We start from the raw sequence: 72,089 nt of genomic DNA on the forward strand, positions 1-72,089 counted from the left end.
AGAGTCTGCGACAACAGATAATTGAAGGGGCTCATGAACATAACATAAAGTGTGATTGTAAAGTGCACAATCACACCTTGAAGGACATCATGAAATTGTTGCCACAAAACGATCTCTCCAAGACCGAGTCTGGTTTCCCCATCTAGATGAGAGAGTTGAAAGAGCATTGAAGGCCCGTCATCTATGCAACTGTTTTTCATTAAAAACCATTCAACACACTTTTACCATGTCAGAGTTGCCAAAGAATGCATGGGAAAGAATTGCCATTGACTTCTTCGGTCCTCTCGGCGATGAACATCACCTGACAGTGATTGTTGATGAATACTCCCATTTTCAATTGAAGATCTCTCATCCATCCAAGAAAAAGTAATCAAGACATTAGATGGCATCTTGGCAATCTGGGGTATTCCTGTGATTCTAATACCTGACGATGGCACACCTTTCAACAGTCGAGAAGTCAGAGACTTTTTCAGTCATCTTAATGTAAAGCATCAGAAGAGCACACCTCTTTGGCCACAAGCAAATGGCTTTGTCAAAAGTTTAATAAGTACTCTCAAGAAAGCTGTACAGTGTGCTGTATCGGAAAAGCTCATACTTATAAACTGTTTTAAATTCTACTCTAAAAGCTTACAGTTTGACCCCTCACTCAACCACAGGTGAACACCCTACAAACTTGATGTTCAGGAGAGCCCTAACAAATCAGTTACCTCAATGGACTAACAGAAGATCAAGTACTAAGGAAGAGACCCATGTAAGAGACTTGAATCATTAAAGAAAAATGAAGACCAATGCAGACAAGTGCCGACATGCAAAAGACATCACGTTCACAAGGGGAGATCGCGTGCTTGTCCTTCAACCTAGGAAAAGGAAATCTGATACTCCCTTCCATGCTGAGCCATTTCATGTTGTGACTAGCAAAGGATACATGGTGGCTGGTGATTCCTCGCAATTTTGACATGTGGCTCATCACTTTATAGCCACTGATGTCAAAGTAGAAACTGGGTCTGAAAGGACAGTTGGAGACCCCCTGACTGCTTTGCTCCTACCTCCGAAAAGCAGATCCTGGATACTTCCACTGCCGGTCCCCAGTTCCTGAAGAACTGGTTGGGACTAGTGATCAAAGCACCATGAAGGCTCCTTGAAGTGTTATGATTGTATAAATTTGTAAACAAAAATAGTTTTTTTTTAATTTCACAGAGGGGGGGATGTAGTTTCATGTGAGTTAGCAAACTACAGCGCATTTACCCATTGGAAAGCAGGTGATACGTTGCTGCACGTGACGTTCCACAGCAGGAGGAGCAGGAGCCGCCGAGCTGAACGCCGGAGCCGGAGCTGCGAAAGGGACGGAGCCGTGAAAGCATTGTACGGCGGTTTGCAGCGAGTTGGAGCTGCGAGAGCTGCGAGCTGCGAGAGCTGTCTTGCAGCGGCCAGAAGCCGGCCAGAAGCCGGAGCCGCGAGAAAACCGCCGAGCAGCGGCCGGAGCCGCGAAAGCCACTCAGCAGCGGCCGGAGCCGCGAGGGTCTCCTGAGAGTCTCCTGCAGCGGCCGGAGCCACGGAAAAAATGAACAAATCACCACCTTGCAGCGGCCAGAGCCGTGAAAGCCTTCAGCAGTGGCTGGAGCCACAAACTGCACTTGACAAGCGGCGGAGCCGCAAAAGTCTATAAGCAGGAGTGATAGGAGCCGCGAGAGCTTCCCGTCGCAGTGGGAGCGCCGAGGAGTTTGGTCTGCACTAGTGGCGTCTACAGAGCGCCTAGGAGATCAGAGCAACTGAAACCAGGTGTGCACAGCAGAGAGGAGCTGCAGAGCTCGGAGCTTACTCACTGAGAGCTAGCAGGCACTTGTGAGAGTGAGCAGGCACACGAGAGCAGGTGACCTGGTGACCAGGAGCCACGAGCAGAATAAAGCGGTGATAACATCTTTGCCTGTCTGGACGGTAAGCCCCCAGCATATGCAGCGCTCGCCACATACAGTCTGCCGCATGTAGTGGTACGAAGATGTATCTGACCAACATAAAAGCATAACACAGACCTCAGAATACAGAGTACTGAACTCTGAGTAGGATAGAGCCGACACATCCCCACATTGTTGTGTTTTGCTGGAAGAGGAGGAGCTCGCAGAGACGCGACCGTGGAGCCCGCTGCTGTAGGAGAAAACGGGGAGCCAGCAGAACAAAGGGACAGTGCGCAAGAGCAGCTGAGGATATAGGACTTTTGGGAGCCCGAGAGAGTCCAATTGAGCCTGTGCGCCAGGCCCAGGGAAGCTACGCGTCTAGCCAGGCTGGGCCATTTATTTAACTGAGCACTTGTTCATATACCCCCCAACCTCGTCAAGTCTACATCATAATAATCACTACCAACCACAACTAGAGTCTTGACGGGGGGCTAAGGGGACCGCGAGGTCCCAACGGGGGAAATGAGATCGGGAAAAACGCGACAACCCGTGGAGAACAAAAAATCCCCAAAAAAACTAAGAAAGACAACCACGGAACCCAATGCGTCATCAGGCATAGGGCCTGAATTAAACCCCAGGGAGAGGCTGGTATCTGCACCAACCCCTGGGTTAAAACCAGACCCCACACGGAAATCTGGACTCCTAAATTTTTTTTATCTCAAAGACCCAATGGCGGCGATCTACGCACAGACCGCGGAGGCGGGTAAGTTACGGAGCCCCATCGCGCCATTGAACGCACCCTCCCCCCGGGCCAATAATTTGCAGAATATGCCTCATAGCGATACAGGGTGCGCACCCCTCCCACCGGTTTTGGGCACTAACTGTCAAGGGAAACAAGAGTTAGTCATCGCCCAGGTGCATGGTTCCAACACACCCGCAGCCACAAATGAAACAGAGGGAGGTAACATCGAAAAGAACACCACAGATAAATGCCTCGTGAAGGACATCAGGCTGAGCCAGAATAAAAGTGAGGCAATCGCAGAGCCACCAGAGAACAGAGACCACGGAACGGTGAGCAAGAGCGAGCAGGAGGCTAATACTGACAATAATAACCCATCCATCACATCTGGACCAGAAGGAGACCCATGGCTAAAGCCTCTCTTCCTATCCAATGACTCCCAACTTGAGGAACTCTCAGAGAGAATTATTAAGTATATCGACTCACAAGGAAGAACGCCATGAGAAGAATACGGTTTTGACGGCCGACATCTGAGTCTGGTTATGCGGGTCTCAACCCCGCGCGGCCTAGGGCCAAATAGTGACCAAAAAAAGGGATGCATAAATGACAGCTTCATCATGCAGGCAAACCAACCACACCACGCCCATACTGACCCAATTACAATCTCATCTGGGAGCGCGTCGGTCTTAGAGCCCAAGGATTCAAGTAAAACCCAAAATGCCGAGCCCGCCACGTCATGGACCCAACCCTTGCTAAGCACTTTAGACCAAGTAATAAGGGTGCTGAACTTCCAATCAAACAAAATGGAAGTCCAGAACGACCTCATCACTTTGATGGCGGGGCATATTTCAAGTATAAATACAAAATTGGACTCCCTTTCATTGCTCCTGTCAACTCAGGGGAAATTAGAGCCCAAACCCAGCTGGAGCAACCAACAACGAACCTGCGGATGTGAAAGTATCATTGAAAAGTTGGCAAGCCTCCCGGCCATTTTGATGGACATTTTAGGGGAAGTAAAACAATCCCGTGGCCACAGCCAGATGACAGAAACTAAGCCAACCCCGGAGAATTCACAAACACTCAAGAGAAATCTCACAAACGGCCCAAAGATAAGAGAACTACTAAAGGACCAAGTACCATTACTAAAGGAATGTGGCCCAGAAAAAGGAGACGTAAACATTGAAGAAATTGAGTCATCCCACCAATCCACATTTGAGGAGCATCCATCAAAGACACAAAGGAAAAGGGCAAGGAAGGCAAGGCTCAAATACAAGAACAAACAAAATATACATCAGGGCAAAACTTTTCCCATCTTTAACACCAATACCCTCAAAGAAAAAAATCCAACTTTTTGAATGGGCCGTCAGTGAGTGAGGAAATTCACCCAGACCGACTCGACCATCTAAACACTTCACTCATATTAAGGGGCGATGGCCCCTGGTCAGGAGCCAAATCAACTAAATCCCCATCCACAAGGGAAACCAGTAATACGCCCACAATACCGAACCAGCAATCACAAGCTCCAGAACCGGAAAAAGAACAAACAAAGCCAAAACAGGGGGTCAAACAGGAAGGTACCGAGCAACATGAGCTGACCACAGCCCGGGTAAAAAACAGCTTGGATTCTAAACTTGACTCCAAAGAGGGCCGCAATGCCGGTGCAAAATTACTATTGAGCAACAACCACCCATCATATTGAAAAGTAATGCTTATGAACCACACGGCCCAGCGGCAAAACTCGAATTTCAAACAGCCTCAACCCCCATACGAATCACATTTGTGGCAAAGGAACGCAAATGTTCGTTATTACGAAGGGAGAGAAGTACGGCCCAAACGAAGTTAATCAACTTAGCTCAAACCCAAAAAATAGCGAACTCATTCGAGGCGGTACAGAAAGCACAAGAACAACAACTAATTTTCCCCATTCATGAGAAAATGCAACCTTGCAACCTACTACTTTGTAAAACCGGAACATCACAAATGGAGCCAACCAATTACCCAGAGCTGTCCGACTTAAAGCTAACTTTTATCCCCGAATATGTAACTAGGGGGTCGCAGGACTTCTTAAATCGAGGCAACTTGCTAAAACTGTTTAATGAATTACCGGCTTTAAAAGAAATCAGTTCCCAGGACCTCAACTCTGTTGAAATTCAACAAAACGCTAACAATGGGGCCATCGAGGAAACAGTTACAACTTGGGCCTCAAAGGATTTGGTAGAAAGGATATATCTTGAGAAACCGCAGTTTGAATCATGGGGAATATCTATAATGCGACATAAGCGCCCAAGGTACCCCCATCCCCTACAATCAAAGACAAGTGTCCAAGACAAGGGACATGGGAGCAGAGGTCAACACACCTCTTGTCTACGTGGTTCCAGGGCTTCTACGATAGAGCCAACAAGCGTAAGTTGTAAAGCTCAAAGAAACGGTTTTCACCACACAGATAGAATGGATTGGTCATGGATACCTAATGTCCTTGGCAATAAAGCTACCTAACCCAGATCCAAAATGCCCCTTAAACCAGAGCAACAAAATGCTCCCCCAGAATCTAACAAAGAATTCATCAGTATCAATTTGTTCATGGAACGTGCATGGCTTTCGAGAAATGGCCCATGATAGTGAAACCCGAGTCTTTTTTCAACGACAAGACATAATTTTGATTCAGGAATCTTGGAAACTGCAATCAACCCCAGTCCAAGGTTTCCATGAACAGCAAATATATGCAGAAAGACTCTCCATGCACGGCCATCCCCGCGGCGGACTATCTACTTATGTAACCTATAAATATAACTGGGCATCTGAGGAGATAGACGTTAGCCTGAAGTGGGCCCAAGTGATCAAAATCACCGAAGTATCGCCACCGGGGATTGAACCATGGAAATTGCTAATATTTAATGTCTACATCCATCCCGACAAAAAGGCACAAAAAGAAAAACACGCAACGTTATTGTCACTTATCAAGTCCATGCAAAGAACTTACTCGCAATACCCACTGGTAATTTCCGGGGACTTCAACAACGCCCTTATTGATCAAAATAAGGCGAAGGCGAAGATGACGGGAAATAGTAGTGGAAAAAAATTAGCATCCAGATTAAAAGATCACGGTCTGGTGATCATGAATGGCAACACTAAGGGGGACATGCCGGCAGTGGTCACATACTTGAGCGGCAGGGTCCATTCAATAATCGACTACTCCTTAGTAAGCGATGAATTAATCCCCAACATCAAATCATTCCGCATAGAACATCGGGTAGAAAGCGACCACTTCCCACAAATACTAACCTTGAACATCTCACCAAGTACGGCGCCAACAACGACCTCACTTCTGCATCACGCATTAAAGTTCAACCTGAAAAAATTAAAATGGCACGGAGACGGGTTGGGAAAAATTACGGACTCAGTAAAAGCACATATAGCCAATCTTGGAACTCATCAGGAAGAGGACCTCGTAATAAGCTGGGAGCAAATGATTTGAGTTCTGCAGCAAAAGTTCCCTGCAAGGGAAGGGAAGCACAGTAACCTCAACATCAAGAAGGAGCCCTGGTTCAATATGGACTTAAGAGCCAAAAAAAGAAAGGTTGCTAAGGAGGTCCGAGCCGTCGCAAGGCAAAAAACGTCGGGGCTAGTGGTAAACAAATCTAATCTGAGGGGAGCTAGGAACATCTACAGGAAGGCTTTGTGGGCTGCAAAGTATTCATACAAAGAATCTATTTGGAACAAACTGCTAATTGCGGGTGTGTGAGAGGTGGGTGGGGTGTGTGTTAGACCAGCACTACAACTCCCAACAGGCACCCATGTCCACAGGGAGGGTGGTGTTGGGTGGGGTGTGTTTTAGACCAGCACTACAACTCCCAACAGGCCCCCATGTCCACAGGGAGGGTGGTGGGGTGTGTGTGAGAGGTGGGTAGGGTGGGTGTTAGACCAGCACTACAACTCCCAACAGGCCCCCATGTCCACAGGGAGGGTGGTGTTGGGTGGGGTGTGTGTTAGACCAGCACTACAACTCCCAACAGGCCCCCATGTCCACAGGGAGGGTGGTGGGGTGTGTGTGAGAGGTGGGTGGGGTGTGTGTTAGACCAGCACTACAACTCCCAACAGGCACCCATGTCCACAGGGAGGGTGGTGTTGGGTGGGGTGTGTGTTAGACCAGCACTACAACTCCCAACAGGCCCCCATGTCCTCAGGGAGGGTGGTGGGGTGTGTGTGAGAGGTGGGTGGGGTGTGTGTTAGACCAGCACTACAACTCCCAACAGGCCCCCATGTTCACAGGGAGGGTGGTGGGGTGTGTGTGAGAGGTGGGTGGGGTGTGTGTTAGACCAGCACTACAACTCCCTACAGGCGTCCATGTCCACAGGGAGGGTGGTGTTGGGTGGGTGGTGTGTTAGCCAGCACTACAACTCCCAACAGGCCCCCATGTCCACAGGGAGGGTGGTGGGGTGTGTGTGAGAGGTGGGTGGGGTATGTGTTAGACCAGCACTACAACTCCCAAAGGGCCCCCATGTCCACAGGGAGGGTGATGTTGGGTGGGGTGTGTGTTAGACCTGCACTACAACTCCCAACAGGCCCCCATGTCCACAGGGAGGGTGATGGGGTGTGTGTGAGAGGTGGGTGGGGTTTGTGTGTTAGACCAGCACTACAACTCCCAAAAGGCACCCATGTCCACAGGGAGGGTGGTGGTGGGTGGGGTGTGTGTTAGACCAGCACTACAACTCCCAACAGGCCCCCGTGTCCACAGGGAGGGTGGTGGGGTGTGTGTGAGAGGTGGGTGGGGTGTGTGTTAGACCAGCACTACAACTCCCAACAGGCACCCATGTCCACATGGAGGGTGGTGGTGGGTGGGGTGTGTGTTAGACCAGCACTACAACTCCCAACAGGCCCCCATGTCCACAGGGAGGTTGGTGGGGTGTGTGTGAGAGCTGGGTGGGGTGTGTGTTAGACCAGCACTACAACTCCCAACAGGCACCCATGTCCACAGGCAGGGTGGTGTTGGGTGGGGTGTGTGTTAGACCAGCACTACAACTCCCAACAGGCCCCCATGTCCACAGGGAGGGTGGTGGGGGTTGGGGGGTGTGAGAGGTTAGTGATTTGTAATGTTGGTATCAAAAACATGTCATGTCCACAACATTGATCATGAAAATCTTGTCCCTCAGGTGATCGCAACTTGACCGGCGAAAGCAGCAACCGCCAGCACCAGTCGCCCCCCTCACAGCACAGACTCTCAGGGGACGATCCCATTGCCAGCTCGGGTGCAGAGGACAATGCGGGCCCAAGCAGACTCCCAGGGCCATCAGGCTCCCAGGACATCCCTGCCTCTACCACCTTGGCCTGTGGCACTACAACAACACCTGCCATTGTGAGCTGTGCAGCCACCACCACCACCACCACCACTCCTGCCTGTGCCACCCTGCCTGACCCATCGCCCGATGATGGGCCTTCGACATCTCCGGCAAGCAGGGAGAGTGGACATGAGAGGACACAGGTGAGGGCACAGCTCACAACCAGGAGTGCAGTTGTCCGGCGAGGTGGGTAAGGACACCCACCCCATCCTGGCGCCGAAACCCTGGAAGCCGTCGCCAAAGTCCATGCCTCCTATGAGCGGTCGCTGGCACAATCCGATCGGGCCCACCAAGACTCACAAGAGAGCAGTCATCTGTTGCGGTCCATTCATACACGCATAGGCCAAATTGTGGACCTCATGGGCCAACAAACTGCTCTGTGGAGGGACTGGCTATCCCGCGCCACACCACCACCCCCTCACCCAAGTGCCCAGCGGGACCGGTCACCAACACCACCGCCACCCACACCTGAGCCCACGGACAGGGAGGTGGCCCCTGACCAACCTGCCCCCACAGCTGTCTTCGCTCCGGCTCCAAGACGGAGGGGCCGTCCGAGGCTGGATCCCGGTGACAGCAGTGGAAATGCCCCATCTACCCGCTCTAAGAGGGGCCGCCAATGACTTCACCCTTGCTTGAGCCTGCCATTCACCCTGCAAACTATCCTGTCCCACAATGCCAAGCATTGCCACACGTCTGTTGGACTAGCTGGACACCACACAATGTGGTGTCCCCACGGTGTTTTCATCTGCCATGACCTTCAACTCTCACTTCCCCCCAACACTTCTTTGTAAATATGCACCAACATCAATCCTCAAACTGTTAATAAACATCACGTAAACACTCAATGATGTGTGGGCTCCATGTTTTAATCACATGATTGTCTTAGAATTTTACGTTACCAGGTGCAGGGATCAATGTTGTTGAGAATCATGGCTCTGTGGGAGTGATCTAGAGATAATGAGAGAACAACAAACACAGGTCAGGAAAGTGCACACCCATTACAACACACTGTACTACAACATCCCACAAACCACACTCATCACCAATTAAGTGGATCACAGGACACACATCAGGGAGCATTGCATGTACACCATCTACCACACACATTTGCAAACAGAACATCCCAGAACAGGCAGCATAGACACACCACATCCACACTCCACCACCAAACATACATCACGCATTGTCTAACTGCACAAGAGGTAGTTACTCACATTCAAGGGATATAGCGATCAATGAGCTGACGCCTCTGGTCCACACCTTCTTCCTCACCACTATCCTCATCAGTCGACATGGGTGGGATGGGAGGCCGAGCAACCTGTTGGTCTTCAGGGTCCATGATCAGTTCAATGTTATTGCACCAGGCCAGGTTGTGGAGCATGCAGCAGGCAATCACAATTTTGATACTTTGCCTGGTGAGTATGGTAGGGCCCCTTCGGTTTTATCCAGGCAGCGAAACCTAGACTTCAGAAGTCCAAAAGTACGTTCCACCACTCAACGTGTCCTCCCATGGGCATCATTATAACGCATTTCTCCAGGTGTAGTAGGATTACGTATGGGACTCAGCAGCCACGGTCTGTTTGGGTACGCAGAGTCGCCTATGTGGGGGGATGACAGACACAAATATCATTACCAGGATTGGTGGGTACACCATGCCACACATACAACACAACTGTCCTCACAGCATACTCACCTACAAGCCACGCACGTTCGGGACGCAGATTAGCCATCAGTTGGGGGACAATGCTGCTCCGCAGGATGTGAGAGTCATGGGCGGACCCTGGAAATCTGGCACACACATGGGAGATGATGTTGTTAGCCAGGCACACCACCTGCACGTTGATCGAATGGTAGTGCTTTCGATTGCGATATACAGGCTCACGTGCCTTGGGTGGAATGAGACGGATATGTGTGCCATCAATGGAACCCACTACATGTGGTATCTGTGCCAGGGCATAGAAGTCCCCTTTGACTGCTGCCAACTCTGCCGGCCGTGGAAAATGGATGTACTCATCCTTGTAAAGCATCATTGCATTCAGAACATCCCGCAGTACCATGCTGAACATGGATTGTGACATCCCCCCGGCATGTCCAACTGTGTACTGGAAGGTGCCAGTTGCAAAGAAGTGTAGTGCCGCCATCACCTTTGCTGTGGGTGTAATGGCTCCAGGATATGTTCTCCGTGGCTGCAGATGAGGTGACAATTGGGCTACAAGCTCCAGCAATCTACGTCGATCAAGCCGGAATTTGCGGATCACCTCCTCGTCCACCATGTCCTCCAGCACAGTGTATGGTCGATGCACATTTGGAGCCCTCCTGTGTGGGAGTAGATGGGAGCAGATGTCAATTGACCAACAACGCACAGCTGTTCCACACTATCACATGTTGACCAACACAATACAAATAAGACATGTTGCCGACAATGATTATGTGTGTGACGTGACCAATATTTCATGCAATACAGATAACTACAAAAACAATATTCAGTCACAAACAACATCATGTGTGCAAACATGTCCAATGTAACGTGCACACATGTCTAAAGAACTGCCAACAACACATGACTGAGCACCCAAATGTGGACAAGCGTCACCACAGACACACATGCACGTGCACACACAATACGTACATGGAAGACACCCTCCTTGTCTTCATGCACCAATGACCCCACCTACAATGCTGGACATCCTCACATGACATGCATGGGCACACAACAGGCAACACACATATGCATACACAGAATGCATGTATACCCCCATCATTGTTATTCGCACACACAAACCACACACTCACAACAGCTTCTGAATGTGGTTAGACACCCTTGATGTACTGTGTAGATGTGTATAAATTTAAAGGTGTCTACGCAAAACCAAGACGTCAACACGTCGCAATGCACATGTGTTGCAACTTGGGTGCACATCAATAGCCATAGTTAACCACTGGCAAGGTCAATAGTATGACTACACATGAAAAACAGTGGATATGAAATACACACGTGGTCACGGGCCATTGACTTTACATCATAATTGTTGCAGCATTCTGTACATGTCCTAACACACATGTACAACTATCAACATGACATGTGTGTGGAGACATGCAGTGTGTGTACATATGCCATGTGTGGACGTCTTCCACCTACACAGAAGATGATCGTTGTGCATGACATATGCTATATGGAAAGTACCACCACGGTCATACCCCTCATAACGCATGTGCGGACTACCGCGATGGTGCATCATTTGAAAATGAAGACTCAATGGTGTCGCTATGGCGGTGCACGCATTCCGTGTGGACAGTGCAGGCTAACACATACTTTTGAATATGCAATCCGAAATGGCAGTTGATACCCCCCTCACAGTCACATTGTAGCACGCACCGCAGACCGCCGGTCCTGGCCGGTCACCCACCGCCGGGTGGTGGTCGGTCATCCACCGCCGGGTGTTGTCCGGTCACACACCAACGGGTGCTGGTGGTGGGTGACCGGCCACCACCCGGCAGTGTGTGACTGGCCTGGACTGGCGGTGGCTGACTGGCCTGGACCGGCGGCGGGTGACCGGCCTGGACCGGTGGTGGGTGACTGGCCTGGACCGGTGGTGGGTGACCGGCCACCACCCGGCGGTGGCTGACTGGCCTGGACCGGCGGTGGGTGACCGGCCTGGACCGGCGGTGGCTGACTGGCCTGGACCAGCGGTGGGTGACCGGCCACCACCCGGCGGTGTGTGACTGGCCTGGACCGGCGGTGGGTGACCGGCCTGGACCGGCTGTGGGTGACTGGGCAGGACCGGCGGTGGGTGACCAGCCTGGACCGGCGGTGGGTGACTGGCCAGGACCGGCGGTCTGTGGTGGGTGCTGCAATGTGAATGTAAGGGGGGTATCAACTGACATTTCGAATTGCATATTCAAAAGTATGTGTAAGCCTGCACCGCCCACGCGGAATGCGCACACCGCCATGGGGACGCCAGGCTTTGATTATGTTCAATTGATGCACCATGGCGGAAGCGCACACATGCGGTTGCAGATCTGTGACCGTGGCGGTCCGTGCACATGTAGCCAATGGAAACAGGTAACGCGGGGCGCGTATGCGCTTTCAAATATAGCGGAAGCCGTGCACCGCCACACCAGGGCCACTCAATTGCTCTTTTTGAATGAGGCATCCCGGGAAAACCAATAGCTGCAGACGTGTGCCAATGATATGAGCTCTGGGCCCTACATATGTGTGAATTTCGGCAGCACACATTCACTGCTTTCAGCCACTGCTGCCTGCAACCATCACCTCGACCTGCTGCTGCTGAGCTATCCAACAACTGCTGCCTGCGACCATCACCTCGACCTGCTGCTGCTGAGATATCCAACAACTGCTTCTGTACTGCCACAGTCGTGAATATTGCCATGCAAGGAGTGCGAGAGATCCGGTCTCGTCCCTTCACCGCAGCGGAACTGGAAGTCCTTGTGGACAGGTGTGCTCAGCCACTATGACCGGCTCTACGGTGCCCCCGGACAGGTGGTAGGTGCAGTGGGGAACATGTTAGTGGCCATGAGGTGGTCACTGACTCCTGGCTTCTGCAAGCTTGGCGGTGTGCTAAGGGACCTTCACATGTGTTGTACTGAGCATGGCTGCATGAAGATACGTGTTTCTACGATGTTTGTGAATGTCAAACGGTCCACTGACGTTTCCCTCTTGTCTCCCATCATGGTAGGTCAAGCTGCACCTTCGCAAGGCCGTGTGGAGGACCATAGCACGTGATGTATGGGCAGTGGGGGTGTGCAAGAGACGACACACACACTGCCACAAGCGCTGGGAGGCCATATCCAGGCTGAGCAAGAATGTTGCCGAGATGACACTGGGGATGATTCCAAGATCAACCCGTCTGGCCCGACGCACCATGACCCCTCTAATGCACCGTATCATTGCTGTGACGCATCCTGACCTGTCCGCCCGGCTGGGTGGGGATCAACAGCAAACTAGCGGTAAGCAGACTGTATGTGTGTGAGACTTGTGAGTGCATGCATGTATTGGTGCTCATACACAGTAGTGACATATGTGGTGCGTTTGTTTTGCTGCCATTGCATGTAGGTGCCATTAGCGGAGTGAGCGGTAGCCTCCATGTCCGCCAGTTGGACATACCACTTGATTTGTATTTGAGGGTTCCAGGACATGCACTTGAGGTCTGGGGTCCCATGGCATGACATGCGTGCTGGTCTGCATGCAGTTGCCCTGTTTGTATTATGTACATGTTTCACAGCCAACACCGGTTCCCTGATATGAGGATGTCTGGTAGAGGTGGGTCGTGTGCAGGATGGGTGATACATGTTATTCGACTGTAAGGAAAGTTGTGATTTTGTAACCTTCAATATGTGAGTGTGGCATTGAGGTAAAACTCTTTTCTCTCTCTTTCAGCTTTGGCAGAGGGCACGGACCCACAGACTACGGAGATGAGTGGTGGCAATGCATCCGGATCCGAAATAACACACACGCAAACTGACACTGAAGAGGGCAGCCACGGAGAGGGGGACAGAACCGTACCAGAGGACTCACAAGTGGAAACACCATCGTCCTCATCTTCAGGCAGTGTTGGTGAGTCATCACTGTTTTCACAGACAGGGAGTGGGCAATCGACACCTTCAGTCGGGACACAGCACACAGGGCCCACACTGCCACCCACTGCAACATGTACTGCTCGTGCTCGCCAGAGTAGGGGGAGCAGAGTTGCCTTCGGTGCAGGCACCGCAGAGCCTGCCCCTGTGACACAAACTGCACTTTGTGCTGAGGCAGTAGATCTGCTGCGACAGCTGTGTGTAGGGCAGACCAACATGATCAATGCATTCCAAGACCACGATAGTAAGTTGGGGCAGGTGGTGGCATTCATGGAGGGGATGCATGGCCGATGTTGCTGGTCTCCACAGAACAGTTCAGTCATTGGCAAACACTGTGTCTTCAGGTATTGTACAGTCGCATAGACAGGGTGCTACTTCTGTTCCACCATCCACACCACTTGATGTCCCAGGGGAGAGTGAATTTTCAGACCAGGCCTCATTTTCAGGTTATTTTACTAGAAGCAGCCACAGGCAGCAAGGCAGGGCACGGAGGGCACAGACACCATCCCCTAGGACTGGGAAATCTTTCACCGCAGATGACGTGAGCTACACTGGAGTTGACACACAGGATCCTCAAGGGGTGCTGGGGGAAATGGCTTCACATGCTACACAGGCATCCCCCACAAAAGGTACTCCCAAGGCAAGGGCACCTCCCAAGTCCAGGGACACTCCCAAGTACAAAGACACTACAAAGGAAAGGGCACCTCCCAAGAGCAGGGACACTCACAAGGACAAGGACGCTTCAAAGGAAAGGGCACCTCCCAAGAGCAGGGACACTCACAAGGACAAGGACGCTTCAAAGGAAAGGGCACCTCCCAAGAGCAGGGACACTCCCAAGGACCAGGACACTACACAGGAAAGGGCACCTCCCAAGAGCAGGGACACTCCCAAGGACCAGGACCCTACACAGGAAAGGGCACCTCCCAAGAGCAGGGACACTCACAAGGACAAGGACGCTTCAAAGGAAAGGGCACCTCCCAAGAGCAGGGACACTCACAAGGACAAGGACGCTTCAAAGGAAAAGGCACCTCCCAAGAGCAGGGACACTCCCAAGGACAAGGACACTACACAGGAAAGGGCACATCCCAGGAGCAGGGACACTCCCAAGGACAAGGACACTACACAGGAAAGGGCACATCCCAGGAGCAGGGACACTCCCAAGGACAAGGACACTACACAGGAAAGGGCACATCCCAGGAGCAGGGACACTCCCAAGGACAAGGACACTACACAGGAAAGGGCACCTCCCAAGAGCAGGGACACTCCCAAGGGCAAGGTCGCTTCAAAGGAGAGGGACACTACAATGAACAAGTCTGCACCCAGGGACAGGGCACCGCCCAGGGATCAGGGACATTCCAGAGACCGGACACCTCCTATGGCCAAGGCACATCCCAGGTCCAGTGGTTCTCCCATAGACATGAGCTCCATCAAGGACAGGCATACATCACCCCTGGCTGCACTGAGGCTGATGTTGTTGAAGGAACGTAAAACACATGTGTCAGCGGTGGAGTCCCCCCATACCTCTACTCCCATCCACGCCCCGCAGAAGCAGAGGAAGGAGTACACTGTTGTTGCATCCCCCATTACACATGATGCAGAGGGCAGAAGGCAGGCCCACAGCAAACGACAGGCAGGGTCCAGCACGTCCCCAGAGAGCAGACCACCACAAGCACATGATCCACCTTTGATGTCTGATGATGCCACTACACTTACCAGTCCAGTCATGTCCGGGGTGCCCTACATTTCACAAAGAAACGGAGACACACACCAGTGAGAGCTGACCACCCCAATGTCGCTCCAGTACAGCTGTTCCCAGCTCCCAGAGCCACCCTGCCTCCTGGCCCATACAGCCCGGTGGCTCATCATTTCAGTGGTCCTAGTGGCTCAGCTGCAGTTCACTCTCATGTGTCAGATAGTGGCACTGTGTCTATTGTTCGCTGTCATGCATCATGTAGTAGCACTGTGTCAGTTGTGCCCTCTCCTGTTTCAGGTATTCGCACTGTGTGTGTCCGCCACTCTCATGTGTCAGATGCAGGCATGGTATTTGTTGGTCACTGTACAGGGACATGTCCTGGCAGTGTGTCTGGGTCTATGGCTTATGTGTCAGTCAGTAGATCTGTGGCTGTGTCTCACACTCCTGGTTCTGGTGCTGGCGGTGTGTCTGGGTCTATGGCTCATGTGTCAGTCACTACAGCTGTGGCTGTGTCTCACACTCCTGTTTCTGGTGCTGGCAGTGTGTCTGGGTCTATGGCTCATGTGTCAGTCAGTAGATCTGTGGCTGTGTCTCACACTCCTGTTTCTGGTGCTGGCAGTGTGTCTGGGTCTATGGCTCATGTGTCAGTCAGTAGATCTGTGGCTGTGTCTCACACTCCTGGTTCTGGTGCTGGCAGTGTGTCTGGGTCTATGGCTCATGTGTCAGTCAGTAGATCTGTGGCTGTGTCTCACACTCCTGTTTCTGGTGCTGGAAGTGTGTCCGAGGCGAGTAGTTCAAGCAGTCCACCAGATTCTGTGCTGTGAGGTTTAGTTATCCTCACTCACAAGTCATTTTACTATGTGTGTAGATTGACGATTGTAACCACCCTTGCATTATTAATGTTCTTGGGACGGGTCGCTTGACCCACGTACTTGTGCTGCCAGTGATGTACCTGTTCTGTGCAATGGACTGTTGATGCACTTAGCCCCTCTCATGTGCTGCCAGTGATGTACCTGTTCTGTGCAATGGACTGTTGATGCACTTATCCCCTCTCATGTGCTGCCAGTGATGTACCTGCTCTGTGCAATGGACTGTTGATGCACTTAGCCCCTCTCATTTGCTGCCTCTGATGTACCTGCTCTGTTGGCCACAATGCCCTGTTGCTGTTCTGATACTGCATTCTGCCCTCTCATGTGCTGCCAGTGATGTACCTGTTCTGTGCAATGAACTCTTGATGCACTTGGCCCCTCTCATGTGCTGCCAATGATGTACCTGCTCTGTGCAATGGACTGTTGATGCACTTAGCCCCTCTCATGTGCTGCCAATGATGTACTTGCTCTGTTGGCCACAATGCCCTGTTGCTGTTCTGATACTGCATTCTGCCCTCTCATGTGCTGCCAGTGATGTACCTGCTCTGTGCAATGGACTGTTGATGCACTTAGCCCCTCTCATTTGCTGCCTGTGATGTACCTGTTCTGTGCATGTTCCGCATACTCCAGGCCGGCGGTCGCCCTTCCGTCCGCCATCGTAATTGACCCCTTAGTGTGTTACCTACAGTGGTGGGGAAAACACACAGTTTTGTTAAAATACCCCTAACACACTAAAAGGGCCCTTGGTGTCATGCTTCATCATAGTGGTATTCCGGCCCGCTGCAGGACGGGGCGTGCAACGACCTACGGCTATGAAGGAGCACAATTTTGAAAAAACAAGACTATATGTCGTGTAGGAGTGTGAGTGGAAGGGTCAGGAGTGAATGAGAGTAAATTAAAAGATGCCTGGGTCTTTGGACTAAAAAACTTTAATATTCATTGGAGCTGGCATTATTAAAAGTGGGGAAATGGAGTTGGATGTCTGGTACCTTAATTGAGCAGTCCCTCCTATATCTGTCTATATGTTTCGAAGCCCTTCCCTGGCATCTTCTTCAGGACCAAGACGATCCCTTCTACACTCACCATGTATTGAAAGGAGCAATGTCTACAAAATATCTAGAAATGTGTGTATGTACATGTAGTATTTAGTACGGTGGCCTAGCTTGTATACATCGGAGCACACTAGCGGTCTCCCACTCGGAGTTCTCTACACCATCCTCCTGCGAATATCTTTGTCTCAACATCACTAGTCTCAACCTTCTGGTGTGCAAACTAAACACATGTTATCACCCCCCTGTGGACAGCCTCCCCTTCATCGAACAATTAATGGAAATCATCTCTGGCAATGTTGATTCCTTTTTGCCCCAAATCTTCCTCAGTGATTTCAACCTTCACTGGTCCAACCTCAATGACCAAGCTGTAACATGCCTCCAAGCCTTCTTGAGTGTTCACGAGCTGATTCAACATTGTGATGGGCCAACTCATAATAAAGGCGAAATTATGGACCTCATCATCACCAAAGGTCACACCATCACACTGGACACCATTAACCCTTGCGATTGGTCCGATCATCACAGCATCTTTTTTTATCAACTTGGAGGTCTCTCTGAGGAAGGCTCAACCAACGAAATCGAAGATTTGGAAAAGGGACCTCAGAGATATCAATACAGCCGATTTAGCAACACACTATAAATTTGCCCTCTCTTTACAAGGTGACATGTCTGAGGTACACGGACTCACTGACTTCTACAACTCTACTATCGCTAGCATCATGGATTCCATTGCTCCACTCCAACAAAAAAATGCCTCAACAAAAATTTCCAAACCGTGGTTCTACAACAACTTAAACTCAGAACGCCCCAACCTGAAGGGGAATGAAACGTTCCTGGAGATCCAAACCATCCTTGGACCAGGTAATAATCCTTAGATCGGTAAGGAGCTCCTATAACAAACATATCAAGATTGCTAAGGCTGACTATTTCAGATCCCAACTAAATCAAGCTGCTAATCACCCCAAGAAACTTTTTGAGCTGGTGAAACAACAATCGGTGGAAGCACCAAACCCCTCAGACTCTGGAGTCAGCCCGCATTCATGTGATGACCTGGCTGATTTCTTTACTGAGAAATCTAGACTCATCAACATTGATCTTGACTACAGGAAGGCCCTATTGCTATCCTGTGGGTCTGCACCCCCCCCGGTCCTATTAGAGAAGCTCAAACCGACTAGCCTGAGCTCCAAGAACAATGCCACATGGGGCACCCTTCACTCCACTCAGTGAAAGAGACATTAACAAGTTTCTTCAGAGTATCAACTTATCTAACCATTTCAGCGACCCGTAACCACCTTTCATCTCCAAAGAAATCAAGGATGTCCTCACACCCATCTGGACAAAGATCGCCAATACGTCTCTGTCACAAAGTATGATCCCAGAGTGCCTAAAAGCTGCTCAGGTAACACGACTTAAAAAAAGCCTACCACAGATAGTACGGACTTTAACAACTCTGTAAATGCAAAATCCGTCAGCCAAAAAAAAACCGTCCGAGGAAAAAAGAAACCCAATGCCCCCTGGTATACTCCGGCCCTCGCTGTCTGCCACCTCAAGTGTAGGCTCTTGGAGAGAGAATGGAGAAAAACCTACAACTCAACGTCCAGATCCACTTACACTCTCCAGAGAAAGCTATATCTCTCCGAAATAAAAAAAGCAAAAAAGGCATTCTTCACTTTAGCAATAGATGCAGCAAAACAGAAACAACATACGATTTTCAATATCGTCAAATCTTTCACTCATCCCAAAGCACTGGCACTTGAAATTCCCCCCTCACAAGCCCTCTGTGATCAAATCGCTGATTTCTTTGAGGAGAAAATCAATAATATCCATAAGGACTTCCCCCCGGCTCCCATCCTAATCCAAGCGTCTGACACATCTACTCCCTCACTAAACCAATTTACAGCAGTCTCCCTATTGCAAACGCACAAAGCCATACTAGCCTGTAAATCAGGTGCACCCACAGACTCCTGCCCCCCAGTCATCTTGCACCACCTCATTGAGTCTGTCAACCCTCTAATCAATGCGATTGTGAACGAATCCCTTGACTCCGGTATTGTTCCTATTGAGTGGAAGAAGGCCACAGTCAAGCCCCTCATGAAAAAGCAAAATAAATCCCCTACTGATTTGTCCAATATGCGCCCAATCTCACTCCTCCCTGCACTAGGCAAAATTACCGAGCAACTAGTCCACGAGGAATTAAAGAATTTTGTGGAAAATCAATGCATCTTACACCCGCAGCAATCCGGTTTTCGTTCCGGCCACTCCACAGAGACCGCTTTGATTGAGTTGTCTGACACCATCAAGTTCTTGCAGGATGAGGGCAGGCAGGCCGTCCTCATCCTGCTCGACTTAACCGCGGCCTTCGACACCATCTCACACACTATTCTAATTAATAGGATGCGTGAGATCGGTGTCTCGGGCTCCGCACTTGCTTGGATTACATCATTTCTATCCAATCGCTCTCAATCGATCTCCTTAGGCCCCTTTGTTTCCAGTGAACGATCCATCACCTCAGGGGTACCACAGGGATCCATCCTGAGCCCCCTCTTTTTTAACGTGTATATGGCCCCCCTTCTTGCGTTGATTGAATCACATGGGATTCTCGTGACATCCTACGCTGATGACACCCAGCTTGTCGTCACTATTGATAAAAGACTCCCGGATGCTGCCATCAAATTCCAAAACTGTCTGTCAGAAGTCTTTTCTTGGCTCAACCTGCACCATTTAAAATGCAACAGCGCCAAAACAGAAATAATTCCCCTCGGTAAAGGCACATTCTTTTCCCCCAAAGACTGGTGGCCTCATAAATCCGAAGCACCACCGAGCGCGGTAGCCTCAGCACGCAACTTGGGTGTTCAATTTGATGCTTCCCTCAGCTTCGATGAACATGTGCGCATTACCGCAGGGCGCTGTTTCAGTCTGATCAGGCAATTAAAGAAATTCTTTAATTTTCTGCCTATCAGTGCCAGGAAATCAGTCGCGGTGGCGCTTATCCTCTCCCGGCTGGATTATTGTAACGGCCTCCTGGCAGGTATCAAGAAGTCCTCTCTGAAAAAGCTACAAACTGTCCAACATGCAGCAGCCAGGCTTGTTCTGAAACTCCCCCGCAGGTCCTCAGCCTCTGCAGCCCTCAACGCCCTCCACTGGCTGCCCCTCCACAAGAGAATCCTTTTCAAGCTCTTAGTCACTGTATTTAAAGCTAACAGGTGCTTGGGTCCATCCTACCTGATTAAGCGCTTCCAGCGCTACAATCCAACTCGCTGTTTGAGGTCATCGGGCGCCAACTTCATCTCTGAACCCCGTATAAAATTAAAATCCAAGGGTGGAAAGACCTTTTCTTTTCTGGCGGCCAAGGCATGGAACCGCCTTCCCCCCAGCCTTAGGCACGCCCCCTCCGAAAGCCTATTTAGGAAATCCTTGAAAACTTGGATTTATACTCAGCCCGACTCTTCAGTTCTCGCAGCCATTTGATCCATGCTCCCCATAGACGACTTTCTGTGTGCTCAGCGCCAAGATGCTCCCTCCGGAGCGAAAGTCAGCGCTTTACAAATGACAATAAATATCAAATATCAAATATCAAATATCAAACTTCCGCACTATTTCTAACATCCCCACTCGAGCCAAACTCCAAGAAAAATGCGTCCAATCTCAATTCTGTGCACACATCGAAGAATTTCCATCTCCTGGACCATCATCAATCTGCCCTTCGGAGTGGGCATAGCACCGAATCAGCGCTCACTCACATTATGGATGACATTTTAAAAATACTTGACCAAAATGAATCCTGCCTCCTTTTCGTTCTTGACCTTTCCTCAGCGTTTGACACTGTTAATCACGACAACTTCCTATCCATTTTGGAGCATAGGATGGGCTTCTCTGGTTCGGTGCTGCAATGGTTCTCATCCGTCCTCCACTACATATCCCAAAGAGTTAAGGCGAACCACTCTCTCCCAGCCATCACCAGAATCCATGGGGGTCTCCCAAGGGTTCGCCTTATCCCCCATACTCTTCAACTTGTTCTTGGAACCGTTAGCTAATGCACTAAACTCCGCAGACATTCTCTTCCACATGTATGCAGATGATATGCATCTCTATCTGAAATTCTCCTCCCCAGATAACCTCATATCACTCAACACTGCCCTAATAAATACTCAAAACTGGTTAACTGAGAACCACTTCTTGCCTAACACCTCCAAAACAGAATTTCTTCTCATTCCCAACCCCCCCAATCACTTCCCCAAGTTAGACCTTTGGATGAACCACCTCACTGCCTTTAACTGCTCCCCCCTCATTATTAACTTAGCCAAATCGATCGGAATCACTCTGGACAAGCATCTGAACATGAAGAATCATATCAGCAATGTGCACAGGGGAGCTAATCACCTGAACATTGGCTCCCCTCCCAGTTCGCTATGTACTAGTTATTACCCTACTATTTGTTGTTCCCTTTCGATTGTAGCCTTTTTGTTTGGTATGCCTATTTGATTTGTTTGGGTTGGTATTACTTTTGATGCCTGTACTGTAATAGTTACCTTCCTTTGTTATATTTATTTGTTATGTTATATTTATTTTTGTATAGCGCGCGGCTACTCAAAAAGAGTGTCCCGGCGCTTTAAGTAAGGAGGACTACCATACAATAACACAACACAGTTAAAAGAAAACAGGAAAAAAAAATAGAGCAGACAGAATTTATACAACCTACTGGCTAAACAACCAGGTTTTAAGACCTTTTCTAAAAACAAGTAGGCTGGTGGCTCCCCGAAGTGTGAGCGGCAGAGAGTTCCACAACTGTGGTGCCAAAAGTGCAAAGGAACGACCTCCCAGTCGAGCTTTCTTCACTCGCGGGACCACCGCCAAAAACAGGGATTCCGACCTCAAAGAACGGACTGGGTGGTAGAATGCGAGTCTCTTTTGGAGGTACTTTGCTCCAACCGCGTGGAGAGCCTTGTAGGCCAAAGTCAAGGCCTTGAAGGCAATCCGTTTACGGATTGGAAGCCAGTGCAGCGTCTGCAACAGACCTGCTGCACTGGCACGTCTGTTTAAACCAAAAACAGCTCTAGCGGCCGCATTCTGCACCACTTGAAGCCGCTGTAGCAGATACTCTGGCAGGCCCAGGTAAAGAACGTTGGAGTAGTCTAGCCTAGAGCCGATCAGAGCCTGCACAGTCAGCTTCCTATGCTCCTCAGATAGAAGGGGAAGAAACCTCCGCAGCATCTTAAGGAGGCCGAAACACATACCCGAGACCCCAAGGATCTGGGACTTCAACGTTAGCCCCTTATCCATCTTGACCCCCAAGTTCTTCGCCATTTGGGATGAACAAGACGGAGGGAACATACTAATGGGCCACCAAGCCTGCCAATCTGGCTCCGTTGTACATCCAAAGAAGAGTACCTCGGACTTATCGGAATTGCACTTGAGGCTGTTTAGTTGGAACCATTGAAAAACAGCCCCAAGGCAATCCCGGATACTCTCCCCATCAAAGTCCCCTCCTCTCTTACACGAGAAGAGGAGCTGGGTGTCGTCCGCGTAGGATACGATCTGGGCCCCAAACGACTCCACCAGCGCCGCCAAAGGGGCCATAAAGATGTTAAAAAGGGTCGGGCTCAAAATAGAGCCCTGAGGGACCCCGACTCCCAATGGCGGCATCACGCCGGAATCTGGCGAGGCCCAGACCGTTTGCCGGCGGCCCGCTAGAAAGGAAGAAAACCAGCCGAGCACCGTCCCCCGCAGTCCTATCTCATAGAGTCTTGCGAGAAGGCCGTCATGGGGGACGGTGTCGAAAGCCGCCGACAGATCCAACAGCACCAGCATGGCTTTGCCTCCCGTGTCCAGAACCCCTTTAATGGTTTCTGAAACCTCGAGGAGCGCGGTCTCGGTGCTGAGATTTGGACGGAAACCAGACTGGGTGGCATGCAGAATCTCGTTTGTCTCTAGAAAATTGGAAAGCACCGATTGAACGTGCTTTTCCACAACTTTCGTGAGAGCCGGCAACAGAGAGATAGGCCTATAGTTGACTGGGGCCTTTGGGTCCAAACCAGGCTTCTTTAGCAGCGGGATGACCATTGCCTGCTTCCAGGCCTGCGGGACCACTCCCTGGCTCAGCGAGAGATTCAATAACGGGCTCGCCAGTGGGTTGATTACCTCCGCCCTTTTTGCCAGAAATTTAGCGGGGCACGGGTCCAGCGGCGGGCCCGATTTGAGCTTGCCCATAAGTATTAGAGAAGCAGGGGCGGAAATGGGTGGAAACACGCCCAACGTCGAAGCTGACGAGGTCAGAGGAGACAGGTTAGCCTCACGGTTAGTCAACCCTACTGGAACAGCCGCAGGGAAGGAGTCCTGTATAAGTTGGATCTTACTAGTAAAAAAATTAGCCAGATCCAAGGCCCAGGAGTCAACTGGCCTCTCATCCGAGATATTAGACCGTGGGGATGTAAATTCTCGCACAATGGAGAAAATCTCCTTACAGGAGTTGGTAGCAGCCTCTATCCTCCCTGCCAAATAGGCTTTTTTCCCCAGACGGATGTCGCGGTGATAGGCCTTAACCGCCGACTTATAGATCAGCTTAGCCCCTGTGTCATATTGTGCCCTCCAAGCTCTTTCTGCCACCTTACACTGCTGCCGCGTAGCGGACAGTGCTGCGGTGAACCAAGGAGCGGAGACCCGTTTCGGTGTCAAGCGGGGGGACAATTCCGGGGCAAGATCATTTATCCTGTCTGCCAGCCACGCAAGCAAGGAATCCAGATCCCTCTCTAAGTCGCCTGTGAGAGGGCAGGGATGAGCCAAGGCTGCCTGGGCAAGCATCGCAGGGGTCACTAGGTGGTAGGCCCTATGGACTCGACCCTGCTGCTGTGAAAAGGCAACAGCCGCTTTAACTGTGCCTTTGATAGTAAATTTTGCAAGCAGATGGTCTGACCACAGTACCGGGGTAATCTCTATCCCCTCAAGAGGGGAAGACGAGAAGACCTGGTCCAGGGTATGCCCCTTGTCGTGCGTAGGCCCCTGCAGATAAGGGATCAGACCCAGCGGGGTCATAGCCTCAGAAAGCTTGGTGGCGGCAGGGTCCGACGGGTCATCCAACCGGAAGTTGAAATCCCCAGCCACAATGCAGAGTTCCGCTTTCAGGGCCAGTCCCAGCAGCACGGAATCAAGATCTTCAAAGAACGTGCCCGATGGACCAGGCGGTCTATAGACCAATAATCCCTTAGCTGATTGGTGCGGTGCCAGGGTGATAGAAAAGGCGAGGCTCTCTGAGCCACGGATATCATCTGCTGGCAAGATAGCACAGGGCGTGCCCTTCCTCACCACCAGAGCCACTCCCCCACCCCTTCCCTTGGCTCTATCCTTCCTGAAGATGTTATAGTCAGGCGGGATTGCCATGGCAACATCTGGATTGGAGAATTCGCCCCACCACGTCTCGGTAAGCATGAGACTAAGTGGCCTTAGCGTATCCAGAAGCTCGTAAATATCCTGTGCATGTCTACCCGCCGATCGCGTGTTTAATAGCATGCACAGATATCCAGCACTAGTGATGTCAATATGAGGAGGCGATAACAAAGCGCGGGAGGGGCGCCAGCCACAAACCGGGCAGATGGACTTACCACGGTGGCGACCAGGGAAAACAGTGCAACAGCCACTGGCTGGATTACAGAGAGCGCGAAGCTCCCCAGAAGTATAGCACAGCACAGAAGACCCTGTAAAACACATACCTGGTATCAGGTCCCCCCCCGCCGCCCCGAGCGCCCCCGGGACGCTGACGGGTGCAGACGGGCAAGACTCTGGCTTGACTCAGGCGCGAGTCAGGTACCACCACTGCGCGTCTCCTCTGCGCGAAAGAGAGTGAGCTTTAAATGCAGCCTCACCTGGTCTCCCAAACGGAGCACTAGAGCGCTGGATCAGGTGGAGCGCTAAATAAGCAGCAGCCCCAATATGGCGGCCAGGCGCCACGAGTGCGCGACAGAAATAGCAATAACTCCGCTCTAGAAGCGGTGGGGGGCCCAATTATAGTGCGAGTGTGTGGGCGCGACGGCGATCCTAAAAACAGTGCTAAAAAACAATAACACACAAATTATTCCCTCAAACTGTAAAGCGCTCTGAAATATCCTTCGGGATCATATAAATGCTATATAAAACTTTATAAATAAATGTCTCCTTTTCAGTGTGATATATAGTATACATTTGTGATATTAGTTCATTTAGAAATGTAAAAGTACAGCATTTTCCTTATTATCCATTTTGGATAAGGAGGGGGGTCAGGCAAGGATCTGTCTGGGCCAGGGCCGGACTGGGAACCAAAACCGGCCCGGGGGGGAGAAGGGGGGTCTGAGCTCTTTGCCGGGGCTGGTTTTCAGCCGATTTTGTTACAGGGCCGATTTTACAGATGACCCTGTAACAAAAACGGCCCCCAGGGGCCAAAAAACGGTCCCCACTCTTGCGGCGCACCGGGGGATTGCCCGGTGCCCGCAACTGGTAGTCCGGGCCCCTTTTCTATTTAATCTTTGTATTAATGGTTTGAGCGAGGCACTCCTGAAAGGTAACCAAGACTTCCCCCAAGTAGCCGGACGTCCACTATCAGCACTTTTATATGCAGATGATGTGGTATTGATGTCCCGCACACAAGTAGGCCTACAGAGGATTTTAAATACTTTTACCAGTTTCATGGAAAACCTTGGATTAAGAGTGAACACTTCGAAGACTTTCATTATGCGGTGTGGCCATGGTATCAAGAAATCTAAGAATATGTTTGTGGCGGGTCAGAGGATTGGGGTCACTAAGAGATTTTCGTATCTCGGAATTCTCTTCGACCAGAACGATACCTGGGCGCAAGCAGTTTCAGAAAAAAAACTAGTGTTATTAAGATCGATAAATGCCCTGACCAACTTTGCCAAAAAACTAAGTAGGAGACCACCCATAGAACTGATTAAAATTTATAAAGCAAAGTGTGTCTCCACTGCAGTTTATGGGGCAGGGGGCTGGGGATTTGCTGACTCGCTTCCAATTCAAAGGGCAAAAAATGCTTTTTTAAGATATATTTTATCTGTCCTGACCAGCACATCATCGTTTATCTGTCAATCAGAACTGGGTCTTCCTTTTGTTTCCGACCTAATAAAATTAGAGCCAGTCCTCTTATGGCATAGGCTCTGGACTAGGGAAGAAACAAAGGGGCATATTATCAAGCCTGGGCGATAAAATTATTGCCGCTTTATCGGCCGAAAACGGCCGATAAAGCGGCGATAATGGGCTTGATAATGTGCTCTATGGAATTCCAATTGAAGCCCATGTTAGATGTCTTCTCACCTAACATGGGCTTCGATTGGAATTCCATAGAGCATATTATCAAGCCCATTATCACCGCTTTATCGGCCGTTTTCGGCCGATAAAGCGGCGATCATTTTATCGCCCAGGCTTGATAATATGCCCCTAAGTTAAATTGCGAGATCCTGACAGATGACTTGAAACTAGAAGGGGCCCTAAAGATTCCATGGGTGAGATATGCTAGGAATTTCTTCCAAGATTTAGGTCACTTAGAATATTTTACTAATCCAAGAACCATTGCTATAAGGAGGAAGGACTTAAAAAAGGAGGCTCTGATGCTACTGGACACCATTAGAGCATCCCCAGAGATCGCTAAGCCGACCGTTATGCATAACCTGTTGATTTTAACTACTTTTAATATTCAACCCTATTTAACCTTTGTACCAGGTGTCTTTGATAGATTTTTATTGACTAGATTCAGGCTGGGGTTTTTTCACAGACTTGTTACCATACCCTAAATGAACGACTGGGCACAAGATCTTGTTATGTGAACTTGTGATAATCATTCAGCACAGTCCATGATACATGTTGTAATTTTTTGTATATTTTATCTTGATGCGAAGAAAGTATATTTATTACCGATTCTGAAACCACTGGGGCTCCAGCATTGCCGAACAGCTTTCCTCGTATTACAGCTCTTGGACAATGTGCAGAATGTTTTTTAGGATTGTAACTTTTCTAAAATGAGTCTTAAGTCAAAGGAAATGTATGACTATTTAATCTCTTTTTATTTGTAACTTGAAACATGATTAACTTTACAATGCTCAATATGTGCTATTATCTATGTATGTATGACATTTATTATCTGTTCAATATTTTAATCTACGTAATAATTGTTGTTTTATCTCATGTGCTTTTATGATTGTTTTATATGGCAATTGAATAAAGCTTTCCTTGACCTTGACCCTTATTATCTTTAAATGTGGAGTGGAAGAAATAAATGTATATCCCGCTGCCTAAGTCCAATACTTTTCTGAATTTGTATAAGATGGGAGTGGAAATAGTAAATCTGAAACCTACAAAGTCCAACACTTTCCTCAAAATCCAACACTTTCCCCAATGTAGTTTGTTTTGAAGTGGGAATAGTAAATTTGACTCCCCTACAGTCCAGCCCTTTCCTCAATGTGCTTATGTTTGGAGTGGGAATAGTAAATTTGAAGCTATTACAGTCCAAAACGTTCTTCAATATGGTTATGTTTGTAGTGGGAATAGGAAATCTGAATTCCCCAAATTCTAACACTTTCCCAAATGTGGTTAAGTTTGGAGTAGAAATATTAAATCTGAACTCCTCAAAGTCCAACTCTTTCCCCAATGTGGCTAGGTTTGGAGTGGAAATAGTAAATTTAACTCCCCCAAGTCCAAAACATTCCCCAATGTGGTTATGCTAGGAAAGGGAGAAGTAAATTAGACTTTCCTCAATGTAATAGTTCCTCCAGTGTGGCTAAGATTTTATTGGGAATCATGAATGTGATATCAGTAAATTGTTAGCATATGTTTGCATTTTTTATTTTGTATGTGAAACATTATAATCATTTATAGTATAAATCAAGGGTTCTTAACCTCTTGCTTTCTATGGACCCCCTGTTACCAACCTAAGTATCCTCAAAATAATCAAGTAGTGGTGTTAGCTTTGATTCATGTTGTTGGTAATAGGGGGATTCTAGTGGCTTGTCATAATGTTTAGAGACTTCTGTTAAATGGACATGTGCTTACGCTTTTATATTGTGGGCAATTTCTAGTTGTTTTTTTACAGAGTTTTAAATAGCACAAATTTGAACCGAAGGTATTGGGTATCAGAGCGCTTTACACAAGCACCAATTGCGTTACATGACGACACATTCAATTTTTTGTTTGTTAGGCACTGTTAGTATCATATTCTGTACTCAGGGTGAATGTCTGTAGATGCCTCTAAATGTCCTGGTTATAGTGATAGTAGCACCCCTGCATTGCAGGGTCTGGGTAGATTTTATGTATGATGGAAATCTTTGCCTGTTTAAAATCTATGATGATTGTTTTTGGGTTATAGTTCTAAGTTTGTTATTTCATATGTTTTACCATTTCATGGTAAGTTGCCCTTTGTTTGGTGAAAGTGCACACACTAATGGGAGGTTTGTATTCTGATATTGATAATGTATTGCTTATATTTGACTAAATGGTAAAGGGCATGAAATTAAAAGTTCTATCAATTATCCATGTTTTTTATTGAGTTAGGGGAAGGAAACTGTTTATTGGTGGCATACATCATTATGTTCTATTGTTACTTTGGTTTTCATATAGAACAAATATATCATATTTTCAGTCTGATTAGTAAGTGTTGGCGTATGTATGCATCTTCATATATTGCAGTTTCTACTGGTATTTCCTTGGTTGTTCCATGAGATCAGGCAATTAATCTTTTACGGTTGTGAGTTGGCCACTTGTTTGTTTAGGAACATTTGGTACAATATTTTTAAGTATCTTTCTTATTGGTTCTTGTGAGCTCATACTGTCCTCTTTTAGATCCTGTAAAATATTCCTGTGAGTTTTAGAGTATAAGAAATACAACAGGTGATGTTATATTAATTTTAACATTTTTACATTAGAGATGTACATTTTAGGTTACATTCTGAATGCTGTCTTTATTTTGTTTTAGTTGTAGAATTTGGTTTGCAGGTCTGTTTGGTGTTGTCATTGGCACAGTTTTCTTTCGTTGCAGTATGTTGCGTTGAAAAATTATTAGGTTGTGTTGATTTATTTTTACAATCTGACAATTGCGGTATGTTTGTTTTATTTTATTTTTCAAATATATTAAAGCATTATTTTTACTTTCATGTTAGATTTGTGCTTTGGTAACTGTACTTACTTTTGTGTTGGTATTTTGAAATTTTTGAGTACTTTAATGTTTGTCTTTTTTTTTTTCCTTTTAGCTTTTTTTTCCTTCTTGTAGAAGATGTAGCTTTTTGTGGGGAAATTAACATACAGCATTGCTTTAATTATATTTAAACGTACCTTTAGTTGTTTATTAATTTTGTAAACATTTGTAAGAGTGTATGATTAACTCATTTTGGATGGGTAAAATTCTGGCCCAATCTTCTTAAAGAAATCAGTTTAGACTAGGTCATGTTTGAAGGCATGCATTTATGCACACCTCTCTTTAGTTCCCGCAGAGCATGACTTGGCCATTCCAGAATCCTGATTAAGGGAGCCACTCACACTTGAGGTATGGTATGGTGCCCCTTGCCAAAGCACTCCCTCTCCACTTTTTGGGGATGGATCCTGTAGGTAGGACTTGGAGTCTCAGAGGCTCCTCTGAGAGAATCCATTGTGCAAAGGGAGCCTCTTGCAATGGAGTTGGGGGAATGATACCACTTCCCCTGGGATCACAGCTTACTGGACTTTTGACGCAGCTATTACTCGTCTACCGGTTTGTGCCCCCGTCACCCTACCCCTCTTCGTTTATGCTGTCTCTCTCATCCTCCCCCTCCTCTTTCCCTCCTTTCATTCGCTGTCTACTTCCATGCTCCTACCCCCTCTCCAATGAATCTCTCCCCTTGCCTGCATTTTCCCTTACACATTTTGTCTTTATTGCTTGTCTCGACCTAACATGTAACTATGTAGCTATGCTCTAATAAATGTGTAACCTTTGTAACGATGTAACCTGTCACTATGGTCTGATACTCATGTAAAGCGCTCTGATACCTCCGAGTCTAGCCAGCGCTATATAAAACCCTTCAAATAAAAAATCAGTGCAAAAATCTCGACCGAGCCGTACGCTCCTATTACAGCCTCAGTTACCTGGCCGAAGCGGATCCGTAGACGCCAATTCAAGTCGCATGGGCATAAATACACAGCAGTTTCCGGCAGGACAAGTACAATGCGTACTTCCTGCGCGCCGAGCGGGTCGCCATATACAGCACTTCAAAGCATCCAGAAGAGCTACATATCAGGTACGATTTGCGCCACAACACGATCCACGGCTACGAAACGGGCAATGCTAGCACCCAGTACGAGTTGAAGCAACAATCAACATGTTGGAGACGAACCAACCATGAATCCCGCCACGCTGGTCCTCCCAGTACTCTACATCTATCAGCGGATCAGAAACAGACGAGTATAGCGCAACTGGTAAGTCAGACACCCACTACACAAACAAACGACACGTACCTGCCTCATGTCGCACACACATAGGGATGCAGAAATAACATACACCACCAACAGCTGAACCATAGGGGTGGGTAGTATATCACCAGTACAATACATACCCATAGGTGCTTCATGGCTACCACTACCCCCACTCATGGTGGGCGGATGCCTATCACTCCCAGCATTGTCCATGCCATAGGGGTGTGGATGCCTATCACCCCCAGCATTGTCCACCCCATAGGGGGCTGGATGCCTATCACTCCCAGCATTGTCCACCCCATAGGGGTGCGGATGCCTATCACCCCAGCATTGTATACCCCATAGGGGGCTGGATGTCTATCACCCTCAGCATTGTAAACCCCATAGGGGGCTGGATGCCTATCACTCCCATCATTGCCCACTCCATGGTGGGTGGATGCCTATCACTCCCAGCATTGTCCACTCCACGGTGGGTGGATGCCTATCACTCCCAGCATTGTCCACCCCACGGTGGGTGGATGCCTATCACCCTCAGCATTGTTCACCCCATGGTGGCTGGATGTCTATCACTCCCAGCATTGTCCACCCCATAGGGGTGTGGATGTCTATCACTCCCAGCATTGTCTACCCCATGATGGGTGGATGCCTATCACCCCAGCATTGTCCACCCCATAGGGGACTGGATGCCTATCACCCCCAGCATTGTCCACCCCATAGGGGGCTGGATGCCTATCACTCCCAGCATTGTCTACCCCATGGTGGATGCATGCCTATCACTCCCAGCATTGTCCACCCCATGGTGGGTGGATGCCTATCACTTTCAGAATTGTCCACCCCATGGTGGGTGGATGCCTATCACCACCAGCATTGTGCACCCCATAGGGGGATGGAGGCCTATCACTTCCAGCATTGTCCACCCCATAGGGGTGTGGATGCCTATCACTCCCAGCATTGTCCACCACATAGGGGTGTGGATGCCTATCACCACCAACATTGTCCACCCCATAGGGGGCTGGATGCCTATCACTCCCAGCGTTGTCCACCCCATAGGGGTGTGGAAGCCTATCCTTCCCAGCATTGTTCACCCCATGGTTGTCGGATGCCTATCACCCCCAGCATTGTCCACCCCATAGAGGGCTGGATGCCTATCACCCCCAGCATTGTCCACCCCATAGGGGGCTGGATGCCTATCACTCCCAGCATTGTCCACCCCATGGTGGGTGGATGCCTATCACTCCCAGCATTGTACACCCCATGGTGGGTGGATGCCTATCACCCCCAGCCTTGTCCGCCCTATAGGGGGCTGTATGCCTATCACTCCCAGCATTGTCCACTCCATAGGGGTTTGGATGCCTATCACTCCCTGCATTGTCCACCCCATAGGGGTCTGGATGCCTATCACTCCCAGCATTGTCCACCTAATAGGGGGCTAGATGCCTGCCACTACTAACGGTCTCCACACATAGGATGTGTGATGCATAACACTACCCCCCTCCCCACACCCTTTGAAATAAAGCAACCCGCCCCCATGTCATAAGTGTATCACCTGTGTCAAAATGCCCACGACATTGACTCTGACAGGGCACATACAATGTGAATCACATCACATGTGTGAGCCAAAAGTTGTCTGTGTGATTTACAATTCAAACATAACATGCACACTGTGGCAATGGGGTCTAAGCCGCCATCATCACAGTGAGCAAAAGGTAAGCGTTTGATTCAAAACTACAGCAGTCCATGATCACTGTGGTAATGGGGTCTAAGCCCCCCATCATCACAGTGAGCAAAAGGTAAGTGTGGGGTTCAAAACTACAGCAGTCCATGATCACTGTGGTAATGGTGTCTAAGCCCCCCATCATCACAGTGAGCAAAAGGTAAGTGTGCGGTTGAAAACTACAGCAGTCCATGATCACTGTGGTAATGGGGTCTAAGCCCCCCATCATCACAGTGAGCAAAAGGTAAGTGTTGGAATGTGCAAGATGCAACAGGCTAACAACATGAATGAATACTGGTACCAATACCACAATCTCGTGTGTGGCAAAGTAGTTGTTGTGTCCCATACTGACACAGCAGTGGTCAGGCAAAGGTTGCACTGCAACAGAAACACCCTCTGCCATTTGCACAGAAGCATTGCACATGGGGGCTCACAATGTGTGCAATAGGACAAAGTCCCACACCATGGCAACAATGGGACATACCAAACAGGAGGAATGTGCACAATAATGAGGCAAGAGTCCCATGGACAATAGGGAAGAGCTTACAAACAACATACACCGAATAGCACACAAAACACATACCAATTCAGTGCTGCGTTTGCACAAACACAGCCAGGCAGTTTCACACACACACTGCATATCAAACACAACATGTGCGTGTGTGCAACTACCCACAGGATAGTACAAAATACATGAGGGGGGCTGAACTCCAATGACACAGATCCCCACATAGTGCCATGAACAAGTAAACATCACCTGGGCACCCCTTTGTGGTCAATCATGCATTCTCAGATGAGTGGGTTATGGTCTGAATACTGTGACACAAGCTGGGCAGAACAGCAACCAACACAGCAAGAGACACAACCACCACAGCACTACCCTCATGAAAACCACAATTTGCTGACACTACCATGCATGCTAATTCCTCACTGATCAGAAATGGAGATGTGGCACAAACTGTGAAGCACAGTCACTTGTGCACACAGGGTCATGAGTCCAGACCAAGAAACTGACATAATACAACCAGAAATCACAGGGCATTGTCTGTAGGCAAAGTCCAAAATGGAGACTGGGGCCTACCTACCACACAACTCACATTTTGACACTCCAAACACCACACACCTAGATGTGCACCAATGTGCATCAGGGAAGCACACATTAACTGGTGATGCTGCACATGCATGCATGACAAACCCTGGGGTGGGGGGTATCCAACTTACGCATCATTCATCTCACTTGCCCAGGAGACAACTTTTGTGAATGTCTGACACATTGCACAGTACGTGGTACATGGCCATTACCTGAAATGTACCAGAATTCCGGAAATCCCAGACACAGTCCCACACCAATCAAGAACCCAAGGAGACCCATGATGAACACATGCTGACACCTTACAACATTGCATCACTGGACCAGAGGAGTGAGAGCAGCCACACACACAGACACAGTGCCACAACAACATGATGGCAGTATCACAAAAGGGACCTGTAGACCCCTGAATGTGTCCCACCTGTGTTTGCCCACATCCCAGGACCTCTCAACAAAAACACAGAGTGATGACACCCTGATGATCAGCAGTTTGCCATGTACCCACATCCAAGACAACCCGGGGCGGAGATGTTGAATTAACAACGGACAACTCATCAAGCACCACAAACTGGGACATCTGAAGGGAACACAGGCTGTGTAGGGAAATGGAAGTGAACACACACAGACATGCTCACACAACACACACCATGAGCTCAGGCAATGCCACGGAATAGCACACTCACATGAGGTGACTACACTCCTGTGGAATTTCAACGGTGCAAACGTCTCTGCAGGGCTCTGTCATGTCAGCATAACACATGGTCAGTGAGCCAACTATAACACCACAATAAAGGCTCTGGTCACATCAGCCTGTAGTGTAGTTCCTATATTCCCAATAGGCTCTGGGCATTGGAAAAATATATCCTGCAGCTTAGACGTAAGACTTATGTCGACTAGGTCTCTGCCGAATATATTAGACTTAATTGTGAGTGCCAAGTTGCTCAGAGGTCACTAGAAACTTTCTCGAAAGTACAAGAAGGGATTAGTCTCTGACAACCATATAAGATGACAACTTTGTTTCCCCAAAACGAAACGTATCTCTAGAGTCGCGGAAACAATAGACGGCTATTTCACTCAGTCAGATGTGCATGCTTCGTTTCACCAGAGTTGCTTAGAAATAGAGAGACGGGCGTTTTCAATAAAAGTATTTATTGAACAGTCTTATTTATTTAGCATAAGAAATGCACTGCTACAATTGAAATGCTAGTTAAGAAGTACAATGCATATAATACGAATAGTATTATAAAATAGTACTGTAAGAGCATGATATGGTTTCTAAGCCATAAACATAGAATACATAAAATGCATAAAATACATACAGTGATAAAAGAGTGGCTAAAAGTACTCAACTGGTGCTTCTAAAATACGCCTACTCCGGTGTACCTAACCTAAGTCTAGTACGAGGGAGGAGTAAGTGTGGTATAGCTTAAGTCTAGTAATTTTCTGCCAAGAATCTGTTCCAAGAATTCTCTAAGGGTCTAATCAGCTCCGTACCTTGGTTTCAGAATGATTGAGGTCTTGTATCTCTCTCTCAGGACTCGATCTCCCAGCAACCCGCAAGGGTAGCCTGGAAACACCGGAGCTGGATTTCTCTGCAAGAGAAAAGACAGCGTCTTCTCAGTGCGTCAGTTGGAGGGTCGGCTTCCTTCGGCACTTGCAGCAGCAGGGCGTCGGGCAAGTAGTTAGTCGATCTGCTCCTAAACCACCGTGTGTTTGACTGGGCAAATGTAGGCATATTTATACTTTGAAGGTTCCGAGTTTGATGTAAGATTGGACATAATATCGTCACTAGTGCCTCAGTTCCTTGAAAACTCCAGGAGTTCTTGGATAAATTAGTATTCAAGCAGGGGGAAGTCCCTGACTGCTGAAGGCTGGTTTTTCCAAGAAATCATTGTGGATTCTCAGAGTTTAGTGGAAGTAGCCATGCCGTATTTGGGCTGCACAGGCTAAGACTAAGTAAGGCAATGATTCCTATGCCTATATAAGGATTGGGTGATTTATACCTATATATGGGCATGAATCGGGAAAATTACACTAGGGTCCTGGATTGCCACATAACACCCACTCCATGATTATTAAGTTCAATAACACCTAAGCACTGAACATATTTATCCTCATCTAGCGATGAGGAGGAGGCGGGTGGAAACTGGAATAAAAGCTTGAATTCTGGGCAGCAGGAGCAGTATGGGTCCTCTAAGAAACTATTTTTTTTTAAAAAGGGATAGAGTACGCCACAGCAAAGAGCCAGACTCTTCTGATAAAGAGGCCATTCCTGAACTAAAATGGGATTATGGCGGAACTCCACCTCCGCTGGTGCACTCGAATTCTGCTGACCTGTCGGGGGGGGGAACCAGACCATCATTAATACTAACATTGAATCAGAGGATTTGCAAGGCAGGAACGACAGAGAACCTGCCCTGGCTGATATCTTGGGGTCCATCAAAAGCTTTCAAGCTGAAGCCAAGGCAGACAGCCCCAGGTCCCGCATGGCAGCAAAAAAACTTCAAGGGGCAGTGAGGAAGGTGGGCAGAACCTGCACCGAGATCGTAGATCGGATGGCGGCAGTTGAGGAAAGGACGGAACAACTTGAGAAGAATGTTACATCACTCCAGGCTAAATCTGATGAACATGAAGAAGCTGTCAAAGATATTATGTGGAAACTTGAGGAGCAGGAAAATCGGCAGCGACGGAACAATCTCCGCTTCCTCGGTATACCCGAGGGGGCTGAAAAGGACGATGCAAGGAAGTACATGATTACCCTCCTCAAAAATACATTCCCGGAACTTCAATCCTGGGATTGGGAGAAAGAGGTTCAAAGGGCTCATAGATTTCCCTTAGTGATCAAAACCCATAAATCAACATCCCAACAACATCCTAGAGCCATGCTGCTTTTTTGGAAACTTCTTGCTCCGACAGGCTCTCTATGACCTAGCCCGACCCACCAGTAAAAGAACATTTGAAGGGGTAGCCTTTTTTACCAGGCCAGACTTTGCGCATGCAACAGTTGATAGGAGGTGGCGTTTGAGGCAACTGTTTGACCCCAACAAATAGGAGCCTCAGTGTTTCTTCAGAACCCAGCAAGGTTAAAGATTGTTTATCAAGGCCGTACTTGCAGCTTTGTTTCGGAGATTTAAGCAAAAAATTACCTAGATGAGATCTCAGGACATAAATAAGCCGAAATGGAGGGGGTGGGGGGAAAGAAAGAAAATATATATACTTCGTATAATCCTGTGACTGTAGATAAAACTATACATACAACTAGCTTGTGTAATGCATAGGATAGACTGACAAAAATTGTGGAATTCTGCGCTTTCTCTTTCTTTCTTTTTTTTTCCCTCCTCTTCTCCTTACTCTTTCTTTCTTATTTTTTTCTCTTCTTTTTTCCCTTTTTTTTTTTAGGACTACAACTCGGTGGGGTAAATCCTACAGACTATATTCTATTTCTTTACTCACCACTTTGTTTTTCCTTCCATGCTCAACACTTGCTATCCCTACTACTTTAAGGTGAAACCACTTCAGGCGACTATCAATGTTTTATGAAGGACTGTGTAATATAGTAATATAGTAATATATCAAACCTAACAGGTTCACAAGTTAATGATGTAAAGAGTGTATTAGACTTCATGCTAATTGAGAGGCTTCTCTAGTTGTATGGATGGTACCTCCAGTATAGTGTGTCGGGGATGTTCTTTTCCAGGTTGCTTGATTTATATACTTTATTTTGTTTGCTTTCTAGGGGAGCTCAGCGGGCTCACTGGTGTTCATGGCGGATGTCACGTCCCTGGCCCTTCTGGGGCCAGGTAACCTCCATTGGTGGTGGTGGGAGGGGGGTGAGAATCGGGGGTGGGGTGGTTCAGGAGGAAGGTCAGACAGGTTCTTTAAAAGCTACAGGGAAAAAGGAAGCTATAAAGTTTTAACTAACACTTTGCCTATGGGGGGATATTCTTGTAGGATGCTTTGTACAAATGAATGGGGGCAATGAAGATTATGTCACTTAACATCTGCGGCCTAAACAATATCAAAAAGAGACAACCTGTCGCGGTAGGCTTACAAACTGTAGTCGCCAACATAGTGTGTATGCAGGAAACGCGTATCGAGGGTTCGCAGGCACATCTTTTAAAATCACTGGGGTACAAATTAGTTTGTGCTACCTCTCAGGGAGCACGCGTTAGGGGGGTGGCAATATTAGCGAGAGGCAGAGGATTCAGCTTCAACCGATGCAAAACAGATACATTCGGCAGATGGGTAATCGCAGAATGCCAGGTTGAACAATCACAACTAGATTGGATTTGAGTGGCTAGGCACGGGACCGGACTGTTGAACTGTCATGGTTGCTCTCCTAAGTAAAACAGCTTGTTAACTTTTAACTTTTATGGGTTTGTGTGTTTTTAACTGACTGCACAACTTTTTATAATCATCTTCTTAAGGTGCTTTCACCTAGGTTACCGGCGGTGTTTGTAGCGCCCGTTACCTTCTGGCTCTCCCGCTGTCCTTGATTGGCGAGGCCCATCCGTGCGAGCGGACCCGCCATCTTTGACTTTAGCGGTCTAGTTCTCCCAGGCCCTACCAGGATATAAGTTGATGCAGTCGCGAGCGCGCAGCATTAGATTGGATTTGAGTGGCTAGGCACGGGACCGGACTGTTGAACTGTCACGGTTGCTCTCCTAAGTAAAACAGCTTGTTAACTTTTAACTTTTATGGGTTTGTGTGTTTTTAACTGACTGCATGACTTTTTTTAATCATCTTCTTAAGGTGCTTTCACCTAGGTTACCGGCGGTGTTTATAGTGCCCGTTACCTTCTGGCTCTCCCGCCTTCCTTGATTAGCCAAGCCCGTCCTTGCGAGCGGACCCGCCATCTTTGACTTTAGCAGTCTTGTTCTCCCAGGCCCTACCAGGATATAAGTTGATAGTGTCGCAGGGCGCGCAGCGGACGATGGCAGCGGGCACGCCGGCGGCGTGCCAAAGGCAAGCCCGTCTGCGCCCGTCCGCGTTAAGGAGGTGCTCAGCGCCAGCCATGCTGCTGTTTCCTTGGCCGAGAAATGACAAATAGGTAAAAATGTTTGCAGCTTGGTCAGTTATTCCTCTGCTGAACTCCGTTATATAGACACAATAAGTAAGGGCAGAGGTGGGCTTTGTTTTGCTGATTCTGCTGCACCCTTATCTGACTTTTTGGAACAGGATCTTATACCATGCGGGCTTCTCAATGTGAGGTCACTGGTGAAGCATAAGACTGAAATCCAGCTGCTACTGGAAACTCACGACTTGGAAATTCTATTTATGACCGAGACCTGGACCCTTCCCGATTTTAAGGTTGATCTCGGCTTAACTTGCCCTTCCGGTTATAGAATTCTCCATAAGCCCAGATTGAGAGGCAGGGGTGGTGGGGTTGGACTAATTTATAAGGATTCTCTGAACTTAGCCGTTCTAGAAAACTCAGGGACAGACCTTAACAGGAATTATCTGTTATAGATTACCTGGTGCTTTTAATGTGCAGCAACAGCAATTGCTGCTAGAGATCTTGACTAATAGGATTACGCCTCACCGTAGACTATTGATTTTAGGTGATTTTAATCTCTGGTTTAATGGTACAATGGATTCCGGTGTCACTAATATTCTTCAATCTTGTGAAGACCTTGGTTTTGTTCAATGGGTGTCCGAGGCCACCCACACTGGTGGACACACACTTGATCTTATTTTTTCAGAGGTAAACCTTCTATCTATGGGAGAAATTCTTCCAATGGACTGGAGTGACCATTTCTTGATTACATTCTTTGTTAATGATGCTGTTCAAGTCAGTCATGGCACTAAATCTGTGGGTGGTTATGTAGGCAGAGATTGGAAAGCTTTGCTGCGTAAAAAGGGGCCCAACCAGATATTTCAGGTACAGGATGTTTTTTATCCGGAGGTGCATGTGGAAGAGAACTACTCCGCCCTCTGTGGAAAAATTACTTCAGTCTTGGATAGCCTTGCTCCTTTAAAAAAGCATTATAGTAAGGGAAGACCCTCTGCCCCATGGTTTAATAATAATCTAAAACAACTAAAATGTGAATGTAAGCATGCAGAGAGTAAGTGGAGGCATAACTATCAGGTTGAAGATAAAATCACCTGGAGAACAAAGATGACGATCTATAGGAAAGCAATTAATAGTACTAAGGCAGAGTATTTTTCTGCTCTGATACTAAATGCCCCCAACAGCTCTAAAAGCATTTTTAATATTCTCAATAGCCTGACCAGTCCTGACTGTGCTAAAAATATAACACCCCCCCTCCCAGAAACTTTGTGATAATTTGGCTGTTTTTTTTCACGCTAAAGTGAATAATATTATTATGGAGTTAAAAAGCACTTCTGTCCGTACCGAAACAGGAAGCACGCCCAGCTCAGTAAAAGAGGATCATTTAGCAACCAGCTTAGTGATCCCTGGAATCAGCTCTGAAGGTGGAAGAGCTTATCAACTACCTGTTTTTCCTCCGTTGGACATGGAAGATTTCCATAGCCTCGCAATGGCTATTTCCTCTGGATCCATGTTAGACCCTCTACCCTATAAAATGTGGAGAGAATTTGAGGAGGAGCTCTTTCCCACTCTCCGTCAGATCTGTAACCAGTCCTTACTGACAGACTGGTTCCATCACAGTGGAAACAAGCTCTAGTGACCCCACTGCTAAAAAAACCTACCCTCGACCCGGAATGTGCCATAAATTAAAGGCCCATTTCTCTTTTGCCCTTTCCTGCAAAGGTTGTGGAGCAAGCTGTGAGTCGTACACTCTCGAAATACCTGGAACAACATAATCTCCTGGAAGATGTTCAGTTCGGGTTTCGGCCAGCTCATGGCACTGAAACGGCTTTGGTGACCGTGCTAGATGATCTTCGGATGCGGGCGGACAGGGGTCAGGTAGCGGTACTTGTACTGCTTGACCTGTCTGCCGCATTCGACACGGTCAACCATCATATCCTGCTGGGCAGATTGCAAGAGCTGGGAGTCACGGGTCAGGCTTTAAAATGGCTCCGGTCCTTTCTGGTGGACAGACAGCAACCAGTTTCCCTTCCACCGTATCAATCTGCCTTCTCCAACGTCCCGCATGGAGTTCCACAGGGTTCGGCCATCAGCCCCATACTTTTTCACATCTATATGAAACCCCTGTTTGCAGTCATCAAACAATATAACATCAATATTGTCAACTATGCTGATGACACTCAGTTGATCTTTTCCTTAGAGGGCGAGCAATCAACCTCTTTAGAGGAGTTTCATAGCTGCCTGCGAGACACGCCCGTATGGTTGAGGGATAACTCGCTGCAATTCAACACTACTAAGACGGAGGTGCTCTACTGCACCACTCAAAAGATTCCTACCATGTTGCCCAACAACTTCTGGCCTTCTGAGACTCCTAGTTCGGTCCGCCCTGTGCAGACTGTTCGCAATCTGGGGGTTATGATCGACAATAAACTAACTATGGAGGCGCAAGTGACTAAAACAGTGGGCTGTTGTTTGTCCATTATTAGATCTTTGCGTAAGATCCTCCCCTTGCTCCCACCCTCAGCGCGTACACTAGTCACACACAGTACCATCCTCAGCAGACTCGACTATTGTAACGCTCTGTTGCTTGAGTCTCTTAGATCTCTTTTGGATAGGCTGCAAAGAGTTCAATCATTGGCTGCAAAACTTGCACTTGGTTGGCCGAGGAGGTCGTCATCCTCTCAGGCTCTGGCAGAGTTCCACTAGTTACCAATGAAACAGCGTATCCAGTTTAAGTCGCTCTGCCTGTTGTTCAAAGCTCTACATGCAGCGGGTCCCACCTCACTACAGAATAAATTTAACTGGTATGCTCCCACTAGACATCCTCACTCGGTAGGAGCAAAATTGGTAAAGATACCCAGATTTAAAAAAGTTAGATCAGGTGGTAGATCCTTTGAGGTTGCAGCGGCTAAACTATGGAACACCCTTCCACTGGAACGTAGGCAGATCAGTGAACTCCTACCCTTTAGAAGGAGATTGAAAACTTGGCTATTTCCCAAACTATAGCCAAAGTATCAGTAGCGTTTTTGCTATAACTGTGTGACTTTTCACTCCTTATCCATAGCGCCAGGATGCCTGTTCAGGTGACAGTGCGTTCTATAAATTCAATAAATAAAATAAAATAAATAAATAGTTACCATCTGCTCAATCTATGGGAGCAACTGTGATGATCCCACTGTGATTAATGAGGTCTCTAGTGAACTCGCACATTGGCCACTACCACTATTTATCTGTGGGGATCTTAATATTAACCTACCCTCTGATTGATCAATAAGTGATAACTGGGTGTACCATGGGCGCAAACCTAAAGTCTTCAAAGCCATAAAACATCTATGTCATATGCACAGACTCCTGGATGGGTGGCAAATCTCTAACTCTGAGGATCCTGGTTACACTTTCGACTCGATTACTTCCTTTTATCACAGACATTAAGATCTATTACACAAATAGAAAAACATGCCCCGTGTATTCTCTGATCACAACCCCCTTGTATGTACTCTAGGGCTAACACAAACGGGCCAGAAACCAAGAAATTAGACCTTTGAGAAATCCCTGCTCCTTGAAGATGACTACTGCAATCATATGCAAACATGGATTCCCAACTTTTTAGAAGATAATATAGGGAGCACGACGATAGAAATAGTATGGGATGCTCTAAAAGCAGTGATCCGCGGGGAAACCATGCAATATTCAATGAGGGTTAATAAACTGGCCAGAGATTCCCCTAGATTGTTATTGGAGAAATTAAAGGGGTCTGAAGAAGAACTCATTAGAGCAACCCGTGACTCTTTAATGGTAGAAGAACTGACCAAAATTCAATATCAGTGGCAATTAATAAAGCGGCTATCTTGAACACATTTACCACCAAAGCGGTTAAAAAAAACACCGCTCATAGTGAGAAAGTGTATGAAATAAGCAAACTGGTTGGCCATCAATTGGCTATACGTATGAGGCAACAAACATCTCAGAACCTCATACGTGAAATAATGGACCCTGTTGAAGGCTTGGTCTCAGAGAGCGATAAGGTTAGAGAAGCATCTTGGCGCTTCTACAGCACTTTATACACGGAGGAAGGAGGGACTGATATAGACAGCATGAGCGAATACCTGGATCAAGATACACCTAGTAGACTTATTGAAGAAGATCGAGACGCACTAGATGAGATTCCAGTCCTTGAAGAAATTCTAGACACAGTTAAAGATCTACCTCGAGGAAAGGCAACAGGCCTGGACTCTATCCCTTTAGAATTCTATATTACATTTCTAGACCAAATTAAAGTGATTCTGCTAGATCTATTTGTGTACATATTTCGTGGGGGACAACCACCAAGATCATGGTCAAAAGCCAAAATAGTCGTCTTCCTTAAAAAATAAAAAACTCCAGATCAGATGGGCTCCTACCGCCCCTTCACCTTAATAAGCGTGGACTCTAAAATCTATTCCAAATTAATAGCGTACCGTATTGCACCGTTAATTCACAAACTCATATCAAAATGCCAGCACGGTTTCATGCCCGGAAGAGGGACCACATATCACATTCATAGAGTGATCAGCCTATTTGACAGTACAGAGGTGACAGGAGAACAGATGGCGCTAATTCTTCTAGACGCCGAAAAGGCCTTCGACAGGGTCTCCTGGTCATTTCTACGGCTGGCAATGGGTCGACTGAGATTTAAACAGGGATTTATCCAGGCGGTACAAAAACTATACATCGATCCTAAAGCTGTAGTGATGGTAAATGGCAATCTTTCCAAAGAACTTATAATATCAAGGGGAACTCGACAGGGATGCCCGTGCTCCCCATTGCTGTTCGCAATCTATATCGATCCTCTCATTCGCAGCTTGGAAGCCAATGCTTGCATTATTCCCATACTGAACCAAGGATACATGACCAAGACCCTCGCCTACGCCGACGACATTGCCATAGTCACACCTTATCCGGCATCAGCCTTACACGTTATTGAAACTGAGGCTTACAACTTTGGCAATGTGGCCGGCTACGCTCTCAACCAGAGTAAAACCCAAGTGGTCCTAAATGATAAAAGCACTATGATAGATCCTCGTGTGACAGCAAAATTGACCTACCTGGGGGAATGTATTACATCCAAGCTCGACAAACTGGTTGAGTTAAATATGAGCCCCTTGATAGATAAAATGCAGAAAGATCTCCGCCGCATGGATAACCTACATCTATCCTTGATCGGTCGGGCAAATGCATTAAAAATGGTTTATTTCCCTAAACTACTCTATATGTTCAGGGCAATTAATCTGGAAATATCGGAACATTGGTTTAAATTGATGGAACGCACCTTTACTAGTTTCATTTGGGCGTATTCACAACCCCGAAGAGCCTACAAGTTCTTGACCCTTCCCAAAGAAAAAGGAGGTTTAGCCCTCCCTAACCTTAAGGTATATTATTGGGCATCTATGCTATTATACAATCACAAACTTTTTTTATTAGATAGCACTGAGATAACCTCAGGGGAAGACCAACCCTCAATTCATCAGCTAGTTTTGGGTAATAAGAGTAAGGGCTATTTATGGCGATTTCTCTATGATAGCTACCACAAAAAGGTCCACATAAAGACCTTGTTGGGGGGGGTTTAAAGCATGGAAAGCAGTGAGAAAACTGTTGGGTATAGGACGACTTTCATTCTACTCTCCTCTAGGCAATAACCCGGCCCTTCCTGAAATTTTTAGAGGTGCCTGTATTGATAAATGGATCACAGCTGGAATCACGCATATTGGATGCCTTTTTTAAAATGAAGGGTTACATTCTTTTGAAACCTTAAGAGAGAGATATCAATTGGAGTGGAGAGATTTTTTTAAATATCTGCAAATTAGAGATTTTTTATTACAACGGATCAGGGGAAATACCGCATTTGATAAAATAATGGCAGCTGAGCATTAAAAAAATCCAAGAAATTCACCATCGGGGGGATGTATTCTCTCTTATTATCCCTTTTTCCGGACAACGTAGATAAAACGGCGCAGAAGTGGCAGGGAAAAATAGCTATCACTACGGAAGAGTTTATTTATGCGTATGGTTTGCCCCGAACTATCCTTATGTCAACAAAACTTGAAACTCAGTTCTATAAAACCTGCTTTTTTATGTATTACACTCCAGACGGAATCGCTAAATGGGGGAGTGGGAGGGGTACTTGCTGTTTTAGATGTATGACTCCTAATGCTGATTGCATACACATATTTTCTTCCTGCACAAACCTATCCTCCCTAAAACTTAGCATTGAAAGGTTTTTAACGAGCGTCTTAAAATCTGAACTAGCCCTCTCCAATGAAGTAATTATGCTTGGGGCAACTAGTCTTGTCGACCCCCGCCCGGGACATGAACTAGTATTTATTGCTATGGCGGTCTTAAGAATTTGTATTGCCTCTGCCTGGCTGGATCCTAATCTTCCATCTTTTCAACAATGGTTTTCTAGACTGTTAGTCATATTTAACCTAGAAATGGCTATATATAAAAGAAAAGGTAAGGGGCGGAGGGCAAGGGGGCTCAAAATCTGCAATCCTTTAACCGAATGGTCCCAATCCCAAGGTAATTCCCTGTAACATGATGTATCATTCAGTTTGATTTAAACACTGTAAATGTCAATTTGCAACGTTTGTAAATTATATGTAGTTTATAACTCATCAGATTATGTTTGTATTACTCTAAATAGAAGGGAAATGTTTTGACTGATTAATACATCAAGCTATTATTGTATGAACTATTAATCCAATATCCCTAATCACTATATGTTTGTATCCGAATTATTCTCTGTTTATTTTCATTTCTCTTTTGTCTTGTCTGACCAGGGGGGAGGGGGAAGGGGAGTTGCTTCGTAAATATATAAAAATCTAATAAAGATATATTTTTTTAAAAATACTGAACATATTTAAAGCAAAGTGTTCACAATCCCACTCCAAAATACAAAAATGCATTTGAATAGGCTTGTTCACATGAAAGGAGTATATACTGTATGCAAAAGTTATAGGCTTCATCTGACATCAAGCATAAATCAAGAGCATATATTCTCTCATTAAATAAAACGAAAGTACATTCATCAATTGATACCTGAAATCTGTCCCATAGCATAAGTTTTTAACTGTGTTTATTTTCGAGTTTGAAGCCAAACATTGTCATTTAGGAAGTTCAAACACGAAATCTTGTTCTCTAAGAATAGTTCTACTTTAAGCAGATTACTCTGTGCCAAAAGTTCTATTTTGGAAAAAGTTCAAATTGGTAGGTGGTTTGTTTTGAAAAGTTCAGGGAACGTTGTGTGCATGAATGAAAAGTTATTCTCGGAGTCAGGAGAAAACATCAGATCGTCTAGGCTAGCAAAAAACCGTCTACTGTAGTAGGTGAAAGTAGAACCACTTCAGTTAGCAGATCAAAAGTGCAGAAGTGTGGATCATCGCCGTCAGCGTTTGATGCATTAGCAATGTTCGCAGTAGGTGGTACCTGTATGCCTGTAGTGTCTCGTATCTCACCCTCAGTTAGACTTGCCGGTGAGACCTCAATGAATGCCGTCATCAGAATAGGTAGCCGTTGGGGGCAACACGATGCATGAGCCATTACTGTACCTAGCAAAGCGTCAACATCCGATGGCAGTACTGATGGAAGTGTGAGACAAATGTCCCACACGCATTTCTGTCCGCAAAGCAGGCATCGAAGAACAGGTAAGATGCAATCTTGCCAGATTGGTCTGAACAATAGAAACCACGTTGTGTTCAGATCTCTTAAACGAGCCAAGCCAGTAACCTGTGAAATCCTTTCACGATACCTCATGGCAAGGAGGCATTGTTCCATGGTAGTCTGGGTGTTGCTGGTGACCGGACTTGCCATATCAGAGCAGAAGGAATAAAAATAGAATTCCTGCTACTAGTCCCAAGATGAGAGGCAAGCTGCCGAACACAAAGTGCACGAAATTTGGAAAAATGCCAAGGACTGCTTCAAATGGTGTTAACAGTCCCGAAAAAATCGTCTTAAATACATGAGCGATGTCGCTGGTATCAGACATGTTTAGGATTTGACTTAACATTTCTGCGAAATGTACTGGGCAGTTTGTTGATAATAATGCATGTATCTCTGCAGAAGACCTTGCTACTTGCAGATCATACGTTTCTCTAGACGAGGTCAGTGGCACATTTGTTTGTAAAAGAATGGCTTTCATTCTGCTCAAAGTATCAATTTGTAAAGAAGAGATATTCAGTGAAGGTCATAAAGCCGTCTCCCTTTCTGTCTCACTTTTTGGATACAATACTTGCATACAACAAGTGACCGTGGATGACACAGTTACGAGATAACTTTTTCCTGGCAACATGCCACAACAGCTGTGATTGTTGAACATAACGTAGCTGCCATTTGATAGCTGCCTGAAAATTGGTACTATCGCTGTGGAGGGGGTTCCGTGCAGGTGGCACGAGAGGTTATTTGTAGAACCGTCACAGGCTCCGTGCAAATTAATACCCTGGCACAAAAGTTTACCACTCAGTGAGTTTTTACAATTCGTACCACTAAGGAATACTTCATGTCCCCCATTCCAACATCTGTGTGTGTGTATGGTAAAACCCAGGTCGACTTAATGTATTCTTTACCCAACCTTTCATACAGGCCCGCTGGTATATGCTCCAGACAATACTGAAACAGGAATGACGTCACTGGTATCGTAATGGTGCCATGAATTATCCATTCAATGACAGGTTTCTCAGAAACTGTTAATTGTAATCTTTCTAGTTTTTCAATGCTCAGCACTGTATAGTCTGCTCCTCTTTGTGCCAAAGAGATGTGTTTATCTGCAAAGTAAAATACAGCAAACAATGACGTGGTATTGATTAGATGCGATGGCACATAGCCTAAACGCAGATTTTGCAACGTCCAGCCCAGCAGTATGATAGAACGTAATTGAGACTGGCCATGTTGTAACATTAACAAGTCTTGTTCTATGATGTCAATGCAGATGACACGATGCTGTCCAAAGAATAAATTCTGGAGGACAGAGCCGTTAACCCATTGTCCACTACAGAGAGGCTTTTTTCTAAATTTATACGATCAATTTCTCGTATTCTTTCTGCAGTTTCCATTTGTGTCACTTTCCATATTTCGTTGTATGCCGCATATATTCCAGCGTATATGAAACATTTTTGCCGTGGTTTGCGAGGCCCCATTAAGAAATCTCGCAAATCATTGCTTTCTTTAAGTAAAGATAAGTGTTGTTTAATTTCTGGAAGTGTAGATTTCTGAAGCCACTAAAGGCACAGCTTCCCTACACTATAAGTGGTTACTATACCTGGATGTTGTCTCTGGGAATATCTTGGATCTGGCCTATTCACTGCGAACCCTTGTGTCTTGTTCAGGAATCTATCTTGACAGTTATTTGAGTCTGTGGGCCAGATTAACCATTTTTTCCAATCAGGATTAGTTCTGTTCTGTTTTAAAATATATGGTACGTCCACCTCCTCTTCTGTAGCATTTTCACTGTCAGATGTGGGTTTCGGTATAGATGGTTTATTTAAATCTTTTATCTTAGCTAGGCCAAGACAAGAAGTTTGTTGAACAGTGTCATTTAAAAACATAATTTGTTCTGGGATGATGCAGGCTCTAAATAAGGCTTCTAAACCCTGTACCTGCCAATCTTTAGTGCCCCAGACGGTTTTCGTCTCAATGTTGTCTTTCCAAAAGTTAAAACCTAATGCAGACAATTGAGTATAAAAGTTTGCAGAATAAATTTGTTTAGTATTGGTCAACATTGTTTTCATTCCTGTCTTATTTACATTTTTAAAATAAAACGTTTCTGGATTGGTAACATTAAACCTGAGAAGTACAAAAACTTTTCTTGAAATGTTTTATAGCTGCCTTTCGGCGGTGTTGGACAATGTTCCCATTGATTGTAGAGAAACACATTTCTAGGGCTTGCATATTTGTGCAAATAATGGTGACCATAAAGATTAAAACAATACATTTGTTCATAATCTGATGGCCCTTCTAAGTAGTCATGTTCTGTAAATTTAGCTGACATTTCTAAATCTTTCATCATGTTTTTAACAGTCTTAAAGTCCCAATCATCAGAAAATTTAGTGGGTGCGACAAAGTCACTCAACGAAACCTTGAACTGATGTGAAATCTTCAATAATTCCACCGGTTCATAGATGTCATAATCAGTTCTGTCCCATGCTATACCCCCAGGTATAGGAACGCTGTGATGTTCACTGCTGACAGGCCTCTTCTTTCATGATGAGATGATTTGTAAGTTTCAGGACTAAGTTGATTTTCTTACCTGCTGTGTCCATAGTACTATATTTTCCATCAATCATCCTTCCCAAGCTTAACACTAGTATGAGCCAGAGCAGGAGGAAAAATATACCTAATCCAATCCAAAATTCAACCCATGGTGAAACCAGATATGTTTTTTTCCAGTAGATAAAGAAGTTCTGTTACTTTTTCCTTGACGTTTTTCTTCGCTGGTTTATCCTCAGGTTCACTGGGATCCTCAGAAAAGTTATCGAAGTTGATAAAGTAGCCAGAAGCAGTTCTGTCAATTGTTGGGATTGCATCAGGATTACTTGAAATCACTGGAGCTGTTTCTTGTCTCGCCATTTTTGTATAGTCAGATGTCACATCATTGTAGACAGGCGTGTCTTGACGAACTGTTATTTGGGTTTCCAGAGGTACAAGTTCCATGGCTTTGTTGCATAGTCCTTCTTTTCGTACTGCAGGTTTATCAAAAGTGATAAGTCTTTCAGTTTGAACATCTTGGATTGTAGCAAGATTCAGTCGTCTGCTACTTCTTGGGAGTCCACTGGGCCTACTACTTATTATCGGCCACATGATTGTGGTTTGACCAGGTTGATGGATAAAACTCTGTTCTCCCTTTTACCAGCAAGGGGTGGTAGTACTACTGATCTTGTTCCTTGGATTGCCAAGACAGGTACAGCTTTTCTGTAAGAAGGCCCAAATTCCTTCTTCACCGCTATTTTCTCTCTGACCAGATCCCCAATGTTTGGAATCCAGACAGGCCTTGCTGGGACAGGTGTTTTTTCTTCAGTGGGCGTTTGCTTCTGTATTGTATTACTCAGACTTCTTCTTCTTCCATTTAAGTCCTCTAAAACAGTCAAACGATCTTTGACATCAAAGGGTTTTTGTTCCACCACTGACGTCTGACAATCGAGGTCTTCGATTATCATTCTAGTACCAAACATTAGTTTATACGGAGTGACTCCACCCAGAGAATTTCTTGGCAGATTGTTAAGACTACGTTGGACACTTATTAGATGTTTGACCCTCCCATCACCCGAACCTAATACCTTAGCAGTTATGGATTGCTTTATGTCACGGTTTTGTCTTTCCACTACCGCATTACCCTCAAGATGGAAGGAACTAGAATACCGCAATGCAACGCCCAAGCTAGCCATGGCCTCCTTGTAAGCTCGAGAGCTAAACGCAGGACCCTAGTCAGAATGTAGCATGCCAATTGTGTATGTGCCGATAAAGACTCGCAAATCCTTTATAACAGTTCTGGCATCAGCCGAGCGCTGGGCCATATCCAAATAAATCTTGTCTTAGCAGTTGTGGGACTGCATTAGTCTATTATGACGTTTGCAGGTAGACAGTCTAATGCTGTCTAGTAATGGTATCTGATCTGGGCTGGCTACTCTGTAGTCAGGTATCTGGTGGCTTTCGCTGCTGCGAATTTTGTTGCAGTTAGGGCAATAAATTGCGAAATTGTACACATCAAATTCCAGTCCCGGCCACCAGTACATCTTTTCGAAATCTATTAGAGATTTAAAGATCCCTTGATGTCTCAAACCCTCTCCCATATGTGGTTCGTGTACCAAAGCAGCTCTCCGATTCCTGTTTGGAATTACTCTGTCCCCCACTCCAGGAATTTGAGCAAAAGGAACGGAGTTTGCATCAATTATGTATGTATTTGTGAGCGGATAGTTTAGAGGTGACGCTGCATAGCTGCCTTCCATTGAGGCTTTTACTGCTAGTAACGTTTCACCATCTATTACTCTTTTTGAATGAGTGATTGTAGCTACGGAAGCCGTTTGCACAGCTGCCTTCGCGGCTTCATCAGCCAATGAATTCCCTGCAACGTGAACGCCATCAAGTTGATGACTCAGTGTATGAATCACGTGAGTCTTTTGTAGTTCCTTTTGTAAAAGAACTACTTGTTCCCAAAGTGTTTATGCTTAATTGTGCCACCTTTTGAATTTTTGAAACAGTTTCGAACCCAGTTCTGCAAGTGTTTGTTGTAAGATTCAACGCAAAAATACGAATCACACACTATTAGTGTGGGGAATTCGCGATCAGTATTTTCAAGCGCCATCTTGAAAGCCTGTAGTTCAGCTCGCTGAGCTGTACAGTCTCCGAGTGATTGAGTTTTAGTGACCAAAGGTCTGAATATACCTTCGCGCCAACGACCTTTAACGATCGCGCACGCAGCACTATAAGCTTGTTTACCCCAATTGCGGTCTGCGCTGATCCGTCTGTATATATTATACAGCCGTAATGTTCTAGAGGCAGAATCTCGGTCGGCAGAGGACATTAGTATTCGTATTGTAGGAATTCTTGTGTCTTCAAGTAAGGGTAAAAAACGTATTCAACGTCTGTTGCAGCAAGACAGTTAACCCATTGTATCCATCTTGGAGGTAAAGCTTTTGCATTTGGAATGCTCGCTTTCGTCACTGCCTCTAAGTCAGGTACAGGTGTACCGATCATTATACGTTTGCCCTGCGCGAGAGCTCTCTCTTTTGCTACTGCAGTTTGAACCGCTGTCAGATTTTTTTCTGTTGAAGTGAATTTCATTTCAGCTTGTGTATACAAGTGTGATTTGAATGCAATTGGTACCTTTTCTCCTTCATTAATGGTCAGGTATGTGAATCCGCATTTTCCTCGGATGACACGGATCACGAGATTGCGCGCATTGTTGCTTGTATCTAATTGTCTGTTTGTACTGAACGCAAAATTTCTGTATGTTTCTGAGTCCAATTTGTTGGTTTGAAATCAGGTTTAATTAGTTCGTAGAGAGGTTTAACTCTTTCTGCATAATTTAGAACATAAGTTCTTCCAAAATTCAGGAAACCTAGAATTGACTGTAAGTTTGTCAGCGTTTTTGGAGGTTGGAGCAGCGCACATTTCTCAAGAAAGTTTGCTGCCAGGCTTTTGCCTTCACTTGACAACTCGTATCCTAAGAATAGGACGTTGAGGTGGGCAATTCATGATTTCTTAAAATTGAATTTATACCCTTCAGAAGTGAACCCAAGTATTATTGTGTTCACTCTTTTCAAGTGCACGTCCAAATCATCATCTGTAAGATAGATGTCATCGACATAAGATAATGCCTCATCATCGTACATTTGTAGTATTTCTGTTACTCTGGCTGAAAATAACCCTGGACTATTCTTGAATCCCTGGGGGAGATGGCAAAATTGTCGCTGTGTGCCCAAGATTGAGAAAGCGGTCAAATGCCTACTTTCCGGTGCAATGTTTTGACCGAAAAACCCATTTGAAATGTCTAATGTGGTTTTATATTTTTTGCACACAATGTTATTCATCAGTGCTGCACTATGTGAATTTTGTACTGCAAAAGTTTTGCAACAAGAGTTCAGGTGTTTGTAATCCAAAACGAGACGATATGAATTGTCTGGCTTGGAGACAGGAAACAAAGGATTGTTCATAGATGAGGTGCATGTTTCAATCACCCCTTGATACTCAAGTTGATCTAAGATCTCCCTGACTTGTTTTTTAGCTTCTTGCTTCACTGGATACAGCCTCTGAGCAGTTGGTTGAATTTTTAACTAGATTTTGTGGTGAGGAGAATCCTCATCCCATCCTACGTGATTTTTATATAATGCTGGAGCCTGAGCTACTGTCCATTTCCTTGGCATATGTATATTTTTTATGAATTGGAATGTGATTTGACAAGGCTGGCATAATTATCTCTTCGCTGTGTGGGCACTCCCTAACAACTGCAGGTGGACAGTCTCTTTCAGCTAGAAGTATGTCATAACCCTTGGAAAGCTTGTCCCAAAAGAGAGCTTTTATTTTTGTAGTTATATCCCCCTCCTTCCGGAGTGTTACTTCATATAACTTGTGGGGTACACTAACCCTGGTGTCGTCAGTTTCAACTTGAATGCATTCATTCAAGTCCACTGTCTCCAGATGATCCTTCAGGATCTTGTGAACTATGGTTACTTCTGCTGCACTGTCTTGCATTGTCTGAGCCCATTCCCCGTTCTTGAGTTGTGTCCTCAGAATCCTCGGCATGTCTGATCTTTACACTTGCTACCTTCTTCATGGTAAATTGAGTTTTCTTTTTTTTTGGAACGTGCTGTTCGTCTTTGGACTTCACGCGTTCTTCTTTCTGTTCTGACTGTCCTCTTCTTTCTGATTTCTGCGGTGAAGTCTGAAAGGTACGAGAGGAACGTGTATCATTATCTTGATATCTATCAGGTTTTCTCAAAGTATCCCTATTTCTGAGGTTGTACCTCTTTTCAGAGGGCTCCCATTGGGGAGACCTACCTCCTCGTTGAGGAGAACTTCCTCTGGACTGGGAATCCTTCTCTCTAGGAAGCATTTGTTTAGTGTTCTCCCACTTCTTTTTAGGAGTAGTGAGATTATGTTTAATAAAAGTTTTTTCAGGACTCTCTGTTAGTTGTGGTTTTAGTGGTTTCCCACCCAAACTATCTCTGCCTAGTTCTTCATAGGATTTTTCAATAATTCTGGCAAGCTCATAAGGTTGCTCAGTAATGTCTGTTTCTTTTAGTTTCTGGCGGATTGCCACTGATGCTGCTTCTCCTTTAATGTTGGCTAATAGTATAGCCGAGACCTGCTTGAAATCTTTCAGTAATTTCATACCTAGATTTAAAGCTGGTTCTGGACCGTATTTATTTTGATTCTGTCTTAGAACGTCTGGTATTACCGCCATGGACGGAACACCATGTGTTTTAGTGTAGATTGAAGCAAAGACTGTGCCCCAAGTGTCAAAATCCTCTATGTGTGGTGCAATCCCCATAGGTAAGCAGATTGTCAGAATCCTGTGTTTCTCATGAGGCGCACTATCAGGAAATACTGCCTCTATTTGAGTAATTTTTTGTGCTAACCAGAACGGAATTTGTCACTATTGCAGCTGCAAGTACGTGATACTCATTATCAGCATCATGTATATCAAAAAGAAAACCACCAGATGAAAAAAATAAGCTTTAATCAGCAATTCAAGTAGACAAACGTGCAGTCCTGAAAACACAAAGGCCAATGGCCAGTCCATTAGTAAAGTCCAAACAGGGGGACATGGGACAAGTTGTCACCCATTGCTTGCCTGCACTGCTATGGCCGGGGGACACCTCCCCTTGGAGCGGCACACATAGGGGCAGGCCAGGCACTGCAGGGACAGGATCAGGGGATAGCAGAATGAGGCAGGGGAGGGGTGGTGGGAGCAGGGGGCTCATTGGCAACTGCAGTTGAAGTGTCTGACACAGTGGGCCCAGTAACCACTGCAGAGCACAAGTCAGGAGTGATTGACGCTGACATCACTGTAAGGCATGACTCAGATGTGGTGGGTGCTGGCCCCACTGCAGTGGGCTAGTCAGACGGGGTTGTTGAGGCCTCCACTGCATTGCCTAACTCCACTGGAGTGGAAGGGGGTGCAGATGAGCTGGGAAGGACAGAGGGGGGGACACGGTCTCCACACCAGTGGCACAAACAGGCTGAGCGTCTGGGGTGGGTATGGATGTGCATGTGCCAGGGGGGGGAGGGGTGGATAATTTTTGGAATGTGGTATGTGTGTGTTGGGGAACCTGGGGCAGGGTGTGGCGGGGGAACCTGTGGAGTGGTGGGCTGGAAGACAGCGACAGTGTGGTGGAGCTACGTGGTGGTGGTGGGGTCTTGCTCTACCTGCTCCGGGTAGACTTCGGAGTGGGGGCATCAGTCTGCCTGTGCCTGGTGGAGGGGGTCCGGGTGTGAGGGGCAGTCCCCTCTGTGCTTGCTGACTGTCTCTTCCCCTAGCGAGACTTATCTGAAGGGTCGGCAGGGAAGAGGCCACGGTCAAAGAGGAATAACTACTTGGAGGTGGGGGTTGCAGGTGAGGCAAGGGAAGGAGTTTTGGAGGGAGAGGTATCTGAGGACTGCGGAGTGCTTGTGGATGCCTGTTTTGTGTCTGCTTTCCATCCCCTGTGAGTGAGGTATCAGTCCCCTGACTGTGCTTGTGTGTACGTTTTGATCATGGCTTGTGTGTCTGTGTGGTGCCTGTGTCTGTGGTGGTGCGTGTTTGTGCCGGTGTGTGTGTGCTTGTGACAGGTAGGGTAGTGGGGATTGTGGATGTGGCAGTGGTAGGAGGGGTGAGGGGCTGTTGGAGGAGGGACACTGCTGCCATCAGTGAGGATTCCATGGACTGGTTGGCCCGCTGTAGGGCACACATGCTAGAAGAGATGCCCTCCATGAACGACACCAGGTGTGTCAACAGACTGGTGTGTGCATGGAGGACACTCAGCATAAATGTCTGTCCTACATGGATCTGCTTAAGTAAGTCCACAGACTCCACACTCAGGGCAGCAGGGGAGACAGAGGCAGGGGGTGCGGTGTCTGGCGCAAAAGAGACATGGTCCCTTACATGGGACCCTCCACGGACTTCTGGGATTGGAGCAGATGGGAGGGTGGTGATGGTGGTGGTGGTGGCTGGGACAGATATGCTTGATGGTGTCTGCTGACTGCTGGCACCCGCCTCCACAAGGGATTCATCATCCGACGAGCTGTATTCCTCAGCTGAGGTGGATGGCGCTTTGGTCTCATTGTGGTGGCTCCCCTCACCCTCCGTGCCACTGGGCTCCTCCGAATCCTCGGTGGATGGCCCAGTCTGGCTCTGCTGCTCCTCCTGGTCCATGGAGCTGTCTCCCCTTGTGGCTTCAGATGTATCTGTAAGTAAGCAGGAGTAACAGATCCCCATCAGTCAACTGTATTGACCTGACACACCACAGTAAGTAGAGCACATCTCAGAGCAAGTCTTCACATAATTTGCCAATGGTGCAAACACCTATGTGAACAAGACACTTGACAGTCTGCCACTCAAATACCCCCCTCATTTAACTCCTATCCATGGAGACATCTATCTGGCGCATGTTGGATGCCACCAATCCTTTGTGTACATATGCACCACATAGACAGTTGTTGGACATCCAAGATAACACATTGAAATGTGTCACTCCACACACATGCCATCCCCTGCCAATGACTCAGTACATGTGCCAGGAAAAGGGCTGGGCACAGTCAATGTCGATATGCGGGATATGCCTCCATCACCAGACAAAATAATGTTCTCATGTCCTGATAGTCAATCCGACAATTGGGTTCATGCTGGACAGCTGACACTACTGCTGGATCACACGTTTGCAAGTTGAATGCCATGGCACAGGCCTGTCTTTTGAGTCAGTCTTCACTGGGGCAGTGCATCTACACAACAACTGTCTACACTTTGGTACAATGAACGGTCTTTGGGGAATGCAAGCTCTGTAGACGACAAGTCCACATGTTCACCCTCTGGCACCCACATCATGATCACACATGAAAGAAATGAGACTTTACAGTGACAGAAAACAATAATCCCTACACATGGGCACTTCACAGTCTGATGAGACTCAACAAAATCAGCCTGCACCGTGATATTGCATACAACAATGTGCACAGTCAAGGGGTGACAAACCTATGTATGGACCAATGTGCAGATTCTATAGTCCCATCTCAGATGGCTGCTCACCCCAAAGTGTTTAAACCCTCCAGCAGTCCACTTTGCAAGGCCTCACCACAATGACACAGAGGCAGACACACGAAGGCACTTTTCACAATGCCCAATATGTGAGCTGACACATGGGAGTGGGAGAACATAGAGCATTCAATGGCTGGAGTAGGCATTACTGTCTAGGTGCATGTGCAACATGGTATTACCCTGAACACTAGGCAGGTGGCTATGCATGTGTGACACACATGATGTACATACGTCAGAGGCTCCAACATTGGTCTCACTTGCATCATGGGTGTGTGGCACCTACCCCACACATGTGATAAGTCAGAGCAGCATTAGAACACATGTGAATGCCACACACAAAGTACATGTCAGATCACAGGCATTGTGTGAGCAATTGTACCACCCATTGAGCCAACGACAAAGTACCTGTATCGGATGCTGACCCCAACTTCAACCTCAGGTAACTAAAAGGACTCAGTACCCAAGTGACCTGAGTCACAGACAGTTTGGGCCACACATGTGTATGAGATGAGGATGGGGCATGACACAAGTGAGGGACATGAGTCCTGGACTACGAGTCACACGCACTGTAGAAGTATAACCAGGCTAAAGGAGTGCAAAGAGCATGTGAGACATAGTTCCCTGAAAAGTCTAGCACTTACCCCCTCCTTGCTGCTGTCTGGCCTTCAGCTGCCCATCCAGGTCAGGGAAGACCACCGCCAGAATCCGGAGCATGTGGTGGGTCAGGGTCTGGTATCCTCCTGGGAGGAGGCGACAGCTTCAGCTGGACCTTTGCGATCCTTTGGGTCAAACCACGAAGGTCCTGCCACCTCTTCGGGCAGTTGCGGGTCCGGCGCTTATAGACCCCCACAGATCTGGCTGCCCGGGCGATGGTCAACCAGAATTCCTGCTTCTGGTGGGCATCAACCTGTGAGGATGACAAAGTGAAAAGGCCATAAGTACACATGCAACATATTTGTGCATTACACAGTTTGATTTACATATCTCTATCACAGAGGCCTATGATGGACACAGGTAGTGCAACTATAGCTATGAACAGTTGTCCAGAAATCACAACATGGAAACATTGCCTGGGAACAAGAAGATGCACTGTGACTGCACTGTACCTGTTCAGTGCATGTAACTACACACTTTGGGGGTGGAAACTACTCAGTGAGCATGCTAGCCACGGGTGTACACACTGCTAGTAGTGGTAGTCAGACAACATGCACAATTAGGAAGGCAGAAGACTGCACACTCACCTGCTCCCCTGGTTTCCCATACAGCTTGCTGTACGGTGGAAGGACCCCGTCCAGCAGGGCCTGGTTCTCCTCCTCTGTGAAGGCTGAGGCCCTTTCCAGAGTACGTGCCATTGCAGTAGCCAGAGGATGCAGAGACATCAGAAGTGGTAGCAGTGAGTTGTGGATTTGTAGCATGTAGTGCAGGCAAGTGAGCTCTCAGGGCCCAGACAGCCTTATATCTGCAGAGGCAGGCTCTGTCCCATGCATTCAAAGTGATAGGTCCGACACGTTTGCATCTTATGATTTTTCCCAATCCCTTTAACTGCACGATTCGTACACGCCTTCCTCATCGTTCAAATGTTAACATCCAAGACACCATTGAGTTTGCAACATTGTTGGAGTGAGCCAACTGTATTTGATGCACACGATTAGATTCGTATTAGTTCAAAATACGCGTCCATCTCCATGACAGTCAATAGGCAATGCGTGCGCATGGCTCGGTCCATTGCTGTACGCACGTATTTTGAAAACAACACGCACCCTTCTCCATACTCTGCAATAGTCAATGCGTGCACACGGCTCGGTCCATTGCTGTACGGCACACTTTTTCAAAAACAACACGCACCTGTCTCCATACTCTGCAATAGACAATGCATGCGCACTGCTCGGTCCATTGCTGTACGGCGTGCATTTTGAAAAACAACACGCACCCATCTCCATACTCTGCAATAGACATTGCGTGCGCACGGCTTGGTCCATTGCTGTACGGCGCGCATTTTGAAAAACAACACACACCCGTCTCCATACTCTGCAATAGACAATGTGTGCACAGGACTAGGTCCATTGCTGTACGGCACGTATTTTGAAAACAACACGCACCCGTCTCCATACTCTGCAATAGTCAATACGTGCGCACGGCTCGGTCCATTGCTGTACAGCGTGTATTTTGAAAACAACGCACCCGTCTCCATACTCTGCAATAGTCAATGCGTGCGCACGGCTCGGTCCATTGCTGTACGGCGCGTGCCTGTACAAGTCACACGCATCGGTCAGCATATTTGTCACTGGTAAACAGTTGCCAGCCACAATGACCTGGCATGGATTTGTGTGCACCAACAAAACACCACTGCCTGTGCCACACTGTATCCTAAGTCAGATAAGGCTGCATTACCTGTGTGTGTGTGGGGGAGGGGTCAACATGTGGTTTGTTGGGTGGCACTTGGGGGCAGCCACTCCCAGGCTGTGCACTTGTTAGTGGGGACAGAATCCTTTCTGTGTTGTGCACATGACCACTGTGATGTGCACCTGGTCAGTTGAGAGCATGTAGCATGGTCACATTGCCTGTGTGCATATGTGTATGTCATGTCACATACCCCACGAGTCATAGGTGTGATGGCATGTACATCACAGAGTGACCCAATGCCGCAATTGTGATGTGCATACAGTCTGTGTGCATGCTGTGTTTCAGGTGTCTTTGATTCCATGTGCCCAATGGGAAACAGTCTCCTCATCCATGTGGTGTGTGCATCATCATTGATGGTGTTTGTGTGTGTGTCTCACATTTGTCCATGTATGTCGTGCAGAGACAACAGGGGCCACTACCTGTGGAAGTCAATGTTGTTTATTGGCATGTCCATGATACACCTTTTCATGCCAGTGTCCATGTGTCAATCCAGGGTCCCTGGGAATCTACCTTCTGAAGAGCTGTGATGCCTAGGACACATCTGTCCTCACTTGTTACTGTGGTGTGTGTTTGGTCCGTGACCGCAGTACATAGGTTATGTGACACAGCCTTATAATTTGCCCTGGCACAACATTGAACTTGTTGTGTACACATGTTGAACTGAGATGTTAGATGATGGACATGTTGGTGACATATATGTCTATACACAACGGTACACGCACCAAGTACTTGTGTGTTGTCTTGACGTCGCATGTGATGTTAAGTAGGGTAAATGCCACAGAGGTGTCGGGACTGACAATTTTCTTTGTTCACCTATGTGCTACAGGGCACCATCTGTCCATAGACCATTCACTGACCTTGCAACCATGGTGGAACGTGACTGTATCCGACGGTACCGCTTTACCAGGCCGATGATTGAGGAATTGGTGGGGCGGTTGGACCCACATTTGCAACCTGGCCGGACATACCCCACAGCGCAGCCCCCCAAGGTGAAGGTGATGGCAGCTCTAGACTTCTTTGCCACCCGTACCTTGCAACACACTTTGGCCTCTGCTGGTAGGATGTCACAGACCATGTTCAGCCGTGTGCTAGGAGATGTGTTGGAGGCAATGTTACTTTACTTGAACCACTACATCTATTTCCCTAGACCATGGCAACTTGCTGACATCAAGGGTGCTTTCTATGCCCTGGGGAGGATGCCACATGTCATTGGCTCCATTGATGGGACACTTGTGGCTTTGGTACCACCACAGGCACATGAGCAGTCATACAGGAACAGGAACATTTCCACTCAATCAATGCTCTGGTGGCATGTCTGTCGGATATGACCATTTCACATGTGTGTGTACGTTTCCCCGGGTCTGCACACGATGCCTACGTCATGAGGAGTAGTCGCATCCCGAGGTTGATGGCACAGATGCAGAACCAATGTGCCTCAATTGTTGGTGTGTACTGGCGTTTACCATTGTTTGTGTTGGGCTATCTTGTATTCCACCCTCTCTCTCAACTCATCTAATGTGCAATTGTCTTTCTGTAGGTGACTCCGGATATCCCAACATGCCATGGTTGCTGACACCGCTCATGAACCCCATGACACCAGCCGAGATGCACTACAATGAGACACATGGTCGGACCAGAAGAGTCATCGAGCGGACATTTGGACTCCTGAAAAGCCGCTTCCGATGGCTGGACAAAACAATAGGTGCCCTCCCATATGACCCAGCAAAGGTGTGCAGAATCATCATAGTCTGCTGCATGCTACACAACCTGGCAGTGTGGAAGAAATTGCCTCTCATCTCATCCGGGGGATGACGAACATCCGCCACCTGTGGAGGATCCTGGCCTGGGCCACGATGCCAGTGATGATGAGGAGGAGGTTGATGTCCGCACACAACTCTTCAACAACTTCTTCAGCTGAATGTAAGCGTGCAGGGATGTTATGTAATGGACTTGAGTTTGCCTGATATGTGTTGGTGGTGCTCTGTTGCTGTCTTACTGTGGCTATGTGCTACTTGACTGGATGCATGCAGTGATGTGTCCTTACAGGTTGCCCGTACTCCCCAACAGTGTTGACAAGCTTTCTTGGTTTTGTGTGTGTGTCTTGTGACAGGTGTTGGGCATGTGTATTGCAGTTCTATCTTGATCTTCTCTGCTTTTGTCTGTGTGTCATATCTGTCCTTCACAGGGTACTTTGTACAAATCTGACCGCCAACACACAGATTCCAATCCAGGGTGGAAGTAGTCGTTACACTACAAGTGATGTGCCCCACACCCTTGGACTTCATATCTTCATGACTTGGTGACTGTGTGGCCACTGCCTCGTGGTTTTGACCTGCATCTGTTGTGGAGTCTAAATGTTTCAAATGTGAAATGAAGTGGTGGTACACCTTGGGATGTGCGTTGTTTGTCTTCACATAACTTGCTGACATTTGCGAACTGCACCTGTGGGCTACTTACCACTGACTCAGGATACGTGTGGGGTGTGTGCGTTCAACCGTATTTCCTGGCTACATCAGTGTAGGAGATGGGTCAGATGGGCATGGTGTGTATATGTTGACCTAGTGGTGCCCTAGTGGTGTGTCTCCCTCACATGTGTCACATCATCCTTACCCACATGACAGTGTTTACATTGCTGTAGCAGTTAGCGTGCACAGTGTCATTTAGCAGTTAATCTTCTCCATGACACAAACAACGTTGGAATCACTACAGAGACAAGTAATGTGTATTTGTGAGTTTATTGGCATACATATGTGAGTAAAGTGCACGGGATGGTGGGTGCTGTACAATGGTTTGGAATCCAAAGTTCACAGATTAGTAGAAAGTGCTGTTAGATGAAATGTCCAGAGTAAAGTCAACAGTCATCTGATACATCAGACCAACTGTAACCCTCCATGTCATGTGGGAGAGTTGAGTGGCATTCGAAAAGGTGAACAGTTTGCACACAAAGGAAAAGTTCCAGAACAGGTGTTGGGTTTCTGGGGGATGTGCATGGCCATCTTTGTCTCACTTGCCCTTCTTCGGACGACCCCTCTTCTTCCTGGGGGGACCCTCAAGTGCAGCCTGCTGCGGTGCATAGGACTCTCCGCCAGAGTCATCCTCCCTCCCTGTGGCAGTTGCAGATGTTGCGGCACGAGATGCTGTGGGCACACAGGGAGGTGTGGACATGTTGGTGCTAATCTGGCGGAGGCATGTCAATATGTCCCTATGCATCCCTGTCAGTTCTTCCAATGTGTCCCACTTGGACTCCATGCGAGACATGTGTGTCTACACACGGGACATGTGGGAGTCCAAGCGGGCATTATGGGCAGCCTGCTGCTGCTGAATGTCCTTGAGGATCCCCACAACCTGGCTGACCTCTCTGGTGGTAACCTGGAACGCATCTATGATGCGTACCAGTTGGGGGTCATCATGCAGTCCAGACTCCTCTGCAAGGCGTGACCCCTGCCTACCACCCCTAGGCACACGGGACAGACCTGCGGTGGCACGCACAGATGACCCTGGGCCCCCCTGGGGCTCGGTCCTGTTGTTGGTGTCTGCTGTTTCCAGGGTGGGTTGGGTCCCTGTGCTGGTGGAATCCTGTGTCTGTGGTCGGTCCATGTCATCGGGGGTGGTGTGTCTGTTTCCAGATCTCGGCGGGGTGGGTGCAGGGGCTGCAGATGATGGTCCTGCGTGCCAGGTCCTTCGTCATCGGAAGAGGACAGAGATTGTTCCACACCAGAGAGCTGATGTTCCACTGGAACCTGGGACTGGGACTCTTCTTCATTGGCTGATATGTCCTCAGCACCAGCTGTGTTGGGAAGAGACACACAATGTATGTTATGTATCTATAGGCATCCATGGTTCATACACATGACAGTTGTGACTGTACGTCAGGGTGCATGTGTGTTCATTGCATTGTCCTATGTTGTCACAGACAGAGGTTGATGTAGTCATAGCACATTGTCCTGCCAACCTGGAACTTTTTACTTTGCATGTGGAGGTGTGTGCATGCCCAGCTCATGTATTGATTGACCGTACATGGCCATTGCTACTCAGGGGCCATCACGTGTGTTCCACAGGTGTGTCATCCCTGACAATCTTTGTCCTTTAACGGTGACATACGTGCCATTCCATATCAGAAATGTTGGGGCATGTGCATCACATCGGTGTGCGTGTACAACATGGTCAGAGTCCGGTATGCCTGAGATCTCTTTTGTCGATCTGTGTTGTTGTCTGCATTACTAGTTCACGTCTCATTTGTAATAAGTGGTGATGTTACCGTAGCTAATGATGTGGTTGCTGAGTTTAGTACGTGCCAGCCTGATTTATCCAGTCGCTATCCTCCATGGGGATTGGTATTGGGCACAGAGGGTCTCTGGCTTTTCCATGTACATGGAAGTGTGGACTGTGGTGTGTGTGTAGCACTTTAGCTGCTGGGAGGAGCATGTCTCCTCCAATGCAATCCAGGTTGGTCCTTGTTGAATGCAGTATGCATACGTCACAGAACGATGTAGGGCCGGAATTCAGCTCAGTACAGCACCTTGGGTGAACGACACCATGCTACAGTGTCACCTATATTGTTGTGTCCATTCCATTCACTGTTAGGTGTCCCTTGCCAATGATGTCTGTGAGTTCCAGTGTGTTTTGTGCTCTGTAGTCTGTCAAATTCGCCACAGTTGTCATGTGCATGACACACCTTCATAGCCAGGCCAGGAGGCCCCCCGGGACACTGCATCCCTAGACTGTGTTTGTTGAAATACAGTTACAATGGCTGTGAGTGTGTCAGTGTTAGGGTTGGCCAGTGCATGTGGGCGATTTGCAGGCACACCTTTACTCATGGCCAGGTGTCAGCCATCTTACCAGCCCATTAGGTTTGGGAGTGACTGGTCCCACATGTGCGATGTGTGTTTAGCTGAGATGTTGTGTAAATAGACAGTTGTGTTGGTTTTTGTCTGAAATCCTGACCTCCTTCTCCCCCAGGCCAGTTCTCCTACCATGAAGCATGCCGCCCTTGCAGTGTGTATGTTGACTCTCAGGATATCAGTCACTGGTGTCCTGTAGTTTATTTGTACCCAGTTTACAACAGGGCCATGTGCTTCACACAGCAGAGCCCAGTGTGAGACATCTTGTAAGTGGCTTTTCACTCCCTGTGAGGTGTGCATGATTCAGGGTGGGCTTGCTGGTCCATGTGGGTGGGGGCTATTGAGATGTGACTCCTACTCCCATCATGCTCTTGGCTGCACCCCCTTCCTAGCATGCCCGACCTTCCTTCCTGTTCACTCTGCTTCCCTGTGAGGGAGTGTGCCTGTTCAGACAAGATGGTTGACAGTGCAGTCCTGGTGTTTGTTGGTGCACAGTTCCCTTTATAAACGCAACGGGGTTGACCCTGTGTCCCTCAGAACCTGGGTAATATGTAGTTTAACAAATAACGGTGCTGTCGGGTTTAAACAACATATGATTTATCCAAACAGTTTCCTTTATACACTGCTCCTAATAGAACCAACAGAACACCTATGAAATACTGTGACAAATCTTTATATTAAATAAAGAAGGTAGACCTAAATACTCCTTTATGGTAACTTTATATCATTTTTTGAGTCAAAAAGTCATTTCTATACATTATCTACAATAACTGTCATTATATCAAATATAGTGCGAAAACAAGTGACATTAGTGAATAGTGAACTTGTGATCAACAATATATATTCAAATTTCATGTAAAAAAAACTATACACGTATGTACAAATTATTTCATGAGACCATCCACTAATACAATCTTGGAACCCTATAATTTCTTTCCAATTCGTTGGGAGCTCCGAGTTTATGTGGCCTGGAAATAGATGTCGACGTTTCGACCCTGAACGCGCCAATGTTTTCAGTCGCAGCGGGTCTTTATCAAGACAATAATATGCGCAACACTACAGTCCTCTCAACCAGGTGCATTAATCACATGGAGGTGAAGATTGTTCTTTTAGTCATAGAGTGAATCTCAGTGGGAGATCTAAATAGTCCGCTTTATTAGATTCTCGAACCGGCTGCTGGAAATCAGCAACGAATTGGAAAGAAATTATAGGGTCCAAGATTGTATTAGTGGATGGTCTCATGAAATAATTTGTACATACGTGTATAGTTTTTTTTACATGAAATTTGAATATATTTTGTTGATCACAAGTTCACTATTCACTAATGTCACTTGTTTTCGCACTATATTTGATATAATGACAGTTATTGTAGATAATGTATAGAAATGACTTTTTGACTCAAAAAATGATATAAAGTTACCATAAAGGAGTATTTAGGTCTACCTTCTTTATTTATTATAAAGATTTGTCACAGTATTTCATAGGTGTTCTGTTGGTTCTATTAGGAGCAGTGTATAAAGGAAACTGTTTGGATAAATCATATGTTGTTTAAACCCGACAGAACCGTTAGGTGCACAGTTCCCAGCAGGGCCTTGTGCTCCCCACAACAGAGCCCAGTGTCGGACATCTTGTCAGTCTATTTCCACTCCCTGTGAGGTGAGCATGGTTCAGTGTGAGCTTGTTGGCCATGTAGGTGGGTGAGTATTGTCTGTGACAGCAACTCACATCATGCTCTTGGCTACTCCTCCCTTCCCAGCATGCCCGGCCTTCCTTCCTGTTGACTCTGCTTCCCTGTGAGTGAGTGTGCCTGTGCAGACAAGATGGTTGACAGTGGTGTCCTGGGGTTTGTTTGGATGCAAGTCCCAATAATGGCCATGTGCTCCCCACAGCAGAGGCCAGTGTGAGACATCTTGTATGTGGCTTTTCACTCCCTGTGAGGTGTGGATGATTCAGGGGACGCGCTTACAGATCTACCATAACGCCGTGAGGGGAACGGCTGTCCTTGGGCTCCGCTCTGCCGCACCGTGAGGGGAACGGCTTTCCCCACAACACCAGCGCCGTGAGGGGAACGGCATCGCGGCTACGTGCGTTGCTGCCTACAACTCCCAGCAGCCTCCAGGGGAGCCATGTCAGTCCTGCGCCGGCTCCAGCCCTGAAAGCGCGCCTGCCCCCATGCATCGCGGGACGCGTGCGGGCAGGGGCCGGGCTAAGCCCGGGCAAAGGACGGGCCGTCTGTGGCCGTCAGGGTCTGAAGGAGGCTGGGCTGGGCCACCCCACTAAGCCCCCATGGAACTGACTGTTTGAGGTTGAGTACTTTTAGTTCTGTAACGGTAACCACTATATTGTTTATTTTATACTTTTTTTTAACCAGTCAAAGCTTGGCCCGATAATGTTTTGTCTCTATTAGACGGTTCTTGTCGTTGGGCCTTGTCATATTATCTTTTACTGTTGTCCTTAAAGCGCCAAATTTAATTCTTTTCTAAACTGTAAATTGTGAAATATATACTCATTTTAACTATCTAGGTTGAGCATTATGGGTAAACCTAATCCCACAACTTCTCGTCCCTTGACTAGGCAAACAGCGGCAGCTAACCAACCATTGCCGACTTTAACAGCTATCGATAAAATGCTTCAAAAAACAATAGGGGTGGTGGCAACGGCTATTGAGAATACCGAAAGGCGACTCTCACGTACCCCTGCTATGCCCCCCCCATGTCTACAGGGGATTTCTTTGCAGTCACAGTTAACCTCCCCGAATCTACGTCACTTTTTATGTCCTCTTTTGCTGAGCTTCCATGTGCTCAGATATTGCCTGACGTGAATGTTTCTATAGAGGCTGCACCGCTCTCCCTCTCTCAGGTAGGCAAAAGGCCCACAAACCCCGTGGCAGAAGTAAGAAGTCAAAACCCGCTAAACAACCAGCTAAGAGTGTAGTATCCTCTGCTGAGGCTCCCTTGTTCGACTCTGGTCCCCCTTTCCCCAGTATAGGTCCTCCCATCTGGGTTACTCACTTACTGATTGATCTTCAGGCCCACATGGAACAGCTTATCAACTCTCATTTCAAAACCTTGTCTAGTAGGATTGATAAACTAATTTCACTGATAAATAACAAAGGCCGAGGCGGAGCACAGTCAGCAACCACGAAGGGGAATCATGCCATTAATAGGGCTCCGGGTACAACCATCTCGGCCACTAAAGGTCTAAACACAGCCGATATCATTTGCCTTGATAACCCTACACTTGATTCGGCTCCTCTAAATACGCAGAAACCTAGTGATGCTCTGACTGGTTCTAGTTTAGCTAATCAACCTAATGTGCCTCCAGCCGCATCGGGTTCGACATCTAGCACCACACTCCTCACCCCACTAACTCAAGTTAAACAGCGCCCCGATACCGGGAGGTTTCAAAATAACCCCTCTTGGAAATCACACGATAACGGACTTTTAAAACCCCCTCCTTGTCCCCAGCTACCTCCTGAAGCATCCCCGTATGTGGTCGTGCTCACAGGAGTACCCCCACCAGCCAACGAACGTGGCGAAACATATCCCGTGCTAAAGAATAAATTAATTTTCTGGCTAAATAGATACAGACCCTTAATGGGACCCGGACAGGCGGAGATTCTATTTGCTCGACGAGTTAGCTGGCTAGGGACCAGATCCAAAGATATCTGTGGTGACTGTGTAATTGTCAATTTTAGGGATCCCAGTGTGGTTTAATATATACTAGGTAATGGAGGGCCCCCTAACGTGTGTTCAATTAATACTTGTCATCTGGGGTATTTTTACCCACATGTACTAGCACCGGGTAGGCCTACCCGACCCTATTTCCATCAGGGCGGTCAAGATCCAGTCTACAATATACCCGTGGCTAATACATATAGTGCCTTAAGTAATGTGGATTGACTACCACTGCCCCGGGCCTAGCCAGCTTTGCTAGAAACTCATCAAGGAGCAATGCTGAGGAGGGCTCGACCGCTGAAGCAGGACCTACCAAGTTGGTCACCATGTATAGGGTGGTTAGCTTTGGCCCAACAACTACTTCATCACCCCAAAACTCCAGCCTCACACAAAGCGAAAGGGAGTTGGACACAAATAATTAGTGGCCTCATAGATGGTGAAAGTGAGTTGGATTTAGGTACACATATAGCATTTCCACCCCTAAACTTGTCCCACCCTACTGAAGCTCCTCCAGTTCGACTGGCGACCCGTATACCACTAATTGGGTGCTGCAATGTTGCAGGGTTAGGGTCTAAGCAACATAACCCGGAGTGGGGAGAGTTGATGGATAGTTATGATCTGTGTCTGCTCCACAAGACTTGGCTTCTGTCTGCCCCTGCTACGGTGGGCTTCGCAACATTTCACTCGCCAGCTGTCCAGGGACCCAGGGGAAGACCTTCGGGGGGGGGCTGTGTACCTGGGTTGCTCAATTAAGGTAATAGACACCCATTGCCCGGATATCCTTTGCATTGTACTTAACTTCTTGGATGGTTTAACCCTGGCAGTGATTAATATATATTTACGTGCCTCATCTCACCAGCTGGGCTTGTCCATTTTAGGGGCCCTAGAGGTCCTCCTTTCTTCATTTCCCTCGTCGTACCACAAAGTTATCGGCGCGGATTTTAATTGTCATTTTGAACCGTTCCTTGGGATCCCCTCTGTAACTTCAGATGAGGATGACATTTGGCTTATTCCGGAATGTATCATATACCCGGTAAATTGCTTATCGCCCTTGGCTCTTATGATAAACAAGCTGCTCGTAACATACTCGCTGAGGGCCTGTAATGGCAGACTCCTTCCAGATGTCCCGGGAACTAGTACCTTTAATAGACCGGGATAAAGCACGATTATTGATTACATCCTGGTTAATGTAGAATTGTGGGCTCGTCTGAAAGCTTTCTCTGTCAGCACAAGGATCGATAGCGACCATAACCTTCTGTCTCTAGAATTAACTAACACATTGGCTCACCGTAATGAACTGGGAGCAGCGGAGACCAATACTAATTCAAACCTTGTCACAGTGGCGGGTGGTAGACACATTAGGTGGGTGAGGGTTGCGCTAGCTCCTGAGAAGCTATCTAGGATATATAACCACGTTGCAAACTCCCTAGTAGAGGTTTGCGATCTCTTGAGCCCTAATTGCGATCTGTCCCGTCTCCAGGTGCTACAGCGCATCCATAATAGCTCCTTCACACTTTGTCCGACTATTTTTATACTAATGATACCAAGAGGCCAAGGGTAAAAAAGCAGGACAACTGGTTTAACAAAAGTTGTAGGGTGGCTAAAAATATCCTTATAAAAGAGGTCAAATCGGGGTCCCAGTCAAGTATTAGAAATGCTAGGCAAATATATAAAAGAATGATTATGGATGCCAGGTTGGAGTGGGAGGTAGCAAGGTAGGAAAGTATCAAAGTAGCCCTGGATGATCGAGACTGCAGGTCCTTTTGGAATCTGGTTCGAGGAGGGGTGGCAGAGGGGTCGTCTGCTATTATTCCTAATCTTAGTGAGGAGGTTTGGCTAGCTCACTTCAAGCCCCTCTACTCACTCACTGACCCCGTACCTCTGATTGATTTAGCTGCCCAAAAAAGCACACTTGTCCTGGCTCCTTTGGAGGGCCAGGGTGATGACTGCCCCCCCTGTACCCTCCTGCAAATCCAGGCGGCACTCAAAAGTCTGCCTGTGGGGAAAGCACCGGGCCTAGACAGGATCCCTGGTGACCTCTATTTGAGCGAACAGAAGGTGTGGGCCCCTTATATCTGGGCATATTTCAATGCCATTCTCCAGGGTATGGAGATCCCCCCAACTTAGCTGGGTGCAGAAATTATACCCATCCATAAAAAGGCTTCCCCTCTCGACCCGGCCAAATACCACCCCATCAGTTTGATTGACGTCCTCCAGAAATGATTTGCCCGCTTCTTACTAGCAAGGTTGCAGAGTTGGATGGACGGTCTTCATATCTTAACCTCCCTTCAAGCGGGCTTCCGTGCAAACGTCTCCACCATTGACCAACAGTTTAGATTACAGTTGGTCTACTGGAAGACAGTTTCCCTGGGGGCCGGTAGTTTATACCTGATTTTCGTGGACCTTCGGTCCGCATTTGACCTGGTCCAGAGGGATAAGCTTTGGGCCGTTTTACTAGAGATGGGTGCCCCGGCCTACCTGTGCCATCTATTTAAACGAATGCATCAAGGCACATATGCATGGGTGAGATATGGAAGGAACGGGGAGTTGTCGGCTCCGTTTCCGGTGGAAAAGGGAGTGAGGCAGGGGTGCGTCCTGGCCCCCACGCTCTTCTCGCTTTTCCTCAACGGGCTGATAGAACATTTACTCGGAGCAAAAGACCTAGACTCTCCTAGTTTAGCAGCAGGTCGCAAGATACCCGCCCTAATGTTCGCTGACGATACTCTTTTATTATCTAAATCATCTACGGGAATTCAGCGAACATTAGAGGCATTCTGTTCCTTTTGTAGACTGAGGAACTTGGAGATTAACCTCTCTAAAACCAAGTTCATGGTCTACAATACCAAACATTCGAACTGCCCTCACCCCCACCTGGATGGAACAGTGTTGGACCGCGTGTCTACTTTTGATTATTTGGGGGTCGCACTCAACGACAGAATGGATTGGGGGCCTCACATGGCTAAGGCTAACCTGAAGCTGGCCCAATCATCCGGCGGCATCCTAAAGGTTTTCAATGAGTCAACATTAAAACTGTTGGGTCTGCCTATGGAAATCTATAAAGCCCAGGCGAGAGGGGGTGCGCTTTACGGTGCAGACCTTTGGGGCCACATCAGCGCTGCCCCGCTCTCACTCACTGAGAATAGTTTCATCAGGCGTCTCTTGAGACTTCCCTCGAGTACTCCCCTGACCCCCCTACGGCTGGATCTAGGCGTGGTACCTATACAGGAGATTGTGTCAAACCATCCCCTTCTGTACTGGAGACGACTTTGGTCCACCCCGGAGCTTATAAGCTATAGGGAGGACCTGGGGGATCTACTGTCCAGAAGGGGTGTGGGGAGAATCCCTTGGCTAAACTACATTAAGCACCTTTGCCAGGCGCTTGGGCTGGGGGACATGTGGTCCTCACCTGAGGAGACTTGCGTCTTGATTTCCAAGAAGTTGCTGATCTTGGTACTCAAGCGCTACCGAACTGATCTTACATTAACAAACTCCTCTTTGGGTAGATTGACCAACACCTTTTTAGATATTAAGGTCCATCCTTACTTTGAGAAATTTTTGGATGACATTCAGCCCCCTTTGGCTAAAAAACTATACATCCAGTTCAGACATGGTTCATTGCCACTTAGGGCTGTAACATACAAGTGGTCTAAAGTACCACGAGCAGGGAGTTCTTGCCCAGGGTGTGAGGGCAGTAGTGAGACAGATCTGCACGTTCTGCTCTTCTGTCCCTCTTACTCTAAGTCAAGAGCCAAATGGATCATCCAACTTTGTAAATCTAGGGGCCTTAGGGATTACAGGGAGGTATTTAGGATCCTCAAATACGACACCTCCCCTCTGACAGTGTTTGCAACCGCTAGATTTCTTTTGTCGATGTGGCATGTAAAATGCGCAAAATAAAAAATTGGAAGCCCACAAACTATTGATTCTCTAGTAAATTAAATATTGTGTTATGAGGTTTCTCACTAATAAAATACCTAGGGATTGTTCAATGTGACTGTTATTTTAAATCATGTAGTCCTCCTTATCCACTTTTATGTACATACTATGCTTTTGGACTTCTACGTAAGTGTCTTAAATTATTCATTTTATCTGTAAATGTGTACATATGTCTTTTTATGGTTCTTAACGGATAATAAAAGCTTTTTGACTGACTGACCAGTATGCCCGGTCTTTCTTCCTATTGACTCTGCTTCCCTGTGCAGACAAGATGGCTGACAGTGATGTCCTGGTATTTGTTTGGATACAAGTCACACAAATGGCCATGTGCTTCACACAGCAGAAGCCAGTGCGGTCAATCTTTGTGGGCTATTTCGATGGAGTGTGAGGCAATGCATTATCCTAGGTGAGTTGTGTGGCGTTTGTGTTAAGGGGTGTGTGTGACTAAACCTGTTGGGAAGTATGGTCAGAGCTACCAGTCCACTCACTTCCCCAGAATTCGCATATTTCCTTCCTGGCAGTCAGCGTCCATGTGGGGTGGTGTGTTGGTGGTGGCAAATTGCCTGACAGTGTTTGTTAGTTGGAGTAGTGCCACTGCCTTGCTCTATTTGTAGTTAGTTTTGTACATGTCCTGACACAGTTATATATCACTATGTGATGGCAGGTATTGTGTTTGTCTGTCTGGCATACACATCTAGGGATGATTCTCTCGTGGTTATTGTGGGTTTGCTATCAGTGCATGGTTTGAATGTCCCCTTGCCAGTGATGTGTGTATTGGCAAACAATTTTGAGTATGTAGGTTGTGTACTCACCAGGCTCTGGGATGTCTGATAGTCCATGTACACTTTCTGGTGGTAGAATGGCCCGTACCTTCTCCTCCCAGGACAGGACGTATACTGGTTTGAAAGGAGGGCCACTGCCGGTGCGATTAGCCAACTTGTGGTCCTTGCGTATGAGGTTCTTAACCTTCCTGGGAACATCATACCACCTGTTCTGGATGTCGTCCTTTGTGCGCTACATTGGTGCTTGTGCATTCACCTTGTTGACAATCCTCTCCCATATCTTGGGTCTGT

The sequence above is a fragment of the Lissotriton helveticus genome, chromosome 10 (genome assembly GCF_964261635.1).
Source record: "Lissotriton helveticus chromosome 10, aLisHel1.1, whole genome shotgun sequence".
Taxonomy (NCBI): Eukaryota; Metazoa; Chordata; class Amphibia; order Caudata; family Salamandridae; genus Lissotriton; species Lissotriton helveticus.